The sequence below is a fragment of the Amblyomma maculatum genome, chromosome 8 (genome assembly GCF_055883805.1).
Source record: "Amblyomma maculatum isolate TAMU_Amacu chromosome 8, ASM5588380v1, whole genome shotgun sequence".
Lineage (NCBI taxonomy): Eukaryota > Metazoa > Arthropoda > Arachnida > Ixodida > Ixodidae > Amblyomma > Amblyomma maculatum.
In genome coordinates this window covers 12,294,352-12,366,440 of record NC_139351.1, presented here as the reverse complement: position 1 = coordinate 12,366,440, position 72,089 = coordinate 12,294,352, and the positions used below count along the sequence as shown (strand labels likewise).

Sequence of the window (72,089 nt, the reverse complement as noted above, 5' to 3'; positions counted from 1 at the left end):
GAAGGCTGCGGGAGCAAGTGCGTTGCCGTGTCGCGGCGTTGCGCTCGCTGTGGCTTATCGATGCTCGTCAGCTCGAGGGTGCAACAGCTGACGTAACTTCGCACCCTCACTCTCGCTCGTTGGATGATAAAAACTAGGCGCGTATGATGTGTGGGCTGCGGTTTCACGCGTGCGAAGCCTGGTTGTGCCCAGCGAGGGCGCTCAGTATAGCGACGGGGCTATTATCTCTTCTCGGCAACTGCGGAAAACAGAAAAGCAGGTGATAGCAGACCCCGTGAGCTCTTGTTCTTCGTTTCTAGGACGAATATGTGCTAGATTTGCCAGACAGTGCTGCTCTGGAACAAGGGTTCCGCGAACGAGAAAGCAGTCATGTGCATATAATGGCTAAGCGTGAGGAAGCTGTCATTATCGTTTGTTACCTATACCAAAACTTACCTACAAGCAAATGCAGGAATTTGTTAGAATCAAACATTGATCTTATTTATACACAGCCTCCCCAAGGGACTAGCACAATTTTCAAGCCTAAAAGAGAAATAAGGTGGCTTGGAAGGGTTCACAAGCTTTCCCGTAACTTTGTACCGGAGTTACGGTCCGTAAAATTGCAGTACGCAAGGTACCTCGGAGAAAGCATGTTGAAATTTCAATGTGCGTTATCATTCTTTATGTACAGGCGCATCAAACAAGCAGGAGAGGGCAATTCTGCTGGTGTGTTTCGGTAGCGGGTTGCAGAATACAAGCACGTATAATTATATAGCGAGAAACGCGACATCTGCTTCAGGGCAGCTGCCGAGGAGAGCGAATAGCCCCGTCGCTATACTGAGCGCCCTCGCTGGGCATAACCAAGCTTCGCACACGTGAAACCGCAGCCCGCACATCATACGCGCCTAGTTTTTATCATCCAACGAGCGAGAATGAGGGTGCGAAGTTACGCCAGCTCTTGTACCCTCGGAGCTGACGAGCACTGATAAGCAACAGGGAGCGCAACGCCGCCACACGGCCGCGCTCTTGCTCCGCCAGCCTTCGCAGCAGCCTGGTTACTTTTGGCAAAGACGGTACATGCATCTTCTCTACTATTCTAAGCAAGGAATAAACCAGAAGCTATATATCGAACCTGTTATTCGACGCAATACGCGTGCACATCACTCTAAAAAAATGAAAGAGTACACCTGCAAAACCAGCGTGTTTAAAAATTCTTTCTTCCCTAGAACAGTCAGTGAGTGGAACGCACTTCCTGCTGATATTGCAGGATGCCCGACCGTCGAGTCTATGTTATCAAAATTGAAAAAGTGTTCTTGATATATTCACGTGTAGTGCTTCTTTATTATTGTTGGCGTTTCTAGTATGTGTGGTTTGCCGTTGGTTATCTGTTCGGGTATTTTGCTCCTGTATTGCTCTTACCATTTCCTTGCTCATGTGGTTTCAATGTCTGCTTTTAATGTATTTTTTTTATTGTTTTTGTGGTCAATTTCACTGTATGAACAGCGCGTTGATGTGTTCGTATTTTAATCCATTTTTTGGTGGCAGGTCGACACCGGGATGAATTTTATTTCTTAGGTTTTTCCTCTTGTTAAGCTGGTTTTTCTTTTCTGCTGTGTATTTTAACAATGCATCTGATCCCACTCCTGCCTAAGGCCTTCTGTGAAGGCTGGTAGTATTCCTGAAATAAATAAATAAATAAATATGTGGCCATTTCCGGTGGGACCATCGGTCAAGGCTGCGTCGTCCCCGTCGGGGTGGTAAGAGGTCCGAATTCAGGTGACTGGCCGTGGAGCCGGCGGCAAGCTGGGCGCTGATGAACCGGTGTGAGCTCCGTGTTCCTATCTCGTAGGCATACGCAAGTAGGGAAGCATATGCCCAGCACGACTCCACCAGATGTGTAGAGTCCCATACCTCAATCTAGGCAGTAGGTTGACGTACCAGTCATTGCCAGTCTGGAAGGCCTAGCTTGCAGATGTCGATCAATATCTTTTAACTATGAGAAGCAGCTTGATGAACCGTGGAGAAAAGAGAAGCTACACTCCCGTACCTCCTAAATCTCTAATTAGTAAAACAGCGGCTGAAAGTCATCCCTTCAACTTTTCATGGAACCTTTAAGAACATCTTGCTTCATATGCACATAATAATTGCGTGATAGGCTTAAATTGAATGTCGAGAATCTACACTCCCGTACCTCCTAAATCTCTAATTAGTAAAACAGCGGCTGAAAGTCATCCCTTCAACTTTTCATGGAACCTTTAAGAACATCTTGCTTCATATGCACATAATAATTGCGTGATAGGCTTAAATTGAATGTCAAGTAATACTGTCTCTTATACGGAATAGTCTGCATCACGAAGGAATATATTTAAAATTTCAGTGTATTTAAAGCAGGCTGCGAAAGCGTTATTGACAAAAAGCACAGACGCTTTCTTTTTTGCCAATGACAGACGTCAAAGCATGTGTAGGAATATCGTGGTTAGCTTCCTAAACGCAGTATTTGGTGCATTCCTTACACACATCTAATTAGAATTATATTTAAAACTAACGAAACCGATAAGTGATGATGATTAGCTGCTACTGAAACTTTGTTAGAAGAAAATATATTAGGACATATCAAATACTCACTGAATACACCGAGGCATGTAAAGAAGTAAACTAACTCATATTTTGTGCAGATCGGGAAGTAGCAAAATATTCAGCAAGCGATTTTGCTCTCCATCTCCAAGAGGCTTGCTAAAATGTTTTCTCGGGGAAGGAATTATTTTCAGGAATATACTCCATGCCACAGCGTACTGCGTCACATATTATAATTAAGAGAGTATTAAAATTGCAGTACAACCTTTTAATAAATTAAGGTAGGGTTTAGTTTTAAAATGAAGACCTGATTCTCCGATGCTCTCCAACGCAATTCGTTTCGTCGTAATTTCGTGCAGAAAACTGAAACTGGGCGCATTGGACGGACAGACAGCGTGGTAGAAAAATCAAGTACACATTTATTGGGAAAATAAAGGTGAGAGTAAGGAAAGTCATCAGAAAAAGGGGTGACAATTCCGGACGGTATTGATTCACGGAACAAGTGATACGTCAGATATGCATTCCATAGGAGATAAATGGGCCAAACAAATTAGTAATATGTGATTTGATATTTCAATTTCGCCGCTGAAGGTCGGCCTAATTTGTGCGAACGATTTTGGAAATTCGTATTTGTTAGGAGAGGTATCGTTTTGAAGATTGCTCTACTCCATCTTTTGCTGTATGTTTACTGAGTTGCGCGAAGGTGGCAGCGAGGTGACCGGCAGTCTGAAGGGTTTCAGGCACAAGGCGACGTCGACGGTTCGTCTGGCTCATACAGCTGCCTTCTTTTGGAAACGTTTTTTACTCAGCCATGACAGTTCAGAGAAAACTCGCAAAAACTTCAAGCATACTGATGCCATCAATGTCTGACAATGCGACTAAACTGCATTACCTGCTTGCGGTCGTACAGTATTATATTCTCTTGTAGTAAACAGTCACACTAAGGGCCCGTCGCTGCTCCCCTCTCTCTTATCTCGGAGCTGTCGCCCTCTCGCGGGTGCCCTCTGCGGTGAAGAACGTGGGGAAGGCGCCCCACCCGTGGTGCTTAAATGCAATGTGCCGCGGCTCTCCCGCTATCTTCCTCGGCGGCGACGCAAGCAAGTGACGGCGCGTGAGTGCGCATGTTGTGCGTGCACCGAAGCCAGTGCGGACAGGGACGGGCCATGAGCTCGGACGCGTCCACGAAGCCATACGGACTACTCAGGTGAACCAAGCCGTTGCTTGATCGCGCGCACAGCCGATGACGACCATTAAACGGTTAACCATTTGGTTCTCGGTGCTCGTGTTGTTCCTAGGGGCCACCACTGTGGTCTGAGATGGCGGAACGGCGTTCGGCTTCCAGAATGGAACCGCAGCCCCTTACAGAATTCCACACTCTATATTCCACTGTAACCAGCAGAAATACAGTTGAAAAGAGCACCGCACTATTACATAGTCGATAAGCACATCGTTACACAGCAGAGGATGACTACATAAAGGGAATCAAAGACTCAAGCCTGTCAGTTGGCCGTGTCCCTGTCTGTTCCCTTTTCTTCTGTCGTGTCAGAGATTTCTTAGAAATAATGACCGGCAGAGAGAGATGAGCACAAGTTTGTTTGAAATGAACGGCTGAGAAAACGAATAAACATGACTACGCAGAAAATCCTTGCAAATTGAACTGGGCTCCGCTTGCGATGCCCCGCGTCATCATCGAAAGTTGTAATGCCTTTCCTTGGATTGAAGGGCCAAAGCTAAAACCTCTGGCTTTGTTTCAGTCGCGTAGTATCCCAGTTAGATCATTACAGTGTGATTGCAACACAAGACATCCTGCAAAGCACTAGAATGCGTCTCATATTTTTTTGCAATCGTTTACGAGTTGCTTTGTACTGAAATGAAACAAAATCTCTCGCAAATGACTGTTAATGAAAAAGAGAGAAACCGCATCACCGTACGGGGAAAGTAAGCGCAAACAAAGAGACAAACACTAGAGGAGACAAGACAACGCGCTACTGGCAACTGATTCTTTTATTGAAATCGACACACAATACATAAGAACATCGTCAGACCACCTATCGGCTCCCTACGCGTCAGAAGGCAATATTATCTAACATAAAATTCCATGTTCAACCTAGGTTGATCTAAACCCGATAAAAACACCTTACTCTTTAAAAACAACAAATCGACACGTGGTACGTAAAAGGACAAAGAAAAAAACAAACAAGCAATAAGCAATAAATTTTATGTTTACGATAGGGTGGACTAAAACCGATAAAAACACAGATAACTTTGAAAACAAATTGACACGTGGTGTAAAGGGCCAAAGTAACATGATGGAATGAATAAGAAGTGAGCAGTACTTAAAAACAACCCAACCCCCAGAAATCGTGTAACATCCTAAACCTTCTTCAATGTTTTAAGCACTATAAGCACCTTGTGCCACCACAAACAGGCAAACAAAACTTCTATGATGATGGGACCCAGTGAAATGCTGATAAGTGAAGACGACATAAAAAGCACGCGAAAGCATACAACCCATAACGAACACATGTACCAGCGTAAGCATTCACCAAAGGTTTCGTCTTCTGGATACACACAGTACATATTAGCACACCTCGTATTCTTGTTCTGTTCAGCCTAATTTTTCCAAAAAACATTCCTCACTCTTATACAGGGAACCCGAGGCATCGCTAACACAATTTTGGCCTTTCTTTCTAATCCAAAATGCCTCCTTTAGTTCGCGGGCAACGTTCGCGGCTTTGGTCCAAAACCACCGTTCTTTCTAAAATGGGTTTGCACTGGCGATCACACTCCTTACAATGCAGCGGCAGATTGGACCCCGTTCCAGTGTTCATTGACCGTTCATGCTCCGTTAATCTTTCATTCAAACAGCGCCCCGTTTGCCCAACTTACGTCTTACCACAAGTGAGAGGAACCTGATATATAACCCCTTCATTGCACTCTACGTACCTATGCCCATGCTTTGTTCCACATGTTCTGTCTTTCTGTTTCTCTCAGTTTATACGAGGACACAACGCGGCCAGCTTACAGGGGGCAGAGAAAACTACTGGTACCTTAAACTTGGAGGCAACTTTTTTCAAGTTATGGGCTACCCGATGGCTATAGGGAATAACCACTGGCCTATTTATTTCGGTTTCAGGATTCGACTGTTTGCTTTTCTTTCCCTTTACTTTTTGAAGAAGCGACTCCACTACCCCCGTCATGACTGACTGGGGGAAGCCTGCATTCTCAAGCCTGGCTACCTGTTGCTGGAAACTTGCTTGCATAGTATGGGGACATGACTTTACAATGGCTGCCTCTAGGGCTGATGTTGCAATGGCTCGCTTCACTGTCTTTGAGTGCACTGATTCATAGGATAAAAATCCTTTCTGCGCACGCGGGTGGTACATCCAGCATAACATATCACCTGCTATAGATAGCTGCAGGTCTAAAAAAGTAAAAGGAAAGGAAAACAAACAGTCGAATCCTGAAACCGAAATAAATAGGCCAGTGGTTATTCCCTATAGCCATCGGGTAGCCCATAACTTGAAAAAAGTAGCCTCCAAGTTTAAGGTACCAGTAGTTTTCTCTGCCCCCTGTAAGCTGGCCGCGTTGTGTCCTCGTATAAACTCAGAGAGACAGAAAGACAGAACATGTGGAACAAAGCATGGGCATAGGTACGTAGAGTGCAATGAAGGGGTTATATATCAGGTTCCTCTCACTTGTGGTAAGACGTAAGTTGGGCAAACGGGGCGCTGTTTGAATGAAAGATTAACGGAGCATGAACGGTCAATGAACACTGGAACGTGGTCCAATCTGCCGCTGCATTGTAAGGACTGTGATCGCCAGTGCAAACCCATTTTAGAAAGAACGGTGGTTTTGGACTAAAGCCGCGAACGTGTTGCCCGCGAACTAAAGGAGGCATTTTGGATTAGAAAGAAAGGCCAAAATTGTGTTAGCGATGCCTCGGGTTCCCTGTATAAGAGTGAGGAATGTTTTTTGGAAAAATTTGGCTGAACAGAACAAGAATACGAGGTGTGCTAATATGTACTGTGTGTATCCAGAAGACGAAACCTTTGGTAAATGCTTACGCTGGTACATGTGTTCGTTATGGGTTGTATGCTTTCGCGTGCTTTTTATGTCGTCTTCACTTATCAGCGTTTCACTGGGTCCCATCATCATAGAAGTTTTGTTTGCCTGTTTGTGGTGGCACAAGGTGCTTATAGTGCTTAAAACATTGAAGAAGGTTTAGGATGTTACACGATTTCTGGGGGTTGGGTTGTTTTTAAGTACTGTTCGCTTCTTATTCATTCCATCATGTTACTTTGGCCCTTTACACCACGTGTCATTTTGTTTTCAAAGTTATCTGTGTTTTTATCGGTTTTAGTCCACCCTATGGTAAACATGAAATTTATTGCTTATTGTTTGTTTGTTTTTTTTCTTTGTCCTTTTACGTACCACGTGTCGATTTGTTGTTTTTAAAGAGTAAGGTGTTTTTATCGGGTTTAGATCAACCTAGGTTGAACATGGAATTTTATGTTAGATAATATTGCCTTCTGACGCGTAGGGAGCCGATAGGTGGTGTGACGATGTTCTTATATATTGTGTGTCGATTTCAATAAAAGAATCAGTTGCCAGTAGCGCGTTGTCTTGTCTCCTCTCTTGTGTTTGTCTCTTTGTTTGCGCTTACTTTCCCCGTACGATCATGAACCAACTAGCCAGCAACAAGTTCTACTTCAGTAACAAACCGCATCACGCGAGCACTCAGCAGCTGATGTCTATTTGTAATTTGTTAGGTACGGCTTCAGTTCCTCTATTGCTTTTATTTGGGCAGAAGAATGAAATCAAAAGGATAACAGCACCGAATTTAATACAAAACAGGTTGTGAACGACGAAAAAAATGAGACTCATAGAAGTGTTTTGTCGGATATTTTCATATTTCCTTCACGCTGTAATGCTCTAACTGGGATAATACGTAACGGCAATAAAGACAAAAATTTGAAAAGTTCAATAAGAAGATTTTGTATATGAAATATAAAAGATGGAGTCCCTTAACGTTTTCCTTTGGCACGCCATCCTACTGAAGCATTGCGCAAATAAAGAAGCTGTATTTAAACACATTTCCCCTTCGATCGCATTGATACACTTGTTCGGTATTGTCTATGTAGTGCAGGCAAAAATATTCTCCTTAGTCATAGCACTGTCTTAGTATCCGTGGTGGTTTAAAGAGAAATTCTCTGTATTTGCACAGTATTTCTTCCTTAGGGAAATTCAGGCTGCTCAACAGTAACAATATTTGCAAGTAATATATTAGCAGACGAGCATCAAGGCTATATAATAACTTATGAGAACTATTCGATATCGTTTATAAAAATGAGTAAATTGATCGCAATTCATTTTCTTTATGTAAAGGCGATAATTCTTTGGAAACACCCATAACTCGAATAACCTGAGAGGCAGAAAAGGCCAATTCCCTTAAACGAACTTGGGTGATTTACGATAATGTAAATTTCTTGCAGGTTATCGTGCGGTGCTCCATTTCTTGCACATCGAAATATTCAAACTGCGGTCTCGTCAAGACGAAACTTCTTTCCACCGAGCATGGTTTAGGATTTGCATACGCACGTGCAAGAATGTTCGCTTCCATAATTTTGAAACAAAGAGCAGGCGCTCTAGAGGATCAACTATCCGAGATGTTAAGTATAGCCATTCTATTATGTGTTAAGGCCATTCAAAATATCGCGCTCTTTGCATCGGCCTCCCATCTTTCGAACAGGTATCGAATCTCCGGTTTAGTACCGAGGTTGGCGCCACTGAGCGAAAACCAGACGCCATTGCGCGAGCGTATATTTTAGCACTTTGATATTTCAGCTGTCAATCAGAACTGATCCCAGAAATTTCCTTATAAGAACATGAAATCACATGTGCGCTGGAGACAACATCCAGTTTAAAAAGAATTATTGTGACTATGAGGGAATTAGACTTAGGTGCATATAAATACCAGCCCTATTGATCGCGTCTCCGCCGGGGGTAGTGGCGTGCCCCTGTAATCCAGCTGCTTGGAGGCTGGCGTTAGAGGACGGGTTGAGGCTGGGAGGCCTGCCCCACGTCTGCCCATGTTGATCGGGTGTCCGCGCTAAGCTGGGCGCCGATATGGTGGCCCCGGGGGAGCTCGGTGGCGACCAGGTCGCCTAAGGAGGAGCGAACCGGCCCAGGGCGGAAACGCAGCAGGCAAAAGCTCCCGCGTTCTGCAGTAGCGGGATCGCACCTGTGAATGTGCGGCGTGGGTAGCCCACACAATACACTCGGACCTAGTGCCTTGTTTTTTTTTAAAGCAGCCATTGGAATCGCACAAAGGGCTACTTCAAATATTTCCCCATCTATCGGCACTGAATGTCATATGCTTTCAAAGGGGAGTAGACACTACGGCGCTCAAGCAAACTTGCACGCGTTTGAATTTCATTTTGGTTTCCTCTGCCACATTTTTTTTTTGCAGCGACCACGGGTACCGGTGTTGCACTCTGATGCTGCACTTCTTCCCATTGCCCTCGGCGGCTGCATGTCGATGGAGGCGAAACGGAGTGGCGCCCGTGTGCTGTGCGAAGTCAGTGCAAGTTAAAGAACCCCAGGTGGTCGAAATTTCCGGATCCCTCCACTACGACGTCTTTCATAACCTGAGTCGCTTTTGGACGTTAAACCCCACAAACCAAACCATCTTCCTATTGATTTGTCTTTGTAAAATCTCAGACATGCAAGTGATGGTTCTGTCGGGATTCTGCCTACTGAAATGCAGACTCATCGTCCGCTGAACCAGATGCTTAATTTATGCAAATTATTTTATGCCAAGCAAATACCTCTATGCTTGATGTATTTACATACATACATGAACTTTATTGCGAGAAATATACATGCAATAAATAGCGGGTGCCCGCACAAGCGCAAGCGCTTGTGGGCGGGCAACGGCAGTCACAGCGGTATACATTCAATATAAAAACGCAGATAGTACACAGTCAGTGAAAAAAGAAAAAGAAAAAAAAGCTAGTACAATGCATATATAGTTTTCTCAGTACAATCAATAGCTAAAAAGACACTGAAACCTATAGTCAATAAACGTAACAAAATCGGCAAAAAAAATTCTTTTTGATTCTTTTTTTCTAAATATATCTCCCCAAATGTTGTTCTCAATAATATTGATGATTAAACATGTTCCTATGACTAGAGTTCATCATTTTTTTTTATCTTGCGTTCTGTATGCAATCCTCCTTTAAAGGTCGCCTTAATAATGTAGTGTAAACTCATTGAAGTACCACTTTATCTACACTGAGGATGGCGTCTATTGAAATACAGGCCCGTCGTCAGCTGATTTACACGCTCTCAATTGTCCAAACTCTTTTATATGATGCCAGAAAGGCTGCTCTTTGTGGCATGTCTACTGCGGCGCAATCAATGACCAAAATAAACAATAGAAGCAAATTTGTATACTACAGTGAGCCCTATTTGGAGGTGTGATTATTTTTTTTTTGAAAATGTTTAGCACACATAGCAATTTTCGCTACCTGCCTTCTACACAGTGTGCTTATGCACTGCGGGAAAAAGCTGGCTGCCTCATTGTTTTCATAAGCGCTATAATAAAATGACTAAGTAATGTCAACATAGAAGCCCCGGGTTGTACGAAAAAAAAAGTACACTTAAATAAGCGTATTCTGCTGTATTCCTGCCTTTTATTGTCAGTTCTGAAAGAAAACTTAGTGCTGCTGACATTTTCGGTATATGTAACTGCTAATTTGTTGCAAGAATTTTTCTCTACCGCAAAGCGGGGCACGCATGAACGTAAGCTTTCCAGGAAGCCAGTTTCAGTTTCGTTTTACTGTCGATAGTTGCCGCCACAGGCGCACTTATCGCAAGGAATGCGTCGAGAGCGCAAATTTTTAAATCACTGCAGTATACTTACAAGGAAAATTACAAATTAAAATTTGTAAATTTCACAAGGGGCGTCAATGGCCAGGCATCTGCATTCGATAGTGGAAAGAAATATTTACAGCCTATGTGAAAATGCTTTGATGGATGGCATTTGAAGCTGCCCAGTATTCGAATATGCGCTCATGTTTTTCCAAAGAGCTTAACACGTAAAAAACAAAAAATACGCGCAGATATAAACAAAACTTAAAAATGAAGGTAGTTTTTCGTTTTGCTCCCAAAACATAAAGTTGTGGGAACTGCAATTCTTAATATTGCTTGACATGGAGACATACGGAATTTTTATTTGATAAGTATATTTTCGGGAGTATACTGTAGCCAAGACACACGTAATTTGCCATAAAAAGAATCGTGCAATACAATGACTCTTATATGAGCAACCAAATACGTAGTTTTCAAAAGAAATTATTTTTGCCGTTTGTGTAAAAAGCGAGATAGTAGCTTCGGACACAATAATTTCATATTAGTTTTTAAAACCACAAAAAGAAAGCTAGTTCCCTAACCTTTCTCGGCAAAATGAAATCTCACGATAGTTCCCTGCAAAGGCGAACTCTTATTTTTAGACGATAAGGAAGCACTATGAAAATACAACGCTCACTGGATAAGTGATGACGTGACTGCACTGCCAAATTTGAATTGTTTCTGATCTAGTCTATTTTGTCATGCCTATTCTACTGAACTATCTGTAACTGCAAACCTGCATTTCGTTGTTCCACACAACGAAGCCAAAATTATGGAGACCATTAAGGGGAAATGCGGGGCAAAAATCGCAATTTGTATAAAAAGTGTGTTGGTAGTTTGTTTTGTTGTGATTATGCATTTATTAAAGAAAATTATCAGAAAGTCTGGTTGTCTCCTGTGCAGCCGAAATATATATATTTTTCCAGTAATGCACTCACAACTGAAAGAACCTACGAACGTTAATTTCGACACCTAGAAATTGAAAATAGTGCATGCCCATGTTAGGATGATTGTCTTCCGCGCTCTTTAGTAAAAAAGGACAGGCAATGAAGAGTACAGCAGAGAGCTGAAACGCAAAGTAGGAAAACAAATTGGTGACACGGCCACTTAGGATTGGCTGGTAAACGGAAATATAAGCTTGGATTAATAAAAACGCGCCACGTAACGTCCGAACGCTCTTTGTGCACCACTTGTATCCGGGATAATCAAAGTGCTCGGCAGGTAGGAGACAGAAATGAAGCCTGGACGAAAACTCACGCCCAGAAAGCAACAAAGCAAAGCATTTTATGAACGCAGACGAGGGCAGAATACAGGTGTAAAGCTGAAACAAAAACAGGCAACTCGAATTAATCGGTACAGAACAGTGCATTGTTCAAAAGGATGACCCAACGTAAGCAGCAGGTCGCTTTAATTTATTACTTTGGCCTTATTTAAAAAGGAAGTTCTGAAATCTCTGAGATTATTTTTCGCATTTCGTACTTTATGTAAGAACACAATTGTGATATGAATCACCATCTCCAAACGATTTCGCCAAAGGCTGCTTTAAAGGCGGTTTCTGAACTAAATGTTTGTTTGGAACAAGATAAGATACTTTTTGGATTCCTAATTATCCTGTAAGGAAAACAAGCGTCAAATATGTCACATGTAATGGAAAAAAATGGAGTTCTTTGTTAAAGTGGTCAGATATTAAATATCAGTCATAAAGAAGCCATAAATTCCTAATCCTGCCCAATGAACTGCTTGGAAGTTATCCAAACAGAAAGAGTTAGCACATATTCATGATTTTTGTAATCATAGTTTTGTTAACCTGACGCACTTATATACTCTTTATTACTTCTACAACATTTTTCTACATGTTCTAAGATGATGAAACTTAGACTATATTCCAAAGAGAGGAAGATAAGCCATCCACCCCTCAAACTTTTATTGTAATTGGTGCAACTGTTCAGAAGTTGACCCCTCATTCTCGCATGCCAAGCTTCATTTGACAAGTCTGTGACAATACTGCGTCCTTCGGTGCTTGTTTCTACCTACACACATTTATCAGCACAGTATCGCCAGGTGCCACTGATGCATGTAAAACACAACATGACATGCATATCAATCTCGGCTTGCTCCCAAGTCCTACAATAATGCTTTTCGTGGCCTGTAGCGCGGCCGGCTGTCAAAACAAAAGTCCTGAGTTTGAATCCCATCTAAAATTAAAACGTTCTTTTATGCGAAACCGACTGTATGTATCTTATGATGTAACTAAATAAAATAAGTTACATCATAAGATACATTCGGTAACTTTGAATTACCTCATTACGTCAAATCGCCGAACCAATATTACTTCACGCCTGATTCACATCTAACGGCGTTGCAGGTTGTTCGAGGTTCCTGCGTAGTATGACGTCACGCAGCTGTCAATAAATCAAAATTTGTTGCTACGCAACTACGCTTATTCTGCCGCACGGAACCTTGACACAATCTTGGGGAAGAATGAAGAGTGCTAAACTCAAAATCCGACGCAGTTTGAATTAGGAGCCTTAGGTATTAGCGCATACCGTAAGCTGGCATCGCATTGTCATCATAACATTCATAGCGGAAAAACGGCACAGACAAGCAGAAGAGGAAAATAAAAACAGTACACAAGCCGTGCAGTGCTTGATGTCATACTTTCTGCCTATTTATGTAAGGCATCTTCAGTGCCACGATTGGTTATAGTGTAGGCTGGTGAGATGGAAAGATTGACAGAAGCAAATTCTGCAAAAAATCGGTCACTAATAAATTACGAAAAATATTTTTCAGGTGTATACAAGCGTGCTCTTGATGTTTGCATATTTCGATAAGACTGTAAAAATGTAAGTAGAGTTAAACGCAGCAGAAATGGAGGTAGCGAACAACGTTATTCAAATATCTGTGTGGGCATCAAAGAAAAGATCGAAGCTCTGTGACACTTTTGCAATGGCAAAAATAAATCATGTATTGACATAGGAATGGCGCTGAACCTAAATATGCTCTTCGCGTAATGATCTGTATACGAGGTATATACTTTGACTTTTCAAGATATCTATCTTTATCGATGGTTGTTCTTTTGTTGAGTATAATACAAAATATTGTTAAGTGCAAGTACTTTCCTCTCATTTCGGCCATGGCGGTGGCAACTCCTGACGTGAGGAAAAGCGCGGTTTTATTTAGAAGTGACTCTCAGCTGCGGTAAAACAAGCAGCCAGCGCCTGTACATATTCAAGCAAAGATAACTCTTACGCAGCTGACTAAGCCCAAGCACAGCACACATACTTCAGGATGAGACGTGCACTAAACAAAAAAAAAAACATTACCAGGGTTCAACGCAGCTGAACCAAATATTGAGCAAAAGCAATAGCTATGGGTGACCGGGCGTTATTTTTCCCTTTTTCTTCTTCCTCAGCCCACATATAAAACCCCGCTTTAACCAACGACATGAACGTGCCTTAGTGGCCTATAGGGGTAACGTGAATGCAAGGGTTCTAGCAGGCTGATTTTGACATAACCGTCCCATGTCAAACGAAAGACCCAAGTTGGCAGTTCCTGCCGACCACTCGAGCTGGTAGCCCAGCTCTCACCCTAGTGTCACGTGGGGTGCGACGTTACAGCGTCACGTGGGAAAGACGTGGCTACCGGCTGCGTTACGCTGAAGGCTAGAAACCTAGAGTAGCATTGCTTTCGCAATTATATATTTCCTTTAGGGGAACCGGAGAGTATATAAGCTATTTCCTGAGTACGCGTAAAACGTAATTAGCCAAGATTATTATTGATGTACTGTAGGAGAGAAACAGTGGAGACACCAATACACACATTGCTTGATTGGGTCATCGGAATATAGCCAGGAGAATCGATACCGATGCGATAGACAGGACCGGGTTGTACGTAGGTAGGCTGCATATGACACGAAGGCAATAGCCGCTTTTTTCTGGTGTTGACATGCGTCTCAAGTGCCGATAAAGCGAAAACAGCGACAAGTGCGGGGGTCGACACTTCGCACCTAGACTAAATAACGTAACGGGAAGATAAGTATGCAGTCAAGAGGAATTAATATGTTTGACAGATAGGGGCAAGGAACCAAACAACTAGGGCCCAGACCCGTATTCTTCGTCGACCATATCTTCTACTTCCTTCTTACGCCTTCAGGCCGGGACAAAATGAAGCTACTGATTTTACTAAACGACCAAAGGAAGTCGTTGCCCTGTTTTGTCCGCAACCACGCACTTCACCGTCTATGTATTGTGTCCTGATATAACATCGCGTAGCCGCCACCTGCCCATTCATCTAGACTCAGAACTCTGCAAATTAGTAACGTGTAATCCGACACCAGAAGAGCGCAATCTGTAAAAACATGACTGCTATTTTAAATGCAACACATTTGTACACAGCTAAAGGAATTATGCACAAGCAATACCGTAATGTTTACACTTAATAAAGCGTAGGCTTACAACCAAATATTTAAACCTAATAAGATATGTATAATGTTTAAGTGTAATTGCATACCAGTAAATGTGCTTGGCGAAACCAATATAGGGTTATTAGCGCTGCTAAAAGGAAGCAGTACTCAATATAATAAAGAAAACCCTTTTTTTTTATTGCTACTGTGTATGGGGCCTTCTGAAATGATTTTAATGACCAGCACCCGCCATCTAGATTAATTGTAAGCATATTCCAAGATGTCCAGCATTATCTGGACTCAGACAGAAAAAGAATAAATAGGGGAATAATGCATGTTCAAGTATCAAGTGACAAATTGAATCCTTGGAACTCGCGCAGTCATTGTATAAGAAAACGAGGACGTTTTTCACAATGTGAAAGTGATCGCCTTGAGATAACTTTTCGTCGTGTATAACATTGAGCTGTGTTACATGGTGCTGACTGGGAACGTTAGAGAAAATTAGGTTGTTGTATAGTTCAAACCTAGAACAAAGCGAGATGCTTTTCTGATGAAGAGAACAATGGCAACACTTTTAATCAAGGATATAAATCTGGGCAAATCTGATCACATATGTGTTAATGAACATCTTTGCCCTGTCCTGAAAACACTTGGTGTATCTTTTGGTACGAAACGTAAGGAGGGCTAGAACAACGTTACTAGAACAAACTAAGTTTGACAGCTCCCCATACCGCCCAGCGGAGGAGTGTGTCCCAAGTGGCGGTCGCGAGAACTAGCGGCGTTGCAGTCCACTCTTGCTCTTTCCCAGGCGCGTCGTCTGCTGCACGCGGCGCGAAAGCATGGAGTGCATAGCACACACGTAGCTTTCGCGAGCTGCCGTTGCACTGTACATGGCTGCAGTATAATTATAACTACATTATGACAGCTTTGCTTCGAAGTGACACATTACCATGGAGAATACTTTTGTGTTATACCAAATTCACATGTTTATGCTGTGGACAAGTGTGACCGCCGTCGGCTTGCTCACAAGCACTGTTTCTTGCTTTACTCCCTGGCCTGTGTTTTGTAGTATGCTCTTTCAGTGCATAGATCCTGTCACGGAAACAATTTAGTCAAATTTTCAGTGCATAGGAGCACTCTAGATTAGACTGTAACTCATTGGATGTCACGTTTACTGCTGCGTTGTGCAGATTGCCTCCATTACAGGCAGAAATCTGCTAGCCTTGGCAACCTGTTCATGCAGTGCATGATGTCTGGCTACTCGCGTCAAACGAAATAGTGACCATAGATTACAAGTAAACGGCCTCCGTCGTCGCCTAATCAGAAGCGCTTTTCTTAATGTCTCTCATTCGTGGTATGCCGTGGGACCTAGCTCCGAATCGGTATTCTCGCACTCCCGAATTTAGCAATGAAAAACTAAATTATTCCTTTATCGTCTAAAACAACGTCAGATGTGAACAGTTATTTATTGAGATTACTAAAAGAGGAATCAGTGAGAATGGGCGCGTGCACTGCTAAAGGAAATGACTAAACAAGCGCATGAGTCTACTAAAACAAACTTATATTGCGAGTAATCAAGTCGCGCCATTGAGAGATTCCCCTCCCCCTTTATACACAGACAGAAAAGGAAAACGACGTAAATTTACTGTTTGTAGGGGAAGTTAATGTTATTGCAAACTAGCACAGGACTACCGATTTAAAACACGATATTCACGGTATCTACAGCGCCAGAAAGGGCATTATAAGTGAATTGCATGAACCTGAGGTATTTATAAGCGCAACAAGAAAAATGTGCAAAAAAGCAATATTCTCTACAATACTAATGTTGAATGCCAACGAAATGCAGCAAAGAACCAGAACTTGACTTAATCACCAATGACAAACATTAAAAGCAATTAAGAGAACATTAAACTTTTTTGGGAAATGTTTGAGTAGGCAGCATAACCTTCTTTTGTGTCTATTGGGAAATGAGCGTTAGCGTTTGTAACTTCTCCTGACCATCTTTTTTTCTGCACGGTATTTTGTAATACTTCAAAAGCGAAAACCATATTTGCATCAAATTCACTTCAATACATGCATTCAGGAGCCCATATTCTTGGTTGGTAGCATATCTTGAGCTCATTCAGAAGCTTATAAACTTTTGTGCGTGGCCGCCTCACAAAAACAGTCGTTCGACATATTGACACGTGCATTAGAGCTAGAAGAAGTAGCTTAATGGGGACGAGGTAGACGACTTTGAAGTGTGGGCACCGTTCCCAGTGCCCTCATTCGCTGGTTAAGCTGTTTCGGTACTCTCGGTGCTCTCGCTCAGCGGCCACAGTAGTTGTTTCTGTGTAACCACTGTTACACATCTGCTGGAGGTGCTGGGTATCTGTGTCTGCATTCTAGTCAAAATTACCTAGTATCGGTGGACTCTGCAGGCGGCGACGGAGTTCCTTGAAGGCTTAGTCTTGGGCACTCTCCCATAAAAAGGGTGTGTAACCTTGAGTCAAGGCTGTCAATGGCTCAGGTGAGAAAAATCTTTAACTAAGCGGCGGTAATAGGAGCAGAGGCCCAGAAAATGTCGGAGGGCCTTCTTGTTGGTTGGGCGTGGGAAACGGGAGACGGCGGAAGTCTTGTCGGGATCTGGGAGAACACCTTGTCGCTGACCACATGCCCCAAGAAACAGAGCTCCTCGAAAGCGAAATGACATTTCTCTAGCTTGATAGTTGGTTGTGCAGATTGGAGAGCTTGAAGGACAATGCGCAATCGCTGCAAGTGTTGTTCGAAACTGGAAGAAAAGATGACCACGTCGTCCAGGTACACAAGGCACGACTTCCACTTCAGACCAGCTAAAACATTGTCCATCATGCGTTCAAACGTGGCCGGAGTGGAGCAAAGTCCGAACGGGAGCACCTTAAATTCGTTCAGACCATCGGGCGTCATGAAAGCTGTTTTCTCTCGGTCTCGCTTGTCCACCTCGATCTGCCAATATCCGCTTTTCAGATTTAAGAAAGAGATGAACCTGCTGTGTCGGTCAAGCGCATCATCCATCCGCGATAGTGGGTCCACGTCCATTTTAGTAACATGATTCGATATCCTGTTCTCAAAGCGGAATCGTAAAGTGTCGTCTTTCGTTTCCACCACGAGGGCCGGCGACGGCCACGGACTTGTTGACGGCTGTATAACATCGTCTGCGAGCATTTCATCGACTTGCACTCTAATAACCTCCCGCTCTTTAGGCGAAACGCGGTATGGACGCTGACAAACTGGTGGCGTGGCTGAATCGATGACGATGCGATGCTTGGCTACCGGTGTACGTCCGACCTTGGAGCTCGTCGCGAAGCAATCTTTAAAATCAAGTAGCAGGGACGACAGAATGTTCTTTTGATGAGGTGACAAACCCGGGTTGATTTTAACCTTCTGAAGGGCGTTGTGTGCTGCGGCATCGTCATAAAAATTTATCACCACGGGGCACAGATTCGGCAACCCATCTACATCGTGGAGGGAGACGACAGCCATTCTCTTCGCGAGGTACTGAATTTCATTGGTGAAATTCGTCAGAAAAACTGTCGCACAGCCGTCATTCAGGTCGACAGGACCGCGCGCAATAGCCGCTCTCTTCTCGAGGAGCAGCGAAGCGTTACTGTCCGCAATACCTTCGTAGACGTGAAACCAGTCGTTCCTCACTAACACCAACACACTGGACCGTGGTGGCAGCATTACGTCGTCTTCGACAATACGCAGAGCGTTGACTCCTGGGTCTTCTGAGTCACTGTGCGCCCCGGCTTGCTTTGTTGAAAATGTGACTCGCGCCTCGTGTAGGTCGATCACAGCACAGTTTGCCTGTAGAAAGTAGAGGCCCAGGATCAAATCCCTTAAACACTCGAGCAAGACGACAAATTCACCGACGTAGACGAAACCGCGGATGCTGATTCGGGCTATGCACCTTCCGGCCGGGCTAATGAGGTGACCTCCAGCCGTGCAAATGCTAGGGCCCAACCTTGGCGTCAAAACTTTGCTCAAGTCCTGGGCGAGGGCATGGCTCATCACCGAATAATATTCACCAGTATCAAGTAAGGCGACAGCGTCAGTACCGTCAATTGTAACACACAAATCAGAGGTAGCACGTCAGATGCTGTTGCTACCATGCCTCTGTGAAAAATCAGCGTTTCGGCGTATCGGCGGCGGAGGATCTTCGGTTTTCCCAACAGCAGCGGCCTTGCCTCCGGAGACCGGTGGAATTAGTATTCCCGACGTGGACTGGGAGAACGCCGCTCAGGATAGCCGGCGTCTCGGCGAGGACTTGGGGAACGGTAACGCCGAGGAGACGATGATCTAGTGTCATAATGGCCGTATGTTCCAGGCCTGTGACGAGCCGGCAGGTGAGCTTCAATTTCGAATGGTCGCCGTTCCGTGGGCAACGATCGTCGGGCGCGAAACCACGCAGGCCCAATCGGCGATATGGGCTGGCCCTGTAAAGATGACCCGCCTCACCACAGTGGTAGCAGAGGGCCTGCCTGTCTGATGCAAGCCACACTTCAGATTTCCGTGGCCACTGATAGGCTGGTCGAGCAGGCACCCGGGCAAAACCAGACTGCTGCACTGCTTGAGTCGTGATATTGACGGTATTGACGTCGTAGCCAGGTGCTGGCGCCCGGCAGAGGACAGATATATAGGTAGATCTGACCTCATTCTGGCTAGGACCCTCAGGGAGTTGTTGCTCCGCTTTTAGGCGCACCTCTTCCCGGACGATTTTCGACAGCGCTTGAAGAGGCGCATCATGTCCTCCACATAGATGCGGATGTGTTCGTTGGTGCGCTGGTTGCGGGAATGAAGCGCAGCTTCCGCTTTCTCCCAGCGATCTGCATTGGGAAACGTAGCTAGGAGATTTAGGCGAAATATATCCCAGGTGGACATGTTGTTCTCGTGGTTCTCGAACCATGTCCTAGCGGAGTCTTCAAGCGCAAAAAAGCACATTATGGAGCTTACGGTCGTCGCTCCAGCCGTTGTAGCGGGCGACCCGCTCAAAGGCGTCCAACTAGTCCTCCGCATCTTCGTATACATCGTCGTGAAAAGATGGCGGTGTTCGCGGTGCGTGGTAGATGATGGGCGCCGGGAACGTTGGCAAGTTGGCTGGACATCTGGCAGCGTCATGTCAAACCCGCTTCTTCTTTTCACGCAGTTGTTTCTGCTCGCCACAATAGCCAAGTCCAGCGCGTCACAAGATGGGAAAGACTACATCTTTGCAGCGACGAACACCACCGCCAATGGAGCCTGCGTACAACAGGAGCCGATTTAGGATGACCGTTGGACACCATTGCGTCCAGCGCCATCTACATCAACAATCGCATATATAAGAAGCCCGCTTCCGCAGAACTTCTTCAGTGGGCCCGTTGGCTGGACATCTGGCAGCGTCATGTCAAACCCGCTTCTTCTTTTCACGCAGGTTAGTAACGAAACCTCTACTGTTAAAACCAGCAACCATTGTTTTATCCAGCGGACGTGCCCACCAAATGTTGTTGCGATTTGTTGTGCCGCGCGAAATTTGCCCATATCCTTGCTGATGCTTTGTGGGGACATAGAATCCAACCCAGGTCCCACCATCCAGGAACAGCTAACTGAAATACTAGAAGGACAAAAGAGCATACAGAAAAGACTGGCCGAAATTGAGACAAAAATTGAAAAGTTTGAAGCTACCTCAAAAGCGATAACAGAAGTCAGTGCTAGGGTCTCTGATATTGAAAGAAGCGTTCGCAACTTTCAAAGCAAGCTCACTGACTTGGAAGATCGCTCCCGACGGAATAATATTCTAGTTTATGGCATCACTGAGGAACCCGATGAAACGCCCCAAGAACTTGCCTCAAATGTAGATTAAGGTGGGTTCAAAGACAAATCAGGCATAGCCGTGTCGTACACAGAGAGGATACACCGTATTGGCCGCCAACAGCAAGAACGACCGCGTCCTATAATTCTAAAGCTTATCGATCATCGCGAAAAAATAAGCATACTGCAGAACTGTTATAAACTGAAAGATACAGGTACTTCAATTTCTGAAGACTTTTCAGTGGCAACCAGGCAAAAAAGGAAGAAACTGTGGGAGAGCACGTCCGAAATTAGGAAATCGGGAAGAAAGGTTAAGTTAGTCTATGACAAACTTAAGGTTGATAATGAGTTCTTTGCATGGGACGACGCTACAAATAAGAGGATACCCGCTGGGAAAAGCCTTGAGCCAAGGAAACATGCGTCGGGAGGGCAGCAATGAATCGATACAAGTGCTCAGGAACCTTTTCAATGTCTGAACCTCAATGCACGGAGTATACTTAATAAATCGAAGGATATTGAGAGTATTTTGTTAGCGCACAAACCTGATGCATTGATCATAACCGAGACGTGGTTGCACGCTGAAATCAGCGACTTCGAGGTGACACCACCCGGCTACCGAATCTACAGATAGGATAGAAGTTCTAGAGCCGGCGGAGTTGCCATAATGTTAAGAGATACATTGCAAGCAATTAGGCTGCCTGACATATCTGGTATTGAGTCCGTCGTTATTAAAATCTGCTTGAAGGAGCTTAATCTACTTATATGGGCATTTAATAGGCCTCCTAGCGCTGACACTACTTTCTTTGATGAAATGAATTGCTTTTTATGCGAGTGCTCAAAATATTCCAATAACTTACTTTTAGGGGGTGATTTTAATATTCCATCAATCGATTGGACTAAAGATTTTCCTGAGGCGTTGTCAACTTCTGCAGAGCCGTTTGTCGATATTATTCTTTTCCATGACTTAGTCCAGCTAGTCAGGCAGCCTACACGTATTCAAAATGGCACCGCCCCTATTTTAGATTTATTTTTTGTATCGGGTGATTTGCTTCGTCGTGAACCAAAACTGCAGGTCATGGATGGCATATCTGATCATAAGATGGTATGCCTAAACTTACATCTCAACGCCATTACGAATTGCAAGAAAGAAAAGCGAGTGTTTCCGAACTTCACGCGTGCTGATGACGTTGGTGTTTTGGACACACTAGATAACTCCTTTTCATATTTCACGTCTTGTTATGAGTCTTATTCATGCTGTGTCAACAGTTTATGGTTAATGTTTAAAAATCTTGCATTGAAATGTGTGAACGAGTATGTGCCATGTAGCTACAAATTTGTACACAACACTAATCCCTGGATCACTAAAGAAATTGTACGTCTAAAACGGAAAACGAAAAAGATGAGAAAAAACATCCGGCTGTGCCCCTCTGCGGCCAATGTTCTGAAATTTACCGGCATGCGCCAACAGCTCAAGAGTTCAATAAAAATAGCAAAATATAACTACCACAATATAACAATGAAAAACTTTCTTCTTTCATCTTCTGCTAAGTTTTGATGACATTTTTCATCTAGAAAAGACCCATTCCCCGCTATGTCCATTGCAGATGTAACTGTCACTGACAAGTATTAAAATGCTAATTCTTTTAATCAGTTTTTCTGCTCCATATATACAGATAACGATGGCAAGATACCGCAGTTCGCAGTCAGTGACACGAACCCTCCGATACATAATATATGTATATCTGAAGAAGGCGTTCTATCGCTCTTACTTGATATTGATATTAAGAAGTCACAGGGAATTGATGGGATACCCAATGCCTTTCTTTTCAGGTATGCAGAATGGTGCGCTAAGTATCTATCGCTCATATTTAGAAAATCTCTGTCAGAAGCAGCACTTCCTAACGATTGGAAGTATGCTAAAATCACACCGATACCCAAATCAGAAAACAAATCGCTTCTTTCGTCTTACAGACCAATTTCACTTTTGCGCACATGCGGAAAAATTATGGAACATATAATCTTTAAACACATATCCATTTATCTTGAAAAACACAATTACATAGATCCTCGGCAGCACGGTTTCCGCAGGGGGGTGTCAACGGTCACACAACTACTTGAGGCAGTGCATGATTTTGCAGCAGCTATAGATAGACAGAGCCAAATAGATATTATCTTTTTAGATTTTGAGAAAGCGTTTGACTGTGTTTCCCACCAAAAGCTGTTATTAAAACTGGAACCAATACTTAGAAATGACACATTGTTTTCCTGAATAGCGGCGTATCTTTCGTCGCGGCACCAGTGCGTGTCGATTGAAGGTGCGTGTTCCAGTTATGGGCCGGTCCGGTCGGGCGTTCCGCAGCGGTCTGTTCTGGGGCCTCTTTTCTTTTTAGTATTTATTAACGATATCATCAGCAATGTGTCCGTGAAAATAAAACTTTTCGCAAATTATTGCATTATTTACAATGAAATTAAACATCCGAATGACCAGTCTGAGTTAAATTTATCGCTAGCTAAAATAGAAAACTGGTGCACAACATGGCAAATGAAAATAAATAAGAAAACAGTAGCAATGTCAATCACTCGTAAAAGAAAGCCCCTAACCTTTCCCTACTCCATTAATAGTCACCTCCTAGCATCCGTTGAAAGTTATATTTAGGTGTAATTCTAACCTCTGATCTCAGATGGAATGAACATGTGTGTTACATTGAAAAAAAGGCGATGCAAAAACTTGGTTACTTGCGAAGAACCGTACGCAAGTCTACTCAAGAAATAAAACTTCTAGCTTACAAAACATTTATCAGGCCACTTCTTGAATACGCTTCAGTAGTATGGGATCCTTATACTAAGATGAATATTAACAAACTCGAAAACATCAAAAAAAAAAATCAGCAAGGTTTGTTTATAGTTCGTACAGTTGGCACACTTCAGCAACCGCTCTAGTGCAAAAAGCTAATTTAGATCCTCTACAGTTACGTCGCTTTCATGAATGACTGAAGTACCGTCTTTGCCAAAAGTAACCAGGCTGCTCCGAAGGCTGCGGGAGCAAGTGCGTTGCCGTGTCGCGGCGTTGCGCTCGCTGTGGCTTATCGATGCTCGTCAGCTCGAGGGTGCAACAGCTGACGTAACTTCGCACCCTCACTCTCGCTCGTTGGATGATAAAAACTAGGCGCGTATGATGTGTGGGCTGCGGTTTCACGCGTGCGAAGCCTGGTTGTGCCCAGCGAGGGCGCTCAGTATAGCGACGGGGCTATTATCTCTTCTCGGCAACTGCGGAAAACAGAAAAGCAGGTGATAGCAGACCCCGTGAGCTCTTGTTCTTCGTTTCTAGGACGAATATGTGCTAGATTTGCCAGACAGTGCTGCTCTGGAACAAGGGTTCCGCGAACGAGAAAGCAGTCATGTGCATATAATGGCTAAGCGTGAGGAAGCTGTCATTATCGTTTGTTACCTATACCAAAACTTACCTACAAGCAAATGCAGGAATTTGTTAGAATCAAACATTGATCTTATTTATACACAGCCTCCCCAAGGGACTAGCACAATTTTCAAGCCTAAAAGAGAAATAAGGTGGCTTGGAAGGGTTCACAAGCTTTCCCTTAACTTTGTACCGGAGTTACGGTCCGTAAAATTGCAGTACGCAAGGTACCTCGGAGAAAGCATGTTGAAATTTCAATGTGCGTTATCATTCTTTATGTACAGGCGCATCAAACAAGCAGGAGAGGGCAATTCTGCTGGTGTGTTTCGGTAGCGGGTTGCAGAATACAAGCACGTATAATTATATAGCGAGAAACGCGACATCTGCTTCAGGGCAGCTGCCGAGGAGAGCGAATAGCCCCGTCGCTATACTGAGCGCCCTCGCTGGGCATAACCAAGCTTCGCACACGTGAAACCGCAGCCCGCACATCGTACGCGCCTAGTTTTTATCCTCCAACGAGCGAGAATGAGGGTGCGAAGTTACGCCAGCTCTTGTACCCTCGGAGCTGACGAGCACTGATAAGCAACAGGGAGCGCAACGCCGCCACACGGCCGCGCTCTTGCTCCGCCAGCCTTCGCAGCAGCCTGGTTACTTTTGGCAAAGACGGTACATGCATCTTCTCTACTATTATAAGCAAGGAATAAACCAGAAGCTATATATCGAACCTGTTATTCGGCGCAATACGCGTGCACATCACTTTAAAAAAACTAAAGAGTACACCTGCAAAACCAGCGTGTTTAAAAATTCTTTCTTCCCTAGAACAGTCAGTGAGTGGAACGCACTTCCTGCTGATATTGCAGGATGCCCGACCGTCGAGTCTATGTTATCAAAATTGAAAAAGTGTTCTTGATATATTCACGTGTAGTGCTTCTTTATTATTGTTGGCGTTTCTAGTATGTGTGGTTTGCCGTTGGTTATCTGTTCGGGTATTTTGCTCCTGTATTGCTCTTACCATTTCCTTGCGCATGTGGTTTCAATGTCTGCTTTTAATGTATCTTTCTTATTGTTTTTGTGGTCAATTTCACTGTATGAACAGCGCGTTGATGTGTTCGTATTTTAATCCATTTTTTGGTGGCAGGTCGACACCGGGATGTATTTTATTTCTTAGGTTTTTCCTCTTGTTAAGCTGGTTTTTCTTTTCTGCTGTGTATTTTAACAATGCATGTGATCCCACTCCTGCCTAAGGCCTTCTGTGAAGGCTGGTAGTATTCCTGAAATAAATAAATAAATAAATCTGTGGCCATTTCCGGTGGGACCATCGGTCAAGGCTGCGTCGTCCCCGTCGGGGTGGTAAGAGGTCCGAATTCAGGTGACTGGCCGTGGAGCCGGCGGCTAGCTGGGCGCTGATGAACCGGTGTGAGCTCCGTGTTCTTATCTCGTAGGCATACGCAAGTAGGGAAGCATATGCCCAGCACGACTCCACCAGATGTGTAGAGTCCCATACCTCAATCTAGGCAGTAGGTTGACGTACCAGTCATTGCCAGTCTGGAAGGCCTAGCTTGCAGATGTCGATCAAGATACTCTTCTGAGCTTTTTAGATGCTTATCTTTTAACTATGAGAAGCAGCTTGATGAACCGTGGAGAAAAGAGAAGCTACACTCCCGTACCTCCTAAATCTCTAATTAGTAAAACAGTGGCTGAAAGTCATCCCTTCAACTTTTCATGGAACCTTTAAGAACATCTTGCTTCATATGCACATAATAATTGCGTGATAGGCTTAAATTGAATGTCAAGTAATACTGTCTCTTATACGGAATAGTCTGCATCACGAAGGAATATATTTAAAATTTCAGTGTACTTAAAGCAGGCTGCGAAAGCGTTATTGACAAAAAGCACAGACGCTTTCTTTTTTGCCAATGACAGACGTCAAAGCATGTGTAGGAATATCGTGTTAAGCTTCCTAAACGCAGTATTTGGTGCATTCCTTACACACATGTAATTAGAATTATATTTAAAACTAATGAAACTGATAAGTGATGATGATTAGCTGCTACTGAAACTTTGTTAGAAGAAAATATATTAGGACATATCAAATACTCACTGAATACACCGAGGCATGTAAAGAAGTAAACTAACTCATATTTTGTGCAGATCGGGAAGTAGCAAAATATTCAGCAAGCGATTTTGCTCTCCATCTCCAAGAGGCTTGCTAAAATGTTTTCTCGGGGAAGGAATTATTTTCAGGAATATACTCCATGCCACAGCGTACTGCGTCACATATTATAATTAAGAGAGTATTAAAATTGCAGTACAACCTTTTAATAAATTAAGGTAGGGTTTAGTTTTAAAATGAAGACCTGATTCTACGATGCTCTCCAACGCAATTCGTTTCGTCGTAATTTCGTGCAGAAAACTGAAACTGGGCGCATTGGACGGGCAGACAGCGTGGTAGAAAAATCAAGTACACATTTATTGGGAAAATAAAGGTGAGAGTAAGGAAAGTCATCAGAAAAAGGGGTGACAATTCCGGACGGTATTGATTCACGGAACAAGTGATACGTCAGATATGCATTCCATAGGAGATAAATGGGCCAAACAAATTAGTAATATGTGATTTGATATTTCAATTTTGCCGCTGAAGCGACAGGTCGGCCTAATTTGTGCGAACGATTTTGGAAATTCGTATTTGTTAGGAGAGGTATCGTTTTGAAGATTGCTCTACTCCATCTTTTGCTGTATGTTTACTGAGTTGCGCGAAGGTGGCAGCGAGGTGACCGGCAATCTGAAGGGTTCCAGGCACAAGGCGACGTCGACGGTTCGTCTGGCTCATACAGCTGCCTTCTTTTGGAAACGTTTTTTACTCAGCCATGACAGTTCAGAGAAAACTCGCAAAAACTTCAAGCATACTGATGCCATCAATGTCTGACAATGCGACTAAACTGCATTACCTGCTTGCGGTCGTACAGTATTATATTCTCTTGTAGAAAACAGTCACACTTAGGGCCCGTCACTGCTCCCCTCTCTCTTATCTCGGAGCTGTCGCCCTCTCGCGGGTGCCCTCTGCGGTGAAGAACGTGGGGAAGGCGCCCCACCCGTGGTGCTTAAATGCAATGTGCCGCGGCTCTCCCGCTATCTTCCTCGGCGGCGACGCAAGCAAGTGACGGCGCGTGAGTGCGCATGTTGTGCGTGCACCGAAGCCAGTGCGGACAGGGACGGGCCATGAGCTCGGACGCGTCCACGAAGCCATACGGACTACTCAGGTGAACCAAGCCGTTGCTTGATCGCGCGCACAGCCGATGACGACCATTAAACGGTTAACCATTTGGTTCTCGGTGCTCGTGTTGTTCCTAGAGGCCACCACTGTGGTCTGAGATGGCGGAATGGCGTTCGGCTTCCAGAATGGAACCGCAGCCCCTTACAGAATCCCACACTCTATATTCCACTGTAACCAGCAGAAATACAGTTGAAAAGAGCACCGCACTATTACATAGTCGATAAGCACATCGTTACACAGCAGAGGATGACTACATAAAGGGAATCAAAGACTCAAGCCTGTCAGTTGGCCGTGTCCCTGTCTGTTCCCTTTTCTTCTGTCGTGTCAGAGATTTCTTAGAAATAATGACCGGCAGAGAGAGATGAGCACACGTTTGTTTGAAATGAACGGCTGAGAAAACGAATAAACATGACTACGCAGAAAATCCTTGCAAATTGAACTGGGCTCCGCTTGCGATGCCCCGCGTCATCATCGAAAGTTGTAATGCCTTTCCTTGGATTGAAGGGCCAAAGCTAAAACCTCTGGCTTTGTTTCAGTCGCGTAGTATCCCAGTTAGATCATTACAGTGTGATTGCAACACAAGACATCCTGCAAAGCACTAGAATGCGTCTCATATTTTTTGCAATCGTTTACGAGTTGCTTTGTACTGAAATGAAACAAAATCTCTCGCAAATGACTGTTAATGAAGAAGAGAGAAACCGCATCACCGTACGGGGAAAGTAAGCGCAAACAAAGAGACAAACACTAGAGGAGACAAGACAACGCGCTACTGGCAACTGATTCTTTTATTGAAATCGACACACAATACATAAGAACATCGTCACACCACCTATCGGCTCCCTACGCGTCAGAAGGCAATATTATCTAACATAAAATTCCATGTTCAACCTAGGTTGATCTAAACCCGATAAAAACACCTTACTCTTTAAAAACAACAAATCGACACGTGGTACGTAAAAGGACAAAGAAAAAAACAAACAAACAATAAGCAATAAATTTCATGTTTACCATAGGGTGGACTAAAACCGATAAAAACACAGATAACTTTGAAAACAAAATGACACGTGGTGTAAAGGGCCAAAGTAACATGATGGAATGAATAAGAAGTGAGCAGTACTTAAAAACAACCCAACCCCCAGAAATCGTGTAACATCCTAAACCTTCTTCAATGTTTTAAGCACTATAAGCACCTTGTGCCACCACAAACAGGCAAACAAAACTTCTATGATGATGGGACCCAGTGAAATGCTGATAAGTGAAGACGACATAAAAAGCACGCGAAAGCATACAACCCATAACGAACACATGTACCAGCGTAAGCATTCACCAAAGGTTTCGTCTTCTGGATACACACAGTACATATTAGCACACCTCGTATTCTTGTTCTGTTCAGCCAAATTTTTCCAAAAAACATTCCTCACTCTTATACAGGGAACCCGAGGCATCGCTAACACAATTTTGGCCTTTCTTTCTAATCCAAAATGCCTCCTTTAGTTCGCGGGCAACACGTTCGCGGCTTTAGTCCAAAACACCCGTTCTTTCTAAAATGGGTTTGCACTGGCGATCACAGTCCTTACAATGCAGCGGCAGATTGGACCCCGTTCCAGTGTTCATTGACCGTTCATGCTCCGTTAATCTTTCATTCAAACAGCGCCCCGTTTGCCCAACTTACGTCTTACCACAAGTGAGAGGAACCTGATATATAACCCCTTCATTGCACTCTACGTACCTATGCCCATGCTTTGTTCCACATGTTCTGTCTTTCTGTTTCTCTCAGTTTATACGAGGACACAACGCGGCCAGCTTACAGGGGGCAGAGAAAACTACTGGTACCTTAAACTTGGAGGCTACTTTTTTCAAGTTATGGGCTACCCGATGGCTATAGGGAATAACCACTGGCCTATTTATTTCGGTTTCAGGATTCGACTGTTTGTTTTTCTTTCCTTTTACTTTTTTAGACCTGCAGCTATCTATAGCAGGTGATATGTTATGCTGGATGTACCACCCGCGTGCGCAGAAAGGATTTTTATCCTATGAATCAGTGCACTCAAAGACAGTGAAGCGAGCCATTGCAACATCAGCCCTAGAGGCAGCCATTGTAAAGTCATGTCCCCATACTATGCAAGCAAGTTTCCAGCAACAGGTAGCCAGGCTTGAGAATGCAGGCTTCCCCCAGTCAGTCATGACGGGGGTAGTGGAGTCGCTTCTTCAAAAAGTAAAGGGAAAGAAAAGCAAACAGTCGAATCCTGAAACCGAAATAAATAGGCCAGTGGTTATTCCCTATAGCCATCGGGTAGCCCATAACTTGAAAAAAGTAGCCTCCAAGTTTAAGGTACCAGTAGTTTTCTCTGCCCCCTGTAAGCTGGCCGCGTTGTGTCCTCGTATAAACTGAGAGAAACAGAAAGACAGAACATGTGGAACAAAGCATGGGCATAGGTACGTAGAGTGCAATGAAGGGGTTATATATCAGGTTCCTCTCACTTGTGGTAAGACGTAAGTTGGGCAAACGGGGCGCTGTTTGAATGAAAGATTAACGGAGCATGAACGGTCAATGAACACTGGAACGGGGTCCAATCTGCCGCTGCATTGTAAGGACTGTGATCGCCAGTGCAAACCCATTTTAGAAAGAACGGTGATTTTGGACCAAAGCCGCGAACGTGTTGCCCGCGAACTAAAGGAGGCATTTTGGATTAGAAAGAAAGGCCAAAATTGTGTTAGCGATGCCTCGGGTTCCCTGTATAAGAGTGAGGAATGTTTTTTGGAAAAATTTGGCTGAACAGAACAAGAATACGAGGTGTGCTAATATGTACTGTGTGTATCCAGAAGACGAAACCTTTGGTAAATGCTTACGCTGGTACATGTGTTCGTTATGGGTTGTATGCTTTCGCGTGCTTTTTATGTCGTCTTCACTTATCAGCGTTTCACTGGGTCCCATCATCATAGAAGTTTTGTTTGCCTGTTTGTGGTGGCACAAGGTGCTTATAGTGCTTAAAACATTGAAGAAGGTTTAGGATGTTACACGATTTTTGGGGGTTGGGTTGTTTTTAAGTACTGCTCGCTTCTTATTCATTCCATCATGTTACTTTGGCCCTTTACACCACGTGTCATTTTGTTTTCAAAGTTATCTGTGTTTTTATCGGTTTTAGTCCACCCTATGGTAAACATGAAATTTATTGCTTATTGTTTGTTTGTTTTTTTTCTTTGTCCTTTTACGTACCACGTGTCGATTTGTTGTTTTTAAAGAGTAAGGTGTTTTTATCGGGTTTAGATCAACCTAGGTTGAACATGGAATTTTATGTTAGATAATATTGCCTTCTGACGCGTAGGGAGCCGATAGGTGGTGTGACGATGTTCTTATATATTGTGTGTCGATTTCAATAAAAGAATCAGTTGCCAGTAGCGCGTTGTCTTGTCTCCTCTCTTGTGTTTGTCTCTTTGTTTGCGCTTGCTTTCCCCGTACGATCATGAACCAACTAGCCAGCAACAAGTTCTACTTCAGTAACAAACCGCATCACGCGAGCACTCAGCAGCTGATGTCTATTCGTAATTTGTTAGGTACGGCTTCAGTTCCTCTATTGCTTTTATTTGGGCAGAAGAATGAAATGAAAAGGATAACAGCACCGAATTTAATACAAAACAGGTTGTGAACGACGAAAAAAATGAGACTCATAGAAGTGTTTTGTCAGATATTTTCATATTTCCTTCACGCTGTAATGCTCTAACTGGGATAATACGTAACGGCAATAAAGACAAAAATTTGAAAAGTTCAATAAGAAGATTTTGTATATGAAATATAAAAGATGGAGTCCCTTAACGTTTTCCTTTGGCACGCCATCCTACTGAAGCATTGTGCAAATAAAGAAGCTGTATTTAAACACATTTCCCCTTCGATCGCATTGATACACTTGTTCGGTATTGCCTATGTAGTGCAGGCAAAAATATTCTCCTTAGTCATAGCACTGTTTTTGTATCCGTGGTGGTTTAAAGAGAAATTCTCTGTATTTGCACAGTATTTCTTCCTTAGGGAAATTCAGGCTGCTCAACAGTAACAATATTTGCACGTAATATATTAGCAGACGAGCATCAAGGCTATATAATAACTTATGAGAACTATTCGATATCGTTTATAAAAATGAGTAAATTGATCGCAATTCATTTTCTTTATGTAAAGGCGATAATTCTTTGGAAACACCCATAACTCGAATAACCTGAGAGGCAGAAAAGGCCAATTCCCTTAAACGAACTTGGGTGATTTACAATAATGTAAATTTCTTGCAGGTTATCGTGCGGTGCTCCATTTCTTGCACATCGAAATATTCAAACTGCGGTCTCGTCAAGACGAAACTTCTTTCCACCGAGCATGGTTTAGGATTTGCATACGCACGTGCAAGAATGTTCGCTTCCATAATTTTGAAACAAAGAGCAGGCGCTCTAGAGGATCAACTATCCGAGATGTTAAGTATAGCCATTCTATTATGTGTTAAGGCCATTCAAAATATCGCGCTCTTTGCATCGGCCTCCCATCTTTCGAACAGGTATCGAAGCTCCGGTTTAGTACCGAGGTTGGCGCCACTGAGCAAAAACCAGACGCCATTGCGCAAGCGTATATTTCAGCACTTTGATATTTCAGCTGTCAATCAGAACTGATCCCAGAAATTTCCTTATAAGAACATGAAATCACATGTGCGCTGGAGACAACATCCAGTTTAAAAAGAATTATTGTGACTATGAGGGAATTAGACTTAGGTGCATATAAATACCAGCCCTATTGATCGCGTCTCCGCCGGGGGTAGTGGCGTGCCCCTGTAATCCAGCTGCTTGGAGGCTGGCGTTAGAGGACGGGTTGAGGCTGGGAGGCCTGCCCCACGTCTGCCCATGTTGATCGGGTGTCCGCGCTAAGCTGGGCGCCGATATGGTGGCCCCGGGGGAGCTCGGTGGCGACCAGGTCGCCTAAGGAGGAGCGAACCGGCCCAGGGCGGAAACGCAGCAGGCAAAAGCTCCCGCGTTCTGCAGTAGCGGGATCGCACCTGTGAATGTGCGGCGTGGGTAGCCCAGACAATACACTCGGACCTAGTGCCTTGTTTTTTTTTTAAAGCAGCCATTGGAATCGCACAAAGGGCTACTTCAAATATTTCCCCATCTATCGGCACTGAATGTCATATGCTTTCAAAAGGGAGTTGACACTACGGCGCTCAAGCAAACTTGCACGCGTTTGAATTTCATTTTGGTTTCCTCTGCCACATTTTTTTTTCTTTTTTTGCAGCGACCACGGGTACCGGTGTTGCACTCTGATGCTGCACTTCTTCCCATTGCCCTCGGCGGCTGCATGTCGATGGAGGCGAAACGGAGTGGCGCCCGTGTGCTGTGCGATGTGAGTGCAAGTTAAAGAACCCCAGGTGGTCGAAATTTCCGGATCCCTCCACTACGACGTCTTTCATAACCTGTGTCGCTTTTGGACGTTAAACCCCACAAACCAAACCATCTTCCTATTGATTTGTCTTTGTAAAATCTCAGACATGCAAGTGATGGTTCTGTCGGGATTCTGCCTACTGAAATGCAGACTCATCGTCCGCTGAACCAGATGCTTAATTTATGCAAATTATTTTATGCCAAGCAAATACCTCTATGCTTGTTGTATTTACATACATACATGAACTTTATTGCGAGAAATATACATGCAATAAATAGCGGGTGCCCGCACAAGCGCAAGCGCTTGTGGGCGGGCAACGGCAGTCACAGCGGTATACATTCAATATAAAAACGCAGATAGTACACGGTCAGTCAAAAAAGAAAAAGAAAAAAAAGCTAGTACAATGCATATATAGTTTTCTCAGTACAATCAATAGCTAAAAAGACACTGAAACCTATAGTCAATAAACGTAACAAAATCGGCAAAAAAAAATTCTTTTTGATTCTTTTTTTCTAAATATATCTCCCCAAATGTTGTTCGCAATAATATTGATGATTAAACATGTTCCTATGACTAGAGTTCATCATTTTTTTTTATCTTGCGTTCTATATGCAATCCGCCTTTAAAGGTCGCCTTAATAATGTAGTGTAAACTCATTGAAGTACCACTTTATCTACACTCAGGATGGCGTCTATTGAAATACAGGCCCGTCGTCAGCTGATTTACACGCTCTCAATTGTCCAAACTCTTTTATATGATGCCAGAAAGGCTGCTCTTTGTGGCATGTCTACTGCGGTGCAATCAATGACCAAAATAAATAATAGAAGCAAATTTGTATACTACAGTGAGCCCTATTTGGAGGTGTGATTATTTTTTTTTTTTGAAAATGTTTAGCACACATAGCAATTTTCGCTACCTGCCTTCTACACAGTGTGCTTATGCACTGCGGGAAAAAGCTGGCTGCCTCATTGTTTTCATAAGCGCTATAATAAAATGACTAAGTAATGTCAACATAGAAGCCCCGGGTTGTACGAAAAAAAAAGTACACTTAAATAAGCGTATTCTGCTGTATTCCTGCCTTTTATTGTCAGTTCTGAAAGAAAACTTAGTGCTGCTGACATTTTCGGTATGTGTAACTGCTAATTTGTTGAAAGAATTTTTCTCTACCGCAAAGCAGGGCACGCATGAACGTAAGCGTTCCAGGAAGCCAGATTCAGTTTCGTTTTACTGTCGATAGTTGCCGCCACAGGCGCACTTATCGCAAGGAATGCGTCGAGAGCGCAAATTTTGAAATCACTGCAGTATACTTACAAGGAGAATTACAAATTAAAATTTGTAAATTTCACAAGTGGCGTCAATGGCCAGGCATCTGCATTCGATAGTGGCAAGAAATATTTACAGCCTATGTGAAAATGCTTTGATGGATGGCATTTGAAGCTGCCCAGTATTCGAATATGCGCTCATGTTTCTCCAAAGAGCTTAACACGTAAAAAACAAAAAATACGCACAGATATAAACAAAACTTAAAAATGAAGGTAGTTTTTCGTTTTGCTCCCAAAACATAAAGTTGTGGGAACTGCAATTCTTAATATTGCTTGACATGAAGACATACGGAATTTTTATTTGATAAGTATATTTTCGGGAGTATACTGTTGCCAAGACACACGTAATTTGCCGTAAAAAGAATCGTGCAATACAATGACTCTTATATGAGCAACCAAATACGTAGTTTTCAAAAGAAATTATTTTTGCCGTTTGTGTAAAAAGCGAGATAGTAGCTTCGGACACAATAATTTTATATTAGTTTTTAAAACCACAAAAAGAAAGCTAGTTCCCTAACCTTTCTCGGCAAAATGAAATCTCACGATAGTTCCCTGCAAAGGCGAACTCTTATTTTTAGACGATAAGGAAGCACTATGAAAATACAACGCTCACTGGATAAGTGATGACGTGACTGCACTGCCAAATTTGAATTGTTTCTGATCTAGTCTATCTTGTCATGCCTATTCTACTGGACTATCTGTAACTGCAAACCTGCATTTCGTTGTTCCACACAACGAAGCCAAAATGATGGAGACCATTAAGGGGAAATGCGGGGCAAAAATCGCAATTTGTATAAAAAGTGTGTTGGTAGTTTGTTTTGTTGTGATTATGCATTTATTGAAGAAAATTATCGGAAAGTCTGGTTGTCTCCTGTGCAGCCGAAATATATATATTTTTCCAGTAATGCACTCACAGCTGAAAGAACCTACGAACGCTAATTTCGACACCTAGAAATTGAAAATAGTGCATGCCCATGTTAGGATGATTGTCTTCCGCGCTCTTTAGTAAAAAAGGACAGGCAATGAAGAGTACAGCAGAGAGCTGAAACGCAAAGTAGAAAAACAAATTGGTGACACGGCCACTTAGGATTGGCTGGTAAACGGAAATATAAGCTTGGATTGAATAAAAACGCGCCACGTAACGTCCGAACGCTCTTTGTGCACCACTTGTATCCGGGATAATCAAAGTGCTCGGCAGGTAGGAGACAGAAATGAAGCCTGGACGAAAACTCACGCCCAGAAAGCAACAAAGCAAAGCATTTTATGAACGCAGACGAGGGCAGAATACAGGTGTAAAGCTGAAACAAAAACAGGCAACTCGAATTAATCGGTACAGAACAGTGCATTGTTCAAAAGGATGACCCAACGTAAGCAGCAGGTCGCTTTAATTTATTACTTTGGCCTTATTTAAAAAGGAAGTTCTGAAATCTCTGAGATTATTTTTCGCATTTCGTACTTTATGTAAGAACACAATTGTGATATGAATCACCATCTCCAAACGATTTCGCCAAAGGCTGCTTTAAAGGCGGTTTCTGAACTAAATGTTTGTTTGGAACAAGATAAGATACTTTTTGGATTCCTAATTATCCTGTAAGGAAAACAAGCGTCAAATATGTCACATGTAATGGAAAAAAATGGAGTTCTTTGTTAAAGTGGTCAGATATTAAATATCAGTCATAAAGAAGCCATAAATTCCTAATCCTGCCCAATGAACTGCTTGGAAGTTATCCAAACAGAAAGAGTTAGCACATATTCATGATTTTTGTAATCATAGTTTTGTTAACCTGACGCACTTATATACTCTTTATTACTTCTACAACATTTTTCTACATGTTCTAAGATGATGAAACTTAGACTATATTCCAAAGAGAGGAAGATAAGCCATCCACCCCTCAAACTTTTATTGTAATTGGTGCAACTGTTCAGAAGTTGACCCCTCATTCTCGCATGCCAAGCTTCATTTGACAAGTCTGTGACAATACTGCGTCCTTCGGTGCTTGTTTCTACCTACACACATTTATCAGCACAGTATCGCCAGGTGCCACTGATGCATGTAAAACACAACATGACATGCATATCAATCTCGGCTTGCTCCCAAGTCCTACAATAATGCTTTTCGTGGCCTGTAGCGCGGCCGGCTGTCAAAACAAAAGTCCTGATTTTGAATCCCATCTAAAATTAAAACGTTCTTTTATGCGAAACCGACTGTATGTATCTTATGATGTAACTAAATAAAATAAGTTACATCATAAGATACATTCGGCAACTTTGAATTACCTCATTACGTCTAATCGCCGAACCAATATTACTTCACGCCTGATTCACATCTAACGGCGTTGCAGGTTGTTCGAGGTTCCTGCGTAGTATGACGTCACGCAGCTGTCAACAAATCAAAATGTTTTGTTGCGCCAACTACGCCTATTCTGCCTCACGGAACCTTGACACTATCTTTGGGAAGAATGAAGAGTGCTAAACTCTAAATCCGACGCAGTTTGAATTAGGAGTCTTAGGTATTAGCACATGCCGTTAGCTGGCATCGCAACGTCATCATAACATTCATAGCGGAAAAGCGGCACAGACGAGCAGAAGAGGAAAATAAAAACAGTACACAAGCCGTGCAGTGCTTGATGTCATACTTTCTGCCTATTTATGTAAGGCATCTTCAGTGCCACGATTGGTTATAGTGTAGGCTGGTGGGATGGAAAGAGTGACAGAAGCAAATTCCGTAAAATATCGCTCACAAATAAAGTACGAAAAAAACTTCTCAGGCGTATACAAGCGTGCTCTGTCATGTTTGTATATTTCAGTAAGACTCTAAAGCTGTACGTAGAGTTAAGCGCAGCAGGAATAGAGGCAGCGATCAAAGTTAGTCAAATATTTTTGCGAGCATCAAAGAAAGGATCGAAGCTCTGTGACACTTTCCTTTGGCTAAAATAAATCATGTATTGACTTAGGAATAGAGCTGTACCTAAATATGCTCTTTGCGTAGTGACCTGTATACGGGGTATATACTTTGACTTTTCAAGATATCTATCTTTATCGATGGTTGTTCTTTTGTTGAGTACAGTATAAAATAACGTTAAGTGCTAGTGATTTCCTCTGATTTCGGCCATGCGCGGTGGCCACTCCTGACATGAGTAAAAGCACGGTCTTATTGAGAATTGACAGTCAGCTTGGGTAAAACAAGAAGCCGGTGTCAGTATTCAAGCAATGATAAGTCTTAAGGAGTTGTCTAAGCCCAAGCACAGCACGCATACATCAGGATAGTACGTGCACTAAACAACATCAAAACCAATTATAAGGGTTAAACGCTGCTGAACCAAATATTGAGCGAAAACATTAGCTGCGGATGACGGAGCGTTCTTCTCTTTTTTTTTCTTCCTCAGCCCACATATAAAGCCCTGCTTTAACCAATCCGTATGAACGTATGAAGCCAGGGTCCTAGTAGGCTGATTCTAACATAACCCTGCCATGTGAAACGAGAGAGCCAAGTTGGCAGCTCCTGCCGACCGCTTGAGTTAGTTGCCCGGCTCTCACCCTAGTGTTACGTGGGGTCTGACGTGACAGCGTCACGTTGGTAAGACATGGCTACCGGCCGCGTTAGGCTGAAGGCACCAAACCTGGAGTAGCATTGCGTTCACAATAATATATTTCCTTTAGGTGAACCGGAGAGTAGTTAAGCTATTTCCTGGGTAAACGTAGCACGTAATTAGCCAAAAGTGTTATTGAGGTACTGTAGGAGAAAAACAGTGGCCGCAGCAATACACACATTGCTTTAATGGGTCATCAGATTATAGCCAGGAGGATCGATACCGATGCGATAGACAGGAGAGGGATGTACGTAAGTAGGGTGCAAATGACCAGCAGGTAACAGTCGCTTTTGTGTCTGGTGTTTACACGCGTCTCATGTGCCGATAAAGCGAAAAAAGCGACACGTACGGGGATCGACACCCCGCACCTAGACTAAATGACTTAATGGGGAGATAAGTATGCATTAAAGAGGAATAAACATGTACTGGAGGATATGGGCACGGAGCCAAACAATTAGGGCCCAGAACCGTAATCTTCGTCGACCAATTCTTCTACATCTTTCTTCCTCCTTCCGGCCGTCACAAAATGAAGCTACTGATTTTGCTAAACGACCAGAAGAAGTCGTTGCCCTGTTTTGTCCGCAACGACGCACTTCACCGTCTATGAAACCTGCGCTGTTATAACATCGCGTAGTCGCCGCCTGCCCATTCATCTAGACTCAGAACTCTGCAAATTTGTAACCTGTGATGAGACACCGGAAGGGCGCCACCGGTTAAAGCATGACTTCTATTTTAAACGCAACTAAGTTGTACACAGCTAAAGGAATTGTCCACACCCAATACCATAATGTTCACACCTAATAAAGCGTACGCTTAGAACCAAATATTTAAACCTTATAAGATATATGTAATGTTTAAGTGTAATTGCATACCGGTAGAAGTACTTGGCGAAACCAATATAAGGGTGTTTAGCGCTGTTAAAATGAAGGAGTACACAATATGATAATGAAAACCCTTTTTGTTATTGCTACTAAGTTTTGTCTCTTCTAAAATGATTTTAATGACCAGCACCCGCCATCTGGATTAATTGTAAACACATCCAAATATGTCCAGCATTATCTGGACTCGGACAGAAAAAGAATAAATAGAGGAAAAATGCATTTTAAAGTATCAAGTGTCAATTGAAACCGTGTAACTCGCGCAGTCGTTATGTAAGAAAACGAGCACGTTCTTCGCATTGTGAAAGAAATCGCCTTGAGATAACTTTTCGTCGTGTATAACATTGATCTCTGTTACATGGTGCTGACTGGGAACGTTAGAGAAAACTAGGTTGTTGTATAGTTCAAACCTAGAACAAAGCGAGATCCTGTTCTGATGAAGTGAACGATGACAACACTTTTTATCAAATATATAAATCTGGGCAAATCTTATCACATATACGTTAACGAGCACCTTTGCCCTGTCCTGAAAACACTCGGGCCGGCTTGCACGATAAAGTCCGAGCTAAGTTCAGACTTAAATGGTGTCTTTAGAAAGACGAAGCTTATTTAAGACGGCTCGTGTTCCGAACGTCGAACGCTTCGGGTTCATGTTCACCAGAGTGGCTTCCCAGAACGGCCTCAGCAAACACTTGGGGCATTTTTCCTCGTAACACAATCTTAAGCCGCAAAAAGCAATGGTACGGATTTTACACAACGCAAAATTGACGGAATGTGTACATCTTACAGCAGGGACAGTGCCAGCGCATCCCTGTATTTCCCTAATTTCTCTACTTAGAAACCTGCCGTCATTGTGTCTTAACCAAGACCGCACTAGAGTCGTAATCATACAAGCGACTTATTCAAGTCAGGACTGAAGCCCAGTCTTAACTCCAGTCTTAAGCGGCCATGCTAGTGGCTTATCCTTTAGACTCCAGTTAAGTCTGGACTTACCTAAGACAGTGTTAAGATTGTTTTGTGCAAGCGGGCTTCGGTGTATCTATTGGTACGAAACGTAAGGAGGGCTAGAACAACGTTGCTGGAATAAAATAAGTTTCACAGCTCCCCATACCGCCCAGCGGAGGAGTTTGTCCCAAGTGGCGGTCGCGAGAACTAGCGCCGCTGCAGTCAACTCTTGCTCTTTCACGGGCGCGTCGTCTGCTGGAGCGGCCAGCACACAAGTAGGTTTTGCGTGCCGCCTTTGAACTTTACATGACTGCAGTATAATTATAACTACATTACGACAGCTTTGGCTTCGAAGCGATACGTTACCATGGAGAACGCGTTTGTGGTATACGAAGTTCATTTGTTAATGCTGTGAAACAACTGTGAGCGCCGTCGGCTTGCTCAGAAGCACTGTTTCTTGCTTTACTCCCTGGCCTGTGTTTTGTACTATGCTCTTTCAGGCCATGGATCCCGATATGCAAACAAATTAGTCAAATCTTCAGTGCATAGGAGCACTCTAGCTTAGAAGGTAACACATTGGATGTCACGTTTACTGCTGCGCTGCGCAGATTGCCTCCATTACAGGCATAAATCTGCTGGCTTTGGCAAGCTGTTCAGTGTATGAAGTCTGCCTACTCGCGTCAAATGATATAGTGAAAACAGATTACAAATAAACTGCTTCTGTCATCGCCTAATCAGAAGCGCTTTTCCTAATTTCTCACATTTGAGGTATGGCGTGGAACATAGCTCCGAATCGGCACTCTCGCACTCCCGAATATAGCAATGTAAAACAAAATTATTCCTTTATCGTCTAAAACCACGTCAGTTGTGAAGAGGTATTTAATGAATTCGCTAAAAGAAGAATAAATGAGAATGGGCGTGTGTGCACTGCGAAAGGAAATGACTGAACAAGCGCATGAGTCTATTGAAAAACCTTACATTGCGAGTAATCAAGTCGCGCCCTTGAGAGATTCCCCTCCCCCTTTACACACAGACAGAAAATAAATACGACGTAATTGTACTGCTTGTAGGGGCAGTTAATATAATTTCAACTAGCACTGGACTATAGCTTTATTACACGATATTCAAGGTATCTACAACGCCGGAATGGGCATTAGAAGTGAATTGCATTAACCTCAATAATTAGCGCGACAAGAAAATTGAGCAAAAATGCAATATTGTCAACATACTAATGTCGAATGCTAATGAAACGCAGCAAAGAACCAGAACTTGATTTCATCAACAAAGGCAAACATTGCAAGGTTACAAGCAATTAAGGGAACGTTATACTTCTTTTGGGAAATGTTTGAGTAGGCAGCATAACCTTCTTTTGCGTCTATTGGGAAATGAGCGTTAGCGTTTCTAACTTCTGATTTTTTTTTTGTGTGCAGGTTGTTTTGTAATATGCTTTAACAGCAAAAATCATATTTGCTGCGAATTCACTTCAATGCACGCATTAAGGAGCTCATATGCTTGGTTTGTGGCATACCTTGAGCTCATTCAGAAGCTTATAAGCTTTTGTGCTTGCCCGGCTCACAAAGAGAGAGAGAGAGAGAGAGAGAGATTTTAATGGCGACAGGAGATGGCCTCACAAAAAGAGTCGTTCGACATATCATACCTTAGTCAAGGCAGGAGATTGACGTACCAGCTATAGCCAGTCTGGAAGGCCTAGCTTGTAGATGCCGGTCAAGATACTCTTCTGAGGTTTTTAGAGGCTTATCTTTTAACTATGAGAAGCAGCTTGAAGAACCATGATGAAACAATAAGTTACACTCACACACCTCCTAACTCCCTAATTCCCCAAACAGCGGCCGAGAGTCATCCCTTTAAATTTTCATGGTCCCTTTCAGAAATTCATATATCACATGCACATAATAATTGCGTGATAGGTTTCATTTGAATTTCAAGTAATATTGTCTCTTATTACGAATTTTACTGCATCACAAATGAATTTATTTAAAATTTGAATATATTTAGGCCGGCTGCGCAAGCGTTATTGACAAAATGCACAGTCACTTTCGTTTTGCCAGTGGCAGACGTCAAAGCATGTGCAGGAATATCATGGTAAGCTTCCTAAACGCAAGATTTGGTACATTCCTGACACCCATCTAATTAGAATTACATTTAAAACTCATAAAGCGGCTACTGAAATTTTGCTAGAAGAAAATATTATATACAGATCTTTCATGCGGCCTAAGCTTCTGCAACAAGACTGGCTGCCTGATTATCAATTGATATTATTTGTGAAACAGCGCCTTAGCGCATAGCAAATACTCACTGAATACACCGAAGCATGTGAAAACGTAAATGAATTTATATTTTGTGTAGCTCGGAAAGTAGTAAAATATTCAGCAAGTAAGTCATATGGCTCTCGATCTCCGAGAGGCTTGCTGAAATGTTTTCTGCGGCAACGAATTATTTTCAGCAATATACTCCATGCCACACCGCACTGTGTCACATATTATAATTAAAAGAGTATTAACATTGCAGTGCAACCTTTTATTAAATTAGGGTAGGGCTTAGTTTTAAAATGAAGAGCTGATTCTCCTAAGCTCTCCAGCGCATTTCGTTTCGTCGGAATTTTGTGCAAAAAACTGAAACTGGCTGCATTAGACGGATAGACAACTTGGCAGAAACGTCAAGTACACATTTATTGGGAAAATAAAGGTGAGGGTAAGGAAAGTGATAAGAAAAGGGGGCGATAATTCCGGGCGGTATGGGTTCACGGCACCAGTGATCCGTAAGGTATGCATTCAAAAGAGTTAAACGGCCTAAAAAAATAAGTAATATGTGATTTTATATTCCGATTTCTCCGCTGAAGCGACAGGTTGGCCTAATTTGTGCAAACAATTTTGGAAATTTGGTATTTGTTAGGAAAGGTATCGTTTCGAAGCTTCCTCTATCCATCTGTTGCTGTATGTTTACTGAGTTGCGCGAAGGTGGCAGCGAGGTGACAGGCAGTCTTAAGGGCTCCAGGCACAAGGTGACGTCGACGGTTCGACTGGTTCATACACATGCCTTGTTTTTAGCCAAGTTTTGCACTCAGCCATGACAGTTCAGAGAAAACTCGCGAAAACTTCAAGCATACTGATGACATCAATGTCTGACAATGAGACTAAATTGAATTACCTGTTTGCGGTCGTACAGCATTATATGATTATATTCTCTTGTGGAAAATAGTCGCACTTTGGGCCCGTCGCTACTCCTCTCTCCTATCAGGGATTTCGCCCTATCGCCGGTGCTCTCTGCGGAGCTCTCTTGCCTCCAAGCATCCGTGGTGCTTAAAGGCAAGGGGCCGTTGCCCCTAGCGGCTCTCCCGCTATCTTCCTCGGCGGCGACGCAAGCAAGTGACGGCGCGTGAATGCGCCTGTTGTGTGTGCACCGAAGGCAGTGCGGACCAGACGCGTCAAGTGATCGGACGCGTCCACAAAGCCATACGGACTGCTCAGGTGAACCAAGCCGTTGCTCGATCGCGCGCACAGCCGATGACGACCAATAAACGGTTAACCATTTGGTTCTCGGTGCTCGTGTTGTTCCTTGGGGCCACCACTGTGGTCTGAGATAGCGGAACGGCGTTTGGCTCCGAGAGCGGAACCGCAGCCCCTTAGAGAATCCCACACTCTATATTCCACTGTTACGAGCAAAAATACAGTTGAAAAGAGCACCGCACTATTACATAGTCGATAAGCACATCGTTACACAGCAGAGGATGACTACATAAAGGGAATCAAAGACTCAAGCAGGCCAGTTGCCCGTCTCCCTGTCTGTTCCCTTTTCTTCTGTCGTGCTAGAGATTTCATAGAATTAATGACCGGCAGAGATAGATGAGCACAACTTTGTTTGCAATGATCGGCTGAGCAAACGAATAAACATGAATGCACAGAAAATCCTTGCACATTGAACTGGGCACCGCTTTCTGTGCCACGCGTCATCATCGAAAGTTGTAATGCTTTTCCTTGGATTGAAGGGCCAAAGCTAAAACCTTTGCCTTTGTTTCACTTGCGTAGTATCACAGTTAGATCATTACAGAGAGATTGCAACATAAGACATCCTGCAGAACAATAGAATGCGTCTCATACTTTTGCAATCGTTCCCGAGTTGCTTTGTACTACTGAAATGAAACAAAATCTTTCGCAAGTGACTGTTAATGAAGAAGCGAAAAACCGGATCACACGAGCACTCAGTAGCTAACAAGTCATTTTGTAATATGTTAGGTATGGCTTCAGTTTCCCTAGTGCTTTTATTTGGGCAGAAGAGATGGAATGAAAAGGATAACTGCACAGAATTCAATAAAAAGTACCTTGGGAACGACGAATAAAAAAGAGACTCGTGCAGGTGTTTTGTCAGGTATTTTCATATTTAATTCCCACAATATTGCTCTAACTAGGATAATACGTAACTAAAATAAAGACAAAAATTTAAAAACTCCATAAAGGAAGTTTTGTATTTGAAATGTAAAAGATGACGTCCCTTTTCCTCCGGTACGCCATTCCACTGAAGCATGGTGCAAATAAACAAGCTGTACTTAGACACATTCCACCTTCGAACGAATTGATGCACTTGTTCCGTATTGTCTATGTAGTGCAGGCAAAAATATCCTTCCTTATCATTACACTGTTTTTGCATTAGCTGCAGTTTAAAAAGAAATTCTCTGCATTTTCACAGTATTTCTTAATTAGGGAAATTCAGGCCGCTCAATAGTAACAATTTTTGCGCGTAATATATATTAGCAGGCGAGGATAAGGCTATATAATAACTTGTGAAACCTATTCGATATCGTTTAGAAAAATGACAAATAAGAAAAATGACTTATTCACATCTAATTTTGTTTATGTAAAGATGATAATACGTTGGAAACACCCATAAACCGAATGACCTGAGAGGCACAAAAGGATTATTTCCTTAAACGAAATTGGGTGATTTACAATAATGTGAATTCCCTGCAGATCATCGAGCGGTGCTCGAGTTCTTGCATATCAAAATATTCAAACTGCGGTCTCGTCAAGACGAAGCTTCTTTCCACTGAACATGATTTAGGATTTGCATAAGCACGGGCAATAATGTTCGCTTCCATAATTTTTAAACAAAAAGCAGGCGGTCTAGAGGGTCAACTGTCTGAGATCTTAAGTATAGCACATTCTACAATGTGCTAAGGCCATTCAAAATATCGCGCTGTTTGCATCGGCCTCCCATCTTTCGAACAGGTACCGAAGCTCCGGTTTCGGACCGAGGTTGGCGCCACCGAGCGAACGAGAAAGGAGATTAGGTCGCTGCGCTTAGCGCGGCATTTGTGGAGCTCAATACAAAACCAGACGCCCTTGCGCAAGCGTATACTTCAGCACTATGACATTTCTGCTGTCAACGGGAAATGATCCCAGAAATTTACTTATAAGAACATGAAAGCATATGTGCGTCGGAGACAGCATCCAGGTAAAAAAGAATGATTGTGACTATGACGGAATTAGACAATGGTGGATATAAAAACCAGCCGCATTGATTGCTTGTCCGCCGGGGGTAGTAGCCTGCCCCTGTAATCCAGCTGCGTGGAGGCTGGCGGAGGCTTCAACCCATCATAGCTGCGTATGATGGGTTGAAGCTGGGAGTTCTGCCCCACGTCTGCAAGGGAATGCCACTACCACCGGCGGTGAAGCAATCAATGAGGCTGGTTCTTAAATCCACCATTGTCCAATTCATTTAAAATTACAATCCTTCATTTTTAACTGGATGTTGTCTCCGGCGCACATGTGATTTCATGTTCTTATATGGAAATTTCTGGGATCAGTTCTGATTGACAGCTGAAATATCACAGTGCTGAAATATACACTTGCGCAATGGCGTCTGGTTTTCGCTCAGTGCCGCCAACCTCGGTACTAAACCGGAGCTTCGATACATGTTCGAAAGATGAGAGGCCGATGCAAAGAGCGCGATATTTTGAATGGCCTTAGCACATAATAGAATGGTTATACTTAACATCTGAGATAGTTGATCCTGTAGACCACCTGCTCTTTGTTTCAAAATTATGGAAGCGAACATTGTTGAACGTGCGTATGCAAATCCTGAATCATACTCGGTGCAAAGAAGTTTCGCCTTGACGAGACCCCTTTGTGAATATTTCGATATGCAAGAAATCGAGCACCGCTCGATAATCTGCCAGGAGTTTATATTATTGTAAATCACCCAAGTTCGTTTAAGGGAATTGGCGTTTTCTGCCTCCCAGGTTATTCGGGTTACCGGTATTTCCAACGTATTATCCCGTTTACATGAATAAAATTATTGACGGTTAATTTTCTCATTTTTCTAAACAATATCGAATAGTCTCACAAGTTATGATATAGCCTTGATGCTCGCCTGCTAATGTATTACATCCAAAAATTGTTACTATTGAGCAGCTTTAATCTCCCTAAGGAAGAAATACTGTGGAAATGCAGAGAATTTCACTTTAAACCGCAGCGGATGGAAAAACATTGCCATGATTAAGAAGGATATTTTTGCCTGCACTACACAGACCATACCGAACAAGTGTATCAATGCGCTCGAAAGTGAAACGTGTTTAGGTACAGCTTCTTTAATTGCACAATGCTTCTGGGGAACGGCGTGCCAGAGGAAACCGTATATAGACTACATCTTTTACATTCAAAATAAAAAATTTCCTTATTGGAGATTTTTAATGTTTGTCTTTGGTTTAGTTAGGTATTATAACTGTTCGAGCATTTAAGTGACAGAAATATGAAAATACAAGACAAGACACTTGCACAAGTCTCTTTTTTGTCGTTTTTCTCTAGTTGTTTTGAATTAAATTGGGTGCAGTTATCCTTTTTATACCAGCTCTTCTGCCCTCCCAAAAAACCAATAAATGAACTGAAAATGACTTGTTCGCTGCTGAGTGCTCATGTGGTGCGGTTTCTCTCTTCTTCATTAAAGGGTGCTCTTCTGCCCAAGTATCCTCTTTGTGGCAACGCTGCATTTACAAGCTGTTAAAATTATCCCCTAGTGTAGAATATACACCTCCTCCAATTCAGTACCTAATTTTTCAAACGAACGTTTTGCGAATGTGGCCAAAGTGCGCCTTTTATAACATAAAAAAGGCAAATCTGTAAAGGGCTGCACTAGACCAAAAACGTCTATGTTTCATCGAAGCACAAGTCAACAACGCCTAAGCGCTACATCATTAAGCTCTACGCTGCAGTACCAGAAGCCTAGATGTATGTTCGAGGGCCACGTGGACAAGAGTGGTTGAAGTGATGGGTTGTCTCAGGCGTAGCTGCAAAATAACCATGAAAGAACGCTGCAAAAAAAGAAAATTACCAGGACGTTTTGTTCTCTCCTTTAAATGTCACTTGTGAGAGATTTTGTTGATTTCCGTACGAAGCAACTCGGAAAAGATTTCAAAAATATGAGGTGCATTCTAGTGTTTTGCAGGATGTCTTATGTTGCAATCACAGTGTAATGATCTAACTCGGATACTTCGCAACGGAAACAAAGCCAAATATTTTTGCTTTGACCCTATTATCTAAGAAAAGGCTATAATGACATCGCGATGCCAGCTTACGGCGTGTGCTAATACCTATGGCTCCTAATTCAAACTGCGTCGGATTTTCAGTTTAGCACTCTTATAGTGTCAAGGTTACGTGTCGCAGAATAGGCGTTGTTATAGTAGTAAAAATTTTGATTTATTGACAACTGCGTGATGTCATACTACGCAGGTAATATTGGTTCGGGGATTAGGCGTAACGAGGTAATTAAATGTTTGCTGGATGTACCTTATGATGAAACTAAACCTATTAAGTTACATCATAACATATATTCATCCGATTTCGCATAAACGAACGTTTTACTTTTACATGAGATTCAAACTCAGGACTTTTGTTTTTACAGCCGGCCTCGCTACTGGCCAGAAAAAGCATTTTTGTTGGATTTCGGAGCAAGCGGAGATTGATATGCATGCCATGTTGTGTTTTACATGCATCAGTGGCACCTGACGATACTGTGCTGATAAATGTGTGTGGATAGAAACATGCACCGAAGGACGCAATATTGTCGCAGCCTTGTCAAGGGGAGCTTGGCATGCGAGAATGAGGGGTCAAATTCAGAACAGTTGCACCAATTACAATAAAAGTTTGAGGGATGGCTTATCTTCCTCTCTTTGGAATATATTCTAAGTTTCATAACCTTAGAACATACAGAAAAATGTTGTAAACGTAATAATGAGTAGTAAAGTGCTTCAGATTAACAAAACTATGATTTCGAAAATTATGAATATGTGCTAACTCTTTGTGTTTGGTGTGTTTGTTGTGAATTCAGCGTTCATAGGTTCTTTCAGGGGTGAGTGCATCACTGGAAAAAAATATATATATTTCGGCTGCACAGGTGACAACCAAACTTCCTGAAAATTTTCTTTAATACATGCATAATCCCAAGAAAACAAACTACCAACACACTTTTTATAGATATTGCGATTTTAGCCCCGCATTTCCCCTTAATGATCTCCATAATTTTGGCTTCGTTGTGTGGCAACAACGAAATGCAGACTTGTAGCTACAGACAGACCAGTAGAATAGGCATGACAAGATACACTATAGCAAGAAGAATTCAAATTTGGCGGTGCAGTCACATGATCACTTAGCCAATGAGCGTTGTATTTCAATCATGCTTCCTGATCGTCTAAAATTAAGAGTTCGCCTTTGCAGCGAATTATCGTGAGATTTCATTTTGCCGAAAACGGTTAGGGAACTGGCTTTCGTTTTTTCGTTTTAAAAACCAATATGAAATTATTGTGTCCGAAGCTTCTATCTCGCTTTTGACAAAAACGGCAAAAATGATTTCTTCTGAAAGCTACGTATTTGGTTTCTCATAAAGAGTCATTGTATTGCAAGCTTTTTTTACGGCAAATTACGTGTGTATAGGCAACAGTATACGCCTGAAAATATACTTAGCAAATATAAATTGCGCAAGTCTCCATGTCAAGCAATATTAAGAATTGCAGTTCCAACAATTTTATGTTATGGGAGGAAAATGAAAAACTACCTTCATTTTAATTTTTTCTTGATTCTGTGCATATTTTCGTTTTTCGCGTGTTAAGCTCTTTGTAGACACATGAGCACATATTCAAACTCTGGGCAGCCTCAAACAACATCCATTAAGGAATTTTCACGTAGGTTGTAAAATATGTAGCCTCTATTCTATGCAGCTGCCTGGCCGTAGTCGACACTTTTGAAATTCACGAATTTCAACTTTGAGTTCTCCTTGTAATCGTAGTCCAGTAGTTAAAAACTTTGCGCTCTCGACGCATTCCTTGCGGTAGATGCGCCTGTAGCGGCATCTGTCGACAGTAAAACGAAACTGAATCTGGCTTCCTGGAACGCTTACTTTCATGCGTATCCCGCATTGCGGTAGAGAAAAATGCTTTCAACGAATTAGCAATTACACACACCGAAAATGTCAGCAGCACTAACATTTGTTTCAGAACTTACACTAAAATCATGAATAAAACAAAATACGCTTATTCAACTTTACTATTTTTTTCGTACAAGCCGGTTATGCTCTGGTGACAATTACTTCAGTCTATTTTATCATAGCGCTTGTACAAACAATGAGGCAACGAACTTTTTCCCGCAGTGCATAAGCACACTGTGTACAAGGCAGGTAGCGAAAACAGCTATATGTGCTAAACATTTGCAAAGAAAAAATAATAACGCCTCCAAATATGCCGCACTGTGAAATACAAATTCATTTGTATTGTTCATTTTCGTCAGGTATTGCACCGCAGTAGACATGCCACAAAGAGCAGCCTTCCGGGCACAAAATAAAAGAATGTGGACAAATGTGAGCGTGTGGATCAGCTGACGATGGGCCTGGATTTCACTAGGCGCCAACCAGACTGTAGAGTAAGTGGTACCTCACTAAGTTTACATTTATGTAAATTATTAAGGCGACCTTTAATGACGGAGTGCATTTAGCATGCAGGTTAAAAAAAAATTATGAACTCAAGTCGTAGGAAAATCTTTTAATGTTCAATATTATTAATACCAATATTTGGGCGTATATAATTATGAACAGAAAAAAGGAAACAATCAAATACATCAAGCTTAGAGGCATTCGCTAGGCAAAAAATAATTTGCGCCAATACCAGTGTCTGGTTCAGGGGACGATGAGCCTGCATTTCAGTAGGCAGAATCCCGACAGGACCACTACTTGCATCTCTGAGATTTTACAAAGGCAAAGCAATTGGAAGTAGTGCACTGGTTAGAGCACCCAAGTAAAAAAAAAATGAACTCGTCACAATTGCTCCTGACATCTGGGAGTCATAGGTAAATATATACGCAAGTAAGAATCAATATTATTGATCCGCGAAAATTTATCAAAGAGGCAAACTTCACGCGCATTTCCCATGCTATTGTGTCAACGACTTCACTTAAGGTTAGGTAATATAGGTGATTCTACCGAATAAATAGGTGTCATTATAAATTTTTACACTTCGAAAATCAGAGTACAGAGCCTCAAGTAATATTTTTGTTGTGAGTGGAGATTTCCGATCCTATGAGATAATTTGCGCAAATTCATGGGGAAAAAACTCTTGCATGTGAATGCCACTGCAATGCTAGAATACACTAATTCTGGTGATACTTCTCACAAACATGATTTTCCAATCATCATAGGGCGACGCCGATACCCGTGGACGCTGCAAACAAAAAATGTGGCTGCGGAAATCAAAATGAAATTCAAACGCGTGCAGCTTGCTTGAACGCCGTAATGCCAATGCCCTTTTGAAAGCATGTGACATAAAGTACCGACAGATGGGGAAAGTTTTGAAGTAGCCCTTAGTGCAATTCCAATGGCTACTTTTTAAAAAAGGGGCGCTAGGTCCGACTGTATTGCCTGGGCTACCCCACGCCGCACATTCACAGGTGCGATCCCGCTACTGCAGAGCGCGGGAGCTTTTGCCTGCTGCGTTTCCGCCCTGGGCCGGTTCGCTCCTCCTTAGGCGACCTGGTCGCCACCGAGCTCCCCCGGGGAAACCATATCGGCGCCCAGCTTAGCGCGGACACCCGATCAACATAGGCAGACGTGGGGCAGGCCTCCCAGCCTCAACCCGTCCTCTAACGCCAGCCTCCAAGCAGCTGGATTACAGGGGCACGCCACTACCCCCGGCGGAGACACGATCAATGCGGCTGGTTTTTATATCCACCATTGTCTAATTTCCTCGTAATTAAAATCCTTCTTTTTAACTGGATGTTGTCTGCGGCTCACATGTGCTTTCATGTTCTTAAAAGCAAATTTCTGGAATCAGTTCTTGTTGACAGCTGAAATGTCACAGTCCTGAAATATACGTTTGCGCAAGGTCGTCTGGTTTTATATTTAGCTCAACAGATGCCGCGCTAAGCGCAGGGACCTAACCTCCTCTCTCGTTCGCTCGGTGGCGCCAACCTCGGTCCTAAACCGGAGCTTCGATACCCGTTCGAAAGATGGGAGCCTGATGCAAAGGGCGCGATATTTTGAATGGCCATAGCGCATTATAGACTTATCTGCCATACTCAACATCTAAGACAGTTGACCCTCTAGACAGCCTGCTCTTTGTTCAATATTATGCAAGCTAACATTGTTGAACGGTAGTATGAAAACCCTAAATCATACTTGGTGGAAAGACCTTTCGTCTTGACGAGACCGCAGTTTGAATATTTCGATACGGCAGAACTCGAGCACCACTCTATAATCTGCAAGGAATTCATATTATTGTAAATCACCCAAGTTCGTTTAAGGGAATAATCCTTTTCTGCTTTTCAGGTTTTGCGGCTTATGGGTGTTTACAACGTATTATCGTCTTTACATAAACAAAATTTGATACGAATAATTTTTTCTTTTTTCTAAAGGATATCGAATAGGTTTCACAAGTTATTATATAGCCTTGATGCTCGCCTGGTAATATATTGCGGGCAAAAATTGTTACTGTTGAGCAGCCTGAATTTCCCTAAGGAAGAAATACTGAGCAATTGCAGACAATTTCCTTTTAAACCGCAGCGGATGCAATGACAGTGCCATGATTAAGAAGGATATTTTTGCCTGTTCTGCACAGACCACACTGAACAAGTGTATCAATGCGCTCGAAGGTGAAATGTGTCTAAGTACAGCTTCTTTATTTGCACCATGCTTCAGTGGAATGGCGTGCGGGAGGAAAGCATTAAGCGACTCCATCTTTAATATTTCAATTGTAAAATCTCGTCACTGAACATTTTAAATGTTTGTCTTTATTTCAGTTACGTATTATCTCAGTTAGAGCATTATAGTGTGAATGAAATCTGAAAATATCTGACAAAACTCTTCTACGAGTCTCATTTTTTTTTGTCGTCGTTACCAAGCTGCTTTGTATTAAGTTCGGTGCAGTTGTCCTTTTCATTCCATCTCTTCTGCCCAAATAAAACCAATAAAGGAACTCAAGCCGCAACTAACATATTAAAAAATGACTTGTTAGCTGCAGAGTGCTCATGTGATGCGGTTTCTCTCTTCTTCGTTAACAGTCACTTGTGAAAGATTTTGTTTCATTTCAGTAGTACGAAGCAACTCGGTAACGATTGCAAAAATATGAGACGCATTCTAGTGTTTTGCAGGATGTCTCATGTTGCAATCACACTGTAATGATCGACCTGCGATACTACGCAACTGAAACAAAGCCAAATGTTTTACCTTTGGCCCTTCAATCCAAGGAAAGGCATTACAACTTTCGACGGTGACGCGTGGCACCGCAAGCGATGCCCAGTTCAATGTGCAAGGTTTTTCTGCGCAGTCGTGTTTATTCCTTTCCTCAGTCGTTCATTGAAACAAACTTGTGCTCATTTCTCTCTGCCGGTCATTATTTCTAAGAAATCTCTTGCACGACAAAAGAAAATGGAACAGGGAGGGAGACGGCCAACTGGCACGCTTGAGTCTTTGATTCCCTTTTCTGTAGTCATCCTCTGCTGTGTGACGATGTGCTTATCGACTATGTATTAGTGCACTGCTCTCTTCAACTTTATTTTTGCTCGTGACTGTGGATTATAGTGTGTGGGATTCTCTAAGGGGCTGCGGTTCCGCTCTCGGAGCCAAACGCCTCTCCGCTAGCTCAGAGCAGCACAGTGGTGTCCCCAATGAATGACACGAGCACCGAGAACCAAAGCGTTAACCGTTTATTGGTCGTCATCGGCGGCGCGCGCGATCAAGCAATGGCTGGGTTCGTCTGAGCAGTCCGTATGGCTTCGTGGCCGCATCCGATTGTGAAGAAATAATATATCAGTGTCGACATAGAAAGGTACACACTCACACGTATTGCAATGTTTTGCCAAGTTAGTTCATTCTTTTTGAATGACTGTGCATGCTCAATCAGCCTAATGTTAATGCAACGACCAGTCTGGCCAATATACGTACCACCACAGGACTATAGAATTTGGTACACTATGCCCATCCTGCAAATGATGAAACTATTGGCGTGATTACCATTGCATAAGCTCTTGCTTTTTGTGCCCCCCAGGCTTATTTTAACTGCTGCCGCTACTTTGCCAATCTTATTATGTGCGGAAAGCAACACCTGTACGCCGCATTTTGCCCCTACTGTTATAAACCGATGTGACAATACGTGTACATATGGTACGAGAGCAAGTTTCATTCTTCATTTTTTTTTCCTCTTGCTGTCCGGAACACTTCAAAGCACGCAAAACCGATAAGGTTCTGCGTTCAGAACCTTATCCATCCACACCTCTTGTCTGCAGACAAGAGGGATGCCCAGGGCTCTATGGTTTCACTACTCCTTTATATTAATGTGCAATATTTCGGTTCATCCTGATGTTACTGTATATGTATATATGCAGATGAAATATCATTCCTCGCCGCTGCAAAATTTATTCATGCCCTCTGCAGTTCACTGCAGGCTTACTTAAATGCACTTGATATCTGATTGGACAAATTTAAGTTAGTTTTGAATGTGTGCAAAAGTATGTTCTAGTCTTTAAAACAGCTTATACGTTTCGTTGACCTACTTCTCAGACGTCATACCTAAAGTGGAATCTGTGGGGTATTTAAGGCTTTACGTACGATGCTGGTATGGATTAGAGGCGTCCCATCAAGTCTAATGTTCAGAAAGGTGACCATGCACTTGGTAGACACGTACGCATAAGTAGCAAGAACTTTGGAATGCGGCGAGACACTGTTTTTCTTTTGTACAAAGCCCATGTGAGACCGAGTCTGGAATTTAGCTGCATTCTTTTTTCTGGTTTTCTAAAATATAAGCTGTATCCTTTGGTACTTTTAGAACGACGTGTGCTGAGCGTCCGTCTCCACCGCTGTTCTGTACTTCAAAGCTCGTATTCCGTATCTTAACTCCCGTTTCCACCTTCTAACTGTCAGATCATTCTTGCGGTCATTTGAGTCTGTTTCCGGGGTGGCGATACATAAAATAATGTTGTGTCCAACCAGATTTTCTTTCTCGCTCAACAGTGGCTAAGGTTCTGCTTGCCCTAGATTGTTTTCACGCACGCAGGGCGTATTAGCAAAAATTGATGTGGATCTTGGTTCTATATGTACTATACAGGTTACACAACCTCCATTGTGGTTATCAATTTTGATTCTATAATTGCATTCAAAGTGAAACTCTTACTTCCAAGTCTAATATCCAGTTTCCTATCTGATAACCTTGAAAAGTTTCCGGATCACACTGTAATCCCCATTGTTGCGTCTGTGACCACACAGAGGGCAGCTATTTGAATTTTTTCAGTCTCTTGCCTGGAAGTTTTCGGTGCGCGTCTTGTATTACACACCGATCGTTTCATCAGAGTTTATGGCAATTGGGCTTACACTTCTAAATATTTCCTGTAATCTGTCAAAAACAATTTTTCTCAGACTGTCATTTTGTTTGCTGTACTCGGAGTCAGCACGGGATACTCTTATGAGCCGCTCACTTAAGTATTTCATAGCGGTATAGAAGTAAGAAATACGCTTCAACTAGGTCCCAGGTCACTGCGGTATTTTCCAGAATGAATTCGCTGACTTATTGGCTAATTCAGCTCTTTATGCACCTGTTACATGTACCATCACTAATATCATCATTTTTAGAATGTCCCGTTTTCAGCGCTATCAATAAATTGCTGCCTCATGCAATGATCCCTTCTTATCTACAGCAGACTACCAACTTCTCATCTACTAATGGAAAGCACGTTCATGTCAGTCACGATAGTGTGAGGTAATGCTGACTCTTACGCGATGCAGGATCCCACGCCTTGTAGATGCGGGTTCAGTGCCACAAACCTTTGGGACGTTTGCGATGAGATCAGTTCAGTTCAGTTCAGGCGTTCAGTCGTGTCCGACTCTTCGTGACCCTATGGACCATGTCACGCCACGCTTTCCGGTCTCTCACTATCTTCTTAACATCACACAGCTTCATCTGCAATGCCTCGAGAATGCCATCTAACCATCGCGTTCGCTGCCTACCCCTTCTCCGGCGACCCTCAACCTTTCCCAACATCAAATCTTTCTCCAGCGACTCCTCTCTTCTCATCAGATGACCAAAGTAGCTGAGCTTTAACTTTAGAATTTGACCCTCCAATGAGCAGTCAGGGTTTATGGTCGACAATATCGACTGATTTGATCTTCTGGCAGTCCAGGGAACTCTCAATAGTCTTCGCCAGCGCCACAATTCAAACGCGTCAATTCTTCGGCGGTCAGCCTTTTTCACAGTCCAACTCTCGCATCCATACATCACAACTGGAAAGACCATAGCACGGGTTATACGGATCTTGGTTGGCAGACTAATGTCTCTGCTCTTTACTAGGCGGTCAAGGCTAACCATTGCTCTCTTTCCCAGAAGCAGGCGTCTCCTAATTTCATGGCTGCAGCCTCCTTCCGAGGTAATCTTGGCGCCCAAGAACAGAAAATCTGTCACAGCTTCCACTTCTTGTCCATTGATGCTCCAGGACTTGATAGGGCAAGACGCCATGATCTTCGTCTTTTTAATGTTCAGTTTAAGCCCAAACTTCTCACTCTCTTCTTGTACGCGCATCAGAAGTCTCTTGAGTTCCACTTCACTTTCTGCCATTAAAGTGGTATCATCCGCATATGTTAGGTTGTTGATACGTTTTCCAGCAATTTTCACTCCAGCTGAAGACTCGTCCAGACCGGCCTTCCTCATGATGCACTCTACATATAGGTTAAATAGGCAGGGCGACAGTATGCAGGCTTGCCTCACCCCTTTCTCAAACGGAAACCAATCAGTAAGACCATGCCCAGTTCTGACTGTGGCCTCTTGCCCTTCATAAAGGTTCCTGAGGAGACAAATGAGGTGAATTGGAACTCCCATCTCTTGGAGAGCTTGCCACAATCTGCTGTGATCTACGCAGTCAAACGCTTTCGCATAATCAATAAAGCAGAAGTAAATGGGTTTCTGGAACTCTCTTGCTTTTTCCATGATCCAGCGAAGGTTGGCAATTTGGTCTCTAGTTCCTCTGCCCTTGCGAAACCCAGCTTGCACGTCCGGAAGCTCCCGATCCACATACTGCTGCAGCCTACCTTGCAGGATTTTTAACATCACCTTGCTAGCATGCGAAATAAGCGCGATCGTGCGGTAGTTGGAACAATCTTTGGCACTGCCTTTCTTTGGAATGGGGATGTAAACTGACCTCCTCCAATCCTGTGGCCACTGCAGGGTTGTCCAAATCTTTTGACATAATGTATGCAGTGTGTTAACAGCGTCGTGGTTGAGGTTTTGAAGCAACTCAGCTGGAATACCATCAACTCCGCTAGCTTTGTTCTTAGCAAGGCTGGCTAAGGCCCATTCAACTTCACTCTTCAGGATGCCCGGCTCGAGATCAGTAATCACAACCGTCCTATGTTGGGTTTGCACATCCGGGTCCTTCTTGTACAGTTCTTCTGTGTATTCCTGCCACCTCTTCTTTATCTCTGAGGCTTCAGTGAGATCCTTGCCTCGTTTGTCCTTTATCACGCCCAGCTTAGCACAGAATCTTCCTTTGATATCTTTGATTGTCTTATACAGAGCTCTTGTGTTCCTTAATTGGCTGTTGTCCTCAACTGCTTGACACTGTATGTTCAGGAAGGCATTCTTATCTCTCCTTGCTATTTTCTGAAAATCCCTTCTCTTTGATGAGATAGAAAATATTTAGCATTTCCTTCTAGCTTGCCGAAGGTTTTCACATCAGAGAAGGGCGGTACATTTAGAAATTCCAATAGCACAACTAGGATTTACTTTGTCGGTTCCGCTTCTTCGCTCCTTCAGTGCGAGTGCAGGAGGATTTGCGTTCCCTCAAATTTGTCATTATTTATAAAAGTACATCACAGCTGCGGACACCTTCCCTTGCTAATTGTATTTCAAAGCTGCAAACTTCAAAATGTTTGGTACATATTTTCTTTTTCTTTTATTCATATCTGTGATCTTAAACCTAATTTTTAGTTTTGTTGATAACTGAGTTGTTACGCTAATTCAGTAGCTGTCCACATTGAACCCTGCCCAATCCCCCTTCGTGGCCTTGTGTCATTTATCAAAATAGAAGAAGAAGAAATGAGCTGCGTTGAGTCAAGGAGCTACGGACAGATTCCCTAGCTCATTGTATTCCAAATTTACAAACTTCCAAATTTTTTCTCCGTATTTGTTTCTTTCAATCAATTTTGCCATCTTAAATTTTAGGTTTTTTGTTTAGTTTACAGTTAATTAATGCACTAATTCAGTATGTGTAGGGAGTATGTATTTGGCAGTCCACAGTGCACCCTGGCCAATCCTCCTTCGTGGGTATGTGCCCTTTATCAAGGCAGAAGAGGAAGAAGAAAGAGCAAATTCTTGACCGATCCCCCTCTGGGGGTTTGTGCCACATGTTATTTGCACATCAACAATGTCTTGTGTCTCGTCTCCTGTCCTTAGTGGACGTGTGTGTTTGCGCTCTATCAAAGTTTTCCAAAAATGAACCAACTCGCCCAAAAAGAAGTGTTAATGAACAATAACACCAACAGGAGGAAGAGAATACCATCGCTGGTGCTAATATACAGCCTAATCCCCCTTCGTGGGTATGTGCCATATATCAAGGTTGAAGAAGAAGGAGAAGAATCTGCTGACTGACTTGCAGAGCGGACTGCGGCGTCCGCTCGTATATGGTCGGAAGAGGTATCCTAAGCACTCCATTCCACTCCAGTTACTTTCTATGTGGCGCAAGAGGCGAAGCAAGAAGAAGGATCGCGGGGATGGCAGCCACATCGTGGTCACGGCGAAAGACGGAACCGGCATCGTGACGCCAACATCGGAGGCCGACGGTTGTCGCCATCTCTCCCGATGTTCCTGCCTCCACTGACCATGTAAGACACATTTGATAATATTTCTGCTGCCTTTCGCAATAATGGGTGAACCCGGACCGTCAATCAGGCAGAACAGGTTTTTCAGCCTGGTGTATATTGTTTTTCAGATAAGCTCGCCGGACCAAATTTGGACGTTGCACTATGATGTCGCTAACATCAGCGGCGTCGCTAGCCCTAACTACAAGTTTTTCTGAACTTTTTCTGGTAATGTGTCTAACAATACTTTTACGCGCATCTAGCCCCATGTAACTATTTAATTCAGTCTGTGGTCCCTGGACGAGCCTTTGATGCCAGCAAATTCTGTTGCCTCTTAATTGTTCTGTGTAAGGTTGAAAGTGCTGAGCCCAAGTATTGTACATATCGGGGTGGTACAAAGAACAAGCGTCCCTCCAATAAGTGGCTTAGGATTGCGATTCCTTGCCGCAATGAAATAATCACAAGAGCTTGCATTTGTTGGCGATCAGGTGCGCGTATAAGTAGGTCACCACCGGTTCTCCAGTGGTTGTGGAAGTCGCTGCAATCAGCCCTACACCGTGGGGCTCCCTCCAGGTGGGTTTGTCTGATCACAGATATACTTCTGCAGTGGATGACAAAAATGTAGGATTCTTTTCACGTCTGTTTTTAAATGTAACACGCCTGCACAACACCTTCCTAGCAGCGTTTAGCCATTAACCGCCGTATATATGTTTTGTACCCTCGTTCTCATCACCTATACCTGGACACTGAGTCTAATATAAATGCAGAGTCTTGTGAAAACGTTTCGTCAATATTCGCGTAAAGCCCCACCGAAGTGGCATGGTGGTTAAGGCTCGACTATTAAATTGGAGAACCCAGGTTCGAACGCCAAAGCCGGGTGCTGCTTTTCGATTTAGACAAAAGAGGGAGCTGTTCGTGTGCCGTTTGACGTCCGTGCACGTTAAAGACCCCCAAGTGGTCGAATTTTTTCTAGAACACTCTGCTACTGCACCCGTTTCTCTCTCTCCGCTTTCATTCCGACCTTCCCTTACTGGGCGGGTCTCGTGTACGCGGAGAAAGTGTAATATATGCAGCCCCTGTTTTCGTATCAACCATATAATTAATTTCACCAATTTATTATTTATTTTTGATTAGGGAATCTTTAGCATGCACGCACCCGAAGACTGTGTTCTAAAGCCAAATGTCTTAACCACTCATCTAACGCGGCGGGTTGGCCGAACAGTCGCCAAATCTGTAGAGAAAAGCACGTAATTTATATTTTCGGCGGTGCTCAATAATTTTTTAATATTTCGCACCTATATTTAAGCACATTTCTACGCAACGAGATCCCCATTTTTACGTATGAGATGCATATGACATAAATATTATCGGTAGCGCGCGTTTGATTTGTGTAAAGCTATGCCCATCACATTTTCCTACTGCGTGTAGCACTTCTACCATTCCAATGTGTAGGCACTTCGGAGGCCTCGTTATGAGCATAGCCTTTTCAAAATCACGCTTAGTTTAGAAGTCTGATAAAAAGATTTCTCTCCTTTATTGATGACGCAGTTCGTGCCAGCCATCATTTTGTTTGTCGTGTGTTTAACTGACTGAAATAGAAAGGTGTTCTCAATCGCATTCTGATGATGCAAACCAGTTCGCGTGAAATATGTGTGGTATACATTCGACGAGCGCTTTGGAGCGAAAATAAAATTTGTGTAGTGATGGCTGTCGTCCGACAGCCAAATAAAAACCGTACAGTCAAGATGTTTTCGAATTTATTACAAAACAGAGATTTGCGATCCGGTCCCGGATTTCAATTCTTTTCATTTCATTTACCACCTTAAAGACCCCATTAGAAGTATTACATAAGCGGTGGGACAAAAAATATAATTCACTTCATTACACATCATATGTGGCCTCACTTTCACGAAACATCACGGGACCCGTGATGCCAATGATGTGGTGAGGAAGGTCGTAGAAGCTGAGCACAGAAGCTAAGCTAGAAAAGTTATTCGCAATGCTGTCGTCACTGTCGCAAAAAATGTGTGAAATGTGTGGAAGAAAATTATGAATTATATGGTTTTTATATACAACACCAGATCCCAAACCCAGAATTCTTCTTTGACTTACTGTGGAGTTTTAGCAAATTTCATAATTAATATCTCTTGAAATAAACAGAAAGCCTTACAGTCAAACGTTTTCAAGCAAATTAATTTTTGGCTTCACATTGATTTTGATCATAAGAAAATTATCTCATAGCCCTAGGTCCTTTAGGGTATAGAAACATGCGTGTTATATTCCGGGACATTTTCTACCACAATGATCACGTCATTATTCAATTCTATACGTCCGCACTTCCATTCCGTCGTGCTTCTCTATGTCTAGTTTTTCTTTTCCCGAAGTAATCTTCCATTCGGGTATGCCACTGATTTAGTCTTGATTGCTTTGGATGCCACATCTATATGCAGATTCCGTTTTCTTCTACATTTGCTCCTCGTCCCCTTCTGGACAAAATTTAGGCATCAAAGTCGCCAATGTAGCTGATGTACAGTTCTTTACCGCGACTTTGCTTATTTCACTTCTTGCCAGAAGATTTCAAATATTACCGTGATTCTTTCAAAATTTTAATGTCTCTTTTTGAAGACCCACCGGCATGCAGTTGCGATTAACAACAACCAATGTGAATTTAGTGCACGGATAAAATTCTGTACTCTTTATTGTTTGTTTATGCTTGTTATCGCGAGGCACAGCTGAATTATTTCCTTTGCAGCAAGAGATGCACAAGGGATATGTCTCGAAGTATTCCAGTCACTCAACGTATTCTGAGTGTTCCAGCCACCAGAATACATTAATTCTGGTGATACCTTCTCAAAAACATGATATCCCAAGCATCAGAGGGTGACGCCTGTACCCGTGAACGCTGAAAAGGAAATGTGGCAGCGGAAATCAAAATCAAATTCCAACGCGTGCAGCTTCCTTGAACGGCGATGTGCCAATGCTCTTTTGAAAGCATGTGCCATAAAGTGCCGATTGATGGGGACACTTTTGCAGTAGCCATTTGTGCAATTCCAATTGTTACTATAAAAAAAAAAAAACGCGCTAGGTCCGAGTGTATTGTCTGGGCTACCCCACGCCGCACATTCACAGGTGCGATCCCGCTACTGCAGAACGCGGGAGCTTTTGCCTGCTGCGTTTCCGCCCTGGGCCGGTTCGCTCCTCCTTAGGCGACCTGGTCGCCATCGAGCTGCTCTTTGTTGAAAATTATACAAGCGAACATTATAGAACGTGCATATGCAAAGCCTAAATTATATTCGGTGGAAAGAAGTTTTTTCTTGATGAGACCGCTGTTTGACTATTTCGATATGCAAAAAATAAAGCACCGCTCGATAATCTGCAAGGAATTCACATTATTGTAAATCCCCCAAGTTCCATTAAGAAAATTGGCCTTTTCTGCCTCCTAGGTTATTCGGGTTAGGGGTGTTTCCAACGTATTATCGCATTTACATAAATAAAATGAATTGCGATTATTTTTCTCATTTTTCTAACTTCCCACAAGTTATTATATAGCCTTGATGCTCGCCTGCTAATACATTATGTGCAAAAAGTGTTACTGTTAAGCAGCCTGAATGTCCCTAAGGTAGAAATACTGTGCAAATGCTGAGAATTGCCCTTTAAACCGCCGCGAACAAAAAAACAGTGCCATGATTAAGAAGGATATTTCTGCCTGCACTACACATACCATACCGAATAAGTGTATCAATGGGCTCGAAGGGGAAATGTGTTTAGGTACAGCTTCTTTCTTTGCACCATGCTTCAGTGGAATGGCCTGCCAGAGGAAACCGTTAAGGGACTCCATCTTTTACATTTCAAATACAAAATCTCTTTATTGGACGTTTTAAATGTTTGTCTTTATATCAGTTACGTATTATCCCAGTTAGAGCATTATAGTGATAGAAATATGAAAATATAACACAAAACATTTGCACGAGTCTGTTTTTTTGTCGTTGTTCCCAAGGTGTTATGAATTACCTTCGGTGCAGTTATCCTTTCCATTCCATCTCTTCTGCCCAAATAAAATCAATAAAGGAACAGAAGCCGTACCAAACATATTACAAAGTGATTTGTTAGCTGCTGAGTGCTCATGTGATGCAGTTTCTCTCTTCATCGTTAAACGTCACTTGCGGAAGATTTTGTTTCATTTCAGTAGTACGAAGCCACTCGGGAACGATTGCAAAAATATGAGACGCATTGTAGGGTTTTGCAGGATGCCTTATGTTGCAATCACATTGTAATGACCTAACTGGGATACTACGCAATTGTAAAAAAGCCATTGGTTTTAGCTTTGGCCCTTCAATCCAAGGAAAGGCATTAAAACTTTCGATGATGACGGGCGGCCCCGCAAGCGGTGCCCAGTTCAATATGCAAGGCTTTTCTGCGCAGTCATGTTTATTCGTTTGCTCAGCCCTTCATTGCAAACAAACTTTTGCTCATCTCTCTCTGCCGGTCATTATTTCTAAGGAATCTCTGGCACGACAGAAGAAAAGGGAACAGACAGAGAGACGCCCAGCTGACACGCTTGAGTCTGATTCCCTTTTCTGTAGTCATCTTCTGCTGTGTGAGGATGTGCTTATCGACTATGTAGTAATGCGCTGCGCTCTTGAACTGGATTTTTGCTCGTGACTGTGGAATATAGAGAATATAATACTGCACGACCGCAAGAAGGTAGTGTAATTTAGTCGCATTGTCAGACATTTCTGTCATCAGTATGCTTGATGTTTTTCCGAGTTTTCTCTGAACTGTCGTTGGTGAACCGTCGACGTCGCCTTGTGCCTGGAGCCCATCGGACTGCCAGTCACCTCGCTGCCACCTTCGCGCAACTCAGTAAACATACAGCAACAGATGGAGTAGAGGAATCTTCAAAACGATACCTCTCCTAACAAATACCGAATTTCCAAAATCGTTTGCACTAATTAGGCAAATCTGTTCCTTCAGTGGCGAAATCAGAATATCAAATCACATATTACTTATTTGTTTGGCCCATTTAGCTCCTCTGGAATGCATACCTTACGGATCACTGGTTCCTTGAGCCCATACCGCCCGGAACTGTCGCCCCTTTTCTGATCACTTTCCTTATTCTCACCTTTATTTTCCCAATAAATGTGTACTTGACTTTATTACCAAGTTGTCTATCGGTCTAATGCGCCCAGGTTTAGTATTCTGTACGAAATTCCGACGAAACGAATTACGCTGGAGAGCTTGGGAGAATCAGCTCTTCATTGTAAAACTAAGGCCTACCTCAATTTAATAAAAGGTTGTACTGCAACTGTAATACTTTCTTAATTATGATAGGTGACACAGTGCTCTGTGAGATAAAGTATATTGCTGAAAATATTTCCTTCCCAAAGAAAACATTTCAAAAAGCCTCTCGGAGATCGAGAGGAAAATGACTTACTTGCGGAAAATTTTACTACTTTCCGAGATGCACAAAATATAAATTCATTTACTTTTTTACATGCTTCGGTGTATTCTGTGAGTATTTGCCATGCGCTAAGGCGCTGATTTACCAATAAGAAGAATTGATAATCAGGCAGGCAGTGTTATTGCAGAAGCTGACGCCACACGAAACATCTGCATATAATATTTTCTTCAATCAAAATTTCAGTAGCTGCTAAGCATCATCACGTATGCCTTTCAAGAGTTTTGAGTCTAATTCTAATTAGATGTGTGTCAGGAATGCATCAAATCTTCCGTTTAGGAAGCTTACCGTGATATTCCTGCACGTGCTTTGACGCCTGTCATTGGCAAAAAGAAAGTGACTCTGCTTTTTGTCAATAATGCTTTCGTAGCCTGCTTCAAATATATTCAGATTTTAAAAATAATCATTTGTGATGCAGAGTATTTCTTAATAAGAGACAATATTATTGAAATTCAAATGAAACCTATCACGCAATTATTATGTGCATATGAAACATGATTTTCTGAAAGGGACCATGGCAAGTTAAAGGGATGACTCTAGGCCGCTATTTGGGTAATTAGGGAGTTAGGAGGTATGGGAGTGTAGCCTATCGTTTCTTCACAGTTCAAGCTGCTTCTCGTAGTTAAAAGAATAACATCTAAAAAGCTCAGAAGAGTATCGTGATCGGCATCTACAAGCTAGGCCTTGCTGACTTGCAATGGTTGGTACGTCAAGCTCCTGCCTGGATTAAGGTATGATATGTCGAACGACTGTTTTTCTGAGGCGGGCAAGTACACAATATTATAATCTTCTGAATGTGTTCAAGATATGTTACCAACCAAGCATATGAGCTCCTTAATGCATGCGTTGAAGTGAATTCGCTGCAAATACAGTTTTTTCTGTTGAAGTAATAGGAAATAACGTGGAAAAAAAAAAGATGGTCAGGAGAAGTTAGAAACGCTAACGCTCATTTCCCAATAGACACAAAAAAGGTTAGGCTGCCCACTTAAATATTTCCCAAAAGAACTGTAATGATCTTTTAATTGCTTGTAACCTTCCAATGTTTGTCTGTGATGATGAAGTCAAGTTATGGTTCTTTGCTGCATTTCATTGGCAGTCAACATTAGTATTGTTGACAATATTGCATTTTTGCTCAATTTTCTTGTTGCGCTGATAAATAACTGAGGTTCATGCAATTCACTTCTAATGCCCTTTCCGGCACTTTAGATACTTTGAATATCGTGTTTTAAATCTTTTGTCCAGTGCTAGTTTGAACTTACATTAGCATCCCCTACAGGCAGTAAAATTACATCGGGAGGGGAATCTCTCAAGGGCGCGACTTGATTACTCGTAATATAAGCTTTTTGAATAGACTCAAGCGTTTGTTCAGTCATTTCCTTTCGCAGTGCATACGCCCATTCTCCCTGATTTCTCTTTTAGTAATCTCATTAACTAACTATTCACCTCTGAGGTTATTTTAGACAATAAAGAAAACTTTTTGTTTTACATTGCTATATTCGGGAGTGCGAGAGTGCCGATTCGGAGCTATGTTCCACGCCATACCTCGGACGTGAGACGTTAAGAAAAGCGCTTTTGATTAGGAGACTACGGAGACCGTTTATTTGTAATCTGTGTTCAGTATATCGTTTGCCGCGAATAGCCAGACTTCATGCACTGCCTGAGCAGGTTGCCAAGGCTAGCAGATTTCTTCCTGTAATGGAGGCAATCTACGCAGCGCAACAGTAAACGTGACATCCAATTGTTACCTTCTAATGTTAGAAGGCTCCTATGCACGGAAAAGTTCACTAATTCATTTGCATTATAGGATCTGTGCCCTGAAAGAGCATACTACAGAACACAGTCCAGGGAGTAAAGCAAGAAACAGTGCTTGGGAGCAAGCCGACGGCGCTCACACTTGTTTCACACCATTAAGAAGTGAATTTTTTATAACACAAAAGCGTTCTCCATGGTAATGTGTCGCTTCAAAGCCAAAGCTTTCGCAATGTAGTTATAATTATATGCAGCCATGCACAGTGCAACGGCACCACGCAAAATCTACGTGTGTGCTGGCCGCTCCAAGCTTTCGCGCCGCATGTAGCAGACGACGCGCCCGGCAAGGAGCAAGAGTTGACTGCAGCGGCGCTAGTTCTCGCGACCGCCACTTGGGACACACTCCTCCGCTGGGCGGTATGGGGAACTGTGAAACTGAGTTTGTTCTAGTAACGTTGTTCTAGCCCTCCTTACGTTTCGTACCAATAGATACAACGAGTGTTTTCAGGACAGGGCAAAGATGTTCGTTAACATAGATGTGATCAGATTTGCCCAGATTTATATCTTTGATTAGAAGTGCTGCCATTGTTCTCATCACCAGAACGGCATCTCGCTTTGTTCTAGATCTGAACGATACAACAACCTAATCTTCGCTATCGTTCCTAGTCAGCGCCACATAACAGAGCTCAATGTTATACACGACGAAAAGTTCTCTCAAGGCGATCTGTTTCACAATGTGAAGAACGTGTTGGTATCCTTATAAAATGAGTACGCGAGTTTCAAGGTTTCAATTTGTCACTTGACACTTGAAAATGAATTTTCCTCTATTTATTCTTTTTCTGTCAAAGTCAAGGTAATGCTGGACATATTTGGATGTGTTTACAATTAATCTAGTTGAGGATGGTGGTCATTAAAATCCCTTCTGAAGCCACCATACTTAGTAGCAGTAACAAAAAGAGGTTTCCTTATCATATTGAGTACGGCTTCCATTTAACAGCGCTGACAACTCTTATATAGGCCTCGCCAAGCACTTCTGCAGGTATGGAAACACACTTAAACATTACATATATCTTAATTTAAAGATATGGTTCTAAGCGTATGCTTTATTAAGTGTGAAAATAACGGTAGTTGGTGTGGACAATTGCTCCAGCTGTGTAAAACTTTGTTGTGTTTAAAATAGGAGTCATGCTTTACCCGGTTGCGTTCTTCCGGTGTCGCAATACAGTTTATTAATTTGCAGAGTTCTGATTCAAGATGAATGGGCATGCAGCGGCTACGCGATGTTATAACGGCACACGTTACATAGACGGTAAAGTGCGCGGTTGCGGACAAAACAGTGCAAAGGCTTCCTTTGGTGGTTTAGTGAAATCAGTAGCTTCATTTTGTCACGGCCTGAAGCAGGAAGATGGAGGTGGAAGAAATGGTCGACGAAGAATACAATTCCGGTCCCTATTTGTGTGGCTCCTTGCCCCTATCTGCCAGTACCTGTTTATTCCTCTTTATTGCATACATATCTCCCCGTTACCTTATTTAGTCTAGGTGCCGAGTGTCGATCTCTGTACACTTCGCTGTTTTCGCTTCATCGGCACCTGAGGCGCGTATCAATGCCAGAAAAAGCGGCTGTAGCCTGTTGGTCATCTGCAGCCGACTTACGTACATCCCTCTCCTGTCTATCGCATCGATATCAATCCTCCTGGCTATATTCCAATGACTCAATCAAGCAATGTGCGTATTGCTGCCGCCACTGTTTCTCTCCTACAGTATATCAACAACACTTTTGGCTACTTACGTGTTACGCCTAATCAGGAAATAGCTTAACTACTCTCCGGTTCCCCTGAAGGAAATATATTATTGCGGAAGCAATGCTACTCTGAGCTTCAATCCTTCAGCGTAGCGCGGCCGGTAGCCACGTCTTATCCACATCACACTGTAACGTCACACCCCACGTGACACTAGAGTGAGAGTTAGGCTACCAACTCAAGCGGTCGGCATGGAACTGCCAACTTGGGATTCTCGTTTCACATGGGACAGTTATGTCAGTATCAGCCTGCTAGGACCCTGGCATTCACATTACTCCTATCGGCCACTAAGGCACGTTCATACATACGGCTGGGTTAAAGCGGGGCTTTATATCTGGGCTGAAGAAGAAAAAAAAAGAGAAGAACGCTCGGTCACCCACCGCTAATGCGTTCGCTCAATATTTGGTTCAGCAGCGCTGAACACTTGAAATGTTTATTTGTTTGTTTGTTTGTTTTTTGTTTAGTGCACGTCCCATCCTGAAGTATGTGCGCTATGCTTGGGCCTAGTCATCTGCGTAAGACTTATCATTGCTTGAATATGTATAGGCGCCGGCTGCTTGTTTCACCGCAGTTGACTGTCACTTCTCAATAAAACCACGCATTTCCCCACGTCAGGAGTGGCGACCGCGCATTCGAAATGAGAGGAAAATACTTGCACCAAATGTTATTTGATACTATACTCAACAAAAGAACAACCATAGATATATATCTTGAAAAGTCAAAGTATGTGCCCCATATACAGATCATTACGCGAAGAGCATGTTTAGGTACAGCTCTATTCCTAAGTCAATACATGATTTATTTTAGCCAAAGGAAAGTGTCACAGAGCTTCGATCCTTTCTTTGATGCTCGCAAAAATATTTGACTAACTTTGATCGCTGCCTCTATTCCTGCTGCGCTTAACTCTACGTACAGCTTTAGAGTCTTACTGAAATATACAAACATGACAGAGCACGCTTGTATACGCCTGAGAAGTTTTTTTCGTACTTTATTTGTGAGCGATATTTTACGGAATTTGCTTCTGTCACTCTTTCCATCCCACCAGCCTACACTATAACCAATCGTGGCACTGAAGATGCCTTACATAAATAGGCAGAAAGTATGACATCTAAGCACTGCACGGCTTGTGTACTGTTATTATTTTTCTCTTCCGCTCGTCTGTGGAGCTTTTCCGGTATGAATGTTATGATGACGTTGCGATGCCAGCTTGCGGCATGTGCTAATGTTTAAGGCTCCTAATTCAAACTGCGTCGGATTTGGAGTTTAGCACTTTTCATTCTTCCCCAAGATAGTGTCAAGGTTCCGTGTGGCAGAATAGGCGTAGTTGGCCTAGCAAAAAAATTTTGATTCGTTGACAGCTGCATGACGTCATACTACGCAGGTACCTCAAACACCCCGCAGCGCCGTTAAATGTGAGTCAGGCGTAAAGTGATATTTGTTCGGCGATTAGGCGTAATGAGGTAATTCAGTTCTGGATGTATCTTATGATGTGTTGTGTTCCAAGGGCTGTGCATCGTCCGTTCTGTTGTGACTGGAGCAGTGCCCGCTAATGAACAGGCCTGCACCCCTCTTCGCGCTTCGCCTGGAGGACTCGCCGCCTGCCTGCGCTCAGCTGGACGCCCCCCACGGCGGGCTCCCTCACTCTCCTCTAGTTCTGGAAAACGAGCCCCATCCCCATCTCCGGCCTCCGTTCCCTCCGTTCTTCGCCCGGCAGTTCGGCCTATGCCTCGGCCGACGCTGGTCGCACCCTCATATCTGGTGAATAAACGAAGTTAACAGTTTAACAGTAGCGCGTACGTCTTTTCTACATTGACGACGCGCAAACACGACATGATGCAACTTAATTTATTATATTACATCATAAGATACATTCAGTCTATTTCGCATAATGAACGTTTTAATTTTAGATGGGATTCAAACTCAGGACTTTTGTTTTGACAGCCGGGAGCGCTACAGGCCACAAAAAGCACTTTTGTAGGACTTGGTAGCAAGCGGAGATTGATATGCCTGTCGTGTTGTATTTTGCATGCATCAGTGGCACCTGGCGATGCTGTGCTGATGTGTATGTGGGTAGAAACATGCACCGAAGGACGCAATATTGTCCCAGCCTTGTCAAATGGAGCTTAATGTGGCACGCGAGATTGATCGGTCAACTTTAGAGCAGTTGCGTCAATATTGTAAAAGAAGGCTAGGTCGAGACGGCGAGGTCGTGACGGCAAGGACAGCGAAGCCTTGTCTAGCGTTTTAATTCGATCACGAACGCAGGCGCGCGCCGGAGCCGGCGCCGCGGGACGATGATGATGGTGTGTACAAATGAAAGACGAAGATCATGGCATGTACAAATGAAAGAAGGTCCACAGAAGGCTCAAACAATCTGCCCGGGGGGTCGGAAGCGGCCAGCCTGGGCGCTCCTAATTAACCGACGTACCGCGGCGCACAAACGGTTTCAAGCGAGAAACATGAACTATTTCAGTTCCACGGTGGCGTCGATCGGCTGGGGGATCAAAAGGCTTGCCTTTGTAGTTAGCTGGAGAAGTTTGGCTGATGATCTCGTAGGGACCAAGGTAGCGGTGGTGGAATTTGTCACTAAGGCCAGGGGTGCGCAGTGGTGTATAAAGCAGTACTTCGTCACCGGGACGATAAGAGACCACGCGATGCGTAGAATCGTAGCGACTCTTGCGGTCTTCCTGGCACGCTGCTGTGTTTAGGCGGGCAAGATGACGGCATCTGGCCACACGAGATAAGAACTGGGTAGGTACTGATGTGGAGTAGCCGGGCGTAGAGAAGAAGGAAGCGTCGAGATTGTAGTGGGAGGACGGCCATAAACGAGGAAAAATGGAGAATAACCGGTAGTCCGCTGTACTGCTGTGTTATAGGCGAAAGTGACGAATGGTAAAATAGTGTCCCAATTTCGATGATCCGGTGTGATGTACATGGAGATCATATCCGATAAGCTGCGGTGAAATCGCTCAGTCAGACCGTTAGTCTGGGGATGGTAGCTAGAGGTTGTCTTATGAAGGGTGGATGACGCGTGAAGAACTTCGGCAACGACTGCCGATAGGAAGGCCGTCCCGCGGTCACTTAGGAGCACCCGAGGAGTGCCATGACGCAATACAATTGATCGCAAAAAGAAATTTGCTACTTCTTGAGCGGAACCGGTCGGTAGAGGTGCTGTCTCAGCGTAGCGTGTAAGGTGGTCGACAGCTGTTATAACCCAATGGTTACCCCCATCGGAGAGAGGTAGGGGACCATATAAGTCGATGCCGACTACGTCGAATGGCGTGGCGGGACAGGGAACAGGTTGTAGAAGGCCAGCGGACGAAGACGTCGGCCGTTTGCGACGTTGGCACAGAGGGCAGGATGCGACGTATTTGGCAACGCAGGAAGATAGTCCAGGCCAAAAGAATCGTTTTTTCACACGTTCGAAGGTTTTGTCAACACCAAGGTGACCTGCAGTAGCGTCATCGTGGAGAGCCGCCAGTATACGTGAGTGAAGCAAACGCGGCACGACTGGCATCCAGCGAGTTCCATCAGGGCAATATACGAAGCGGAGTAGGATGCCATCTTCGAGCTTAAAATTGCGAAGTTGTCGGCGAAGCCGAACATTGGGCGGGTCCGAAGCGCCAATAAGGCGGTCGACGATGGGTCGGCAGTAGGCATCGGCTAATTGCTGTGAGCGGAGAGTGTGTTTGTTCTCAGAGTCGTCAAATGAAACTGTTGTGATATACGTCGGGAAAAGAGATGGTCGGCTGTGGTCATAGGTGGAAATGCATTGGGAAGAAAAACAGCAAGCCGATTCCAAAAGTGGACAGCGACAAAGAGCGTCGGCGTCTTGGTGATGGCGACCCGATTTATAAGTGACGTCAAAATTGTGTTCTTGCAGGCGTAGAATCCAACGGCCAAGTCGGCCTGTCAAATTTTTGAGCGAAGACAACCAGCAAAGAGCATGGTGATCGGTCACAACTGTGAAATGCCGACCATATAGGTAAGGGCGAAATTTTTTGAAAGCCCAGACGACGGCAAGGCACTCCTGCTCGCTAATGGTGTAGTTTTTCTCAGCTCGAGTCATAGTCCGACTAGCGAAGGCAATAACTTTCTCACGCGAAGATGCATCGCGCTGCAGGAGTACAGCTCCAAGATCGAGGCCACTGGCATCAGTGTGCAGGATGTTTGGAGCGCTATCACTGAAGTGTCCAAGAACAGGGTCTGATGTGAGGGCGTGCTTCCGATTATTAAAAGCGGCTTCGCACTGTTCAGTCCACACGAAAGTGCTGCGTGCTTTAAGTAGTTCATGAAGTGGAGCAGCAATACTTGCAAAATGCTTTATAAAACGCCAGAAATAAGGCGCCAGGCCGAGAAAGCTGCGCAACTCTGTAATCCGTTGTGGACGAGCAAAGTTCAAGACCGCGATGATTTTTTCAGGGTCTGGACGAATGCCGCCATGGCTGACTAGATGTCCCAATATTTTAATTTCCTTCTGTGCAAAGTGGCACTTCTTGGTGTTGAGCTGAAGGCCCGCTGAAGCGAGACACGTGAGGACCTCATTCAGGCGCGTGAGATGGTCGTTAAAAGTGGACGAAAAGATGACAATGTCATCCAAATAACATAAACAGGTTCTCCATTTTAGGCCACGAAGCGCAGTATCGATCATTCTTTCAAATGTCGCTGGTGCGTTACAAAGTCCGAAAGGCATAACATTAAATTCGTAAAGGCCATCGGGAGTTGAGAAAGCGGTTTTTTCTTTATCTTCCTCGTGCATAGGTATTTGCCAATAACCTGAGCGGAGGTCCAAAGTCGAGAAATATTCGGCGCCTTGGAGAGAGTCAAGGGCGTCATCAATTCTTGGCATTGGGTATACATCTTTGCGGATAATTTTGTTGAGTGCACGGTAATCAACACAAAAGCGTACCGAGCCGTCCTTTTTTGTAACTACCACTACTGGGGAGGACCGTGGGCTTGTCGAGGGACGAATAATATTGGGATGGAGCATGTCATTTACATTTTCTTCAATTACTTTTCGTTCAGAGAGGGAAACCCGATAAGGCCATCGGCGAACGATAGAGTTACCTTCAGTAATGATGCGATGGTGCGCAACACTAGTCCGTCCCAGTGGTGGGGAAGTGGCATCAAAGATGGCTTGGTGTTGTCGAAGCAATGTCAGCAGTTCTTGGCGTTGGTTCGGCGTGAGGTTAGGATTAATAGTCTTTGTGAGAACAGAAAGAGAGACGTCTGGCGAAACACGGCG

The 72,089-nt window shown here is 43.3% G+C and overlaps 3 non-coding genes across 3 annotated transcripts; 2 read left to right on the top strand and 1 right to left on the bottom strand.

The window, feature by feature from the left end:
- Positions 1-8,552: 8,552 nt before the first annotated feature.
- Positions 8,553-8,850, top strand: LOC146180555 (signal recognition particle RNA). Its single transcript, XR_014700477.1, has one exon.
- A 23,295-nt stretch (positions 8,851-32,145) lies between these two features.
- Positions 32,146-32,443, top strand: LOC146180554 (signal recognition particle RNA). The gene has a single exon (XR_014700471.1).
- A 17,954-nt stretch (positions 32,444-50,397) lies between these two features.
- On the bottom strand, positions 50,398-50,696 carry LOC146180553 (signal recognition particle RNA). The gene has a single exon (XR_014700475.1).
- Between the last annotated feature and the right edge of the window lie 21,393 nt (positions 50,697-72,089).